Source organism: Anarrhichthys ocellatus, unplaced genomic scaffold (genome assembly GCF_004355925.1).
Source record: "Anarrhichthys ocellatus isolate YVR2014 unplaced genomic scaffold, GSC_Weel_1.0 scaffold4, whole genome shotgun sequence".
In the NCBI taxonomy this organism is placed as follows: domain Eukaryota; kingdom Metazoa; phylum Chordata; class Actinopteri; order Perciformes; family Anarhichadidae; genus Anarrhichthys; species Anarrhichthys ocellatus.
Window position 1 is genome coordinate 4782589 of NW_022280034.1, and position 69039 is coordinate 4851627.

The 69039-nt window shown below is 42.9% G+C and overlaps 7 protein-coding genes and 2 non-coding genes across 15 annotated transcripts in view; 5 read left to right on the forward strand and 4 right to left on the reverse strand.

Annotated features, from left to right (window-relative positions):
- The first annotated feature begins 10423 nt into the window (after positions 1 to 10423).
- Positions 10424 to 14177, forward strand: tha1 (threonine aldolase 1). The gene is made up of 9 exons (XM_031842929.1): positions 10424 to 10512; positions 10698 to 10857; positions 11914 to 12268; positions 12524 to 12607; positions 12678 to 12766; positions 12878 to 13063; positions 13175 to 13312; positions 13425 to 13617; positions 13693 to 14177. Exons 1-9 carry the CDS (start codon positions 10424 to 10426, stop codon positions 13998 to 14000), a joined length of 1602 nt encoding a protein of 533 aa, XP_031698789.1. The 3' UTR covers positions 14001 to 14177.
- A 450-nt stretch (positions 14178 to 14627) lies between these two features.
- Positions 14628 to 14709, reverse strand: trnal-uag (transfer RNA leucine (anticodon UAG)). Its single transcript has one exon. It is a non-coding gene; the product is annotated as a tRNA-Leu (tRNA).
- A 491-nt stretch (positions 14710 to 15200) lies between these two features.
- Positions 15201 to 27576, forward strand: eef2k (eukaryotic elongation factor 2 kinase). 3 transcript variants are annotated; one of them, XM_031843962.1, is made up of 20 exons: positions 15201 to 15476; positions 16055 to 16314; positions 16851 to 16910; positions 18463 to 18563; positions 20043 to 20103; positions 20189 to 20226; positions 21184 to 21355; positions 21992 to 22141; positions 22226 to 22358; positions 22456 to 22583; positions 23315 to 23528; positions 23625 to 23689; positions 24588 to 24665; positions 25023 to 25079; positions 25304 to 25369; positions 25855 to 25986; positions 26077 to 26265; positions 26349 to 26473; positions 26671 to 26849; positions 27041 to 27576. In XM_031843962.1, the coding sequence occupies exons 2-20, from the start codon at positions 16063 to 16065 to the stop codon at positions 27148 to 27150; spliced, it is 2310 nt and encodes a 769-aa protein (XP_031699822.1). In that variant the 5' UTR covers positions 15201 to 15476; positions 16055 to 16062; the 3' UTR covers positions 27151 to 27576. The 3 variants fall into 3 exon arrangements, with proteins under 3 accessions (XP_031699822.1, XP_031699823.1, XP_031699824.1); XM_031843963.1 differs by having other exon boundaries at positions 16058 to 16314; XM_031843964.1 differs by lacking the exon at positions 25304 to 25369.
- Positions 27577 to 28598: 1022 nt separating this feature from the next.
- On the forward strand, positions 28599 to 39266 carry polr3e (polymerase (RNA) III (DNA directed) polypeptide E). Of its 2 annotated transcripts, XM_031843587.1 has the most exons (21): positions 28616 to 28998; positions 29767 to 29863; positions 30689 to 30739; positions 30899 to 30976; positions 31053 to 31168; positions 31774 to 31856; positions 32103 to 32210; positions 32541 to 32587; positions 32681 to 32800; positions 32941 to 33026; positions 33452 to 33496; positions 33592 to 33683; positions 34000 to 34120; positions 34235 to 34316; positions 34426 to 34485; positions 34744 to 34901; positions 34993 to 35054; positions 35141 to 35577; positions 36913 to 36990; positions 37690 to 37812; positions 37908 to 39266. In XM_031843587.1, exons 2-21 carry the CDS (start codon positions 29825 to 29827, stop codon positions 37962 to 37964), a joined length of 2043 nt encoding a protein of 680 aa, XP_031699447.1. In that variant the 5' UTR covers positions 28616 to 28998; positions 29767 to 29824; the 3' UTR covers positions 37965 to 39266. The 2 variants fall into 2 exon arrangements, 1 of the variants encoding a protein (XP_031699447.1); XR_004212657.1 differs by lacking the exon at positions 37908 to 39266 and having other exon boundaries at positions 28599 to 28998; positions 36913 to 37245; positions 37690 to 37773.
- trnal-aag (transfer RNA leucine (anticodon AAG)) lies at positions 28622 to 28703 on the forward strand. The gene has a single exon. It is a non-coding gene; the product is annotated as a tRNA-Leu (tRNA).
- An 828-nt stretch (positions 39267 to 40094) lies between the features above and the next one.
- Positions 40095 to 47337, reverse strand: LOC116381435 (cerebellar degeneration-related protein 2). The gene is made up of 6 exons (XM_031843588.1): positions 47057 to 47337; positions 46210 to 46322; positions 44271 to 44419; positions 44005 to 44175; positions 42078 to 42291; positions 40095 to 41911 (listed from the first exon to the last, which is right to left on the reverse strand). The coding sequence occupies exons 1-6, from the start codon at positions 47292 to 47294 to the stop codon at positions 41300 to 41302; spliced, it is 1497 nt and encodes a 498-aa protein (XP_031699448.1). The 5' UTR covers positions 47295 to 47337; the 3' UTR covers positions 40095 to 41299.
- Positions 47338 to 54544: 7207 nt separating this feature from the next.
- The window catches only part of LOC116381713 (neurotrypsin-like), a 25112-nt gene continuing 10617 nt past the window's right edge, over positions 54545 to 69039 (forward strand). Inside the window, exons 1-3 of the mRNA XM_031844075.1 lie at positions 54545 to 54887; positions 58722 to 58764; positions 68378 to 68620. Of these exons, the coding sequence (XP_031699935.1) occupies positions 54789 to 54887; positions 58722 to 58764; positions 68378 to 68620 (385 nt within the window). The 5' untranslated portion in view covers positions 54545 to 54788. The remainder of the gene's footprint in view (positions 54888 to 58721; positions 58765 to 68377; positions 68621 to 69039) is intronic.
- Positions 59782 to 63328, reverse strand: LOC116381716 (probable E3 ubiquitin-protein ligase TRIML1). The gene is made up of 2 exons (XM_031844088.1): positions 63301 to 63328; positions 59782 to 62432 (listed from the first exon to the last, which is right to left on the reverse strand). The coding sequence occupies exon 2, from the start codon at positions 62428 to 62430 to the stop codon at positions 60742 to 60744; it is 1689 nt and encodes a 562-aa protein (XP_031699948.1). The 5' UTR covers positions 62431 to 62432; positions 63301 to 63328; the 3' UTR covers positions 59782 to 60741.
- LOC116381715 (E3 ubiquitin-protein ligase TRIM21-like) lies at positions 64335 to 66902 on the reverse strand. 4 transcript variants are annotated; one of them, XM_031844086.1, is made up of 3 exons: positions 66734 to 66800; positions 66179 to 66225; positions 64335 to 66065 (listed from the first exon to the last, which is right to left on the reverse strand). In XM_031844086.1, the coding sequence occupies exon 3, from the start codon at positions 66061 to 66063 to the stop codon at positions 64390 to 64392; it is 1674 nt and encodes a 557-aa protein (XP_031699946.1). In that variant the 5' UTR covers positions 66064 to 66065; positions 66179 to 66225; positions 66734 to 66800; the 3' UTR covers positions 64335 to 64389. The 4 variants fall into 4 exon arrangements, with proteins under 4 accessions (XP_031699946.1, XP_031699945.1, XP_031699943.1 ...); XM_031844085.1 differs by having other exon boundaries at positions 66165 to 66225; XM_031844083.1 differs by lacking the exon at positions 66179 to 66225 and having other exon boundaries at positions 66734 to 66902.

Genomic DNA, 69039 nt, shown 5'->3' on the forward strand with positions numbered 1-69039 from the left:
ACACACACACACACACACATATACACGTCAGCCACAGATCTCTTTGGAAGTCAATGAGAGGACAATGAGAGGACAATGTTTAACAACTGTTTTTACAGCTGACCTCACAGGTATAGCTACAATAACTCAAAAGCCAAGTTTCATAGTTCCCCATTTTGCAATAACACTTACAGGAAAAAATGTGTGTTGAAAGTTGCTGTTTGTACACTTTGTGTGTGTGTGTGTCTGACACTACTTCTTTATGGGAGGACTGAGAGGGCCATTATAGACACAAAAAACATGACGTCGTTCCAACAGCAACGAGAGAGCCTTCTTCCCAAAATCCAACCAGAATAATCCAGTTTTACACACAAACACATTGTCTAAATAAGCCAGCTCGGCTCACTATGACTCACTGTGTTCCCCACAGTTGCCTGGTTAGCGGGGCTGGAATATGTTTTGCCTGCATCCTCCGCTCCTCTCGTGAATCTCACACACTCACAGAAAGTCTTTCCACCATGATTCATTTTTTTCCGGGTAATGACTTGCCGTGGTCCTGTGCTCAACGGTTTGTCAACAGTGTCCCCGGGGCCAAGCACAACACCGCGGCCCTCAAACAACTGAGCTCGGTTGGGTGTTTTGTGGTTTTTTTCGTGGTTTTTTTTGTCGTTTTTAACAATCAAAACATTCAGTGTGGACACTGCCCTCTCGTGAAGCTTCAACAATATGTTTTAATGCAACACAAGGAAATGTGAAGCAAGTTGAGCATGCGAGGAAAATGTTTTCAAAGTGACTAATACGATTCTTGCAGTGTGATTAAAATCTAAGCGTTGTTAACAGTTTATGTTTTCTTTTCATTTTTGACCTCATGCCAACGTCAACGGTGTCAAGCCTGGAAGGTGGAAAGAATATTAAAGGGTTAGGAGCATGCCCTGCAACGAGCAATCCACAGTGGTCTTCCAGGAAGGAGCTCCGGTTTGCTGATTATTTCTTCCAGGAAGGCCTTTTTTTTTTTTTTTTTTGTTTGGCTGATCTGCGCTTATAGGAAAGACGTTTGGTTGGCCCATCAGCTCGAGTATTGTCACAGCCGCTTCTGATAAAGCCAGACCAGCTTCCAGGAAACCAGAGAGTTACCCTCTAGCATTCCATCATTCCTCCGCCATCACTGCACGGAGAGAAAGAGAGGGAGCAGGAGGGGTATAACAGGGACACGGATCAATAAAAACCATATGAGAAGCATACAGATGCACTCAGAAATGTCTGCATGTATGTAGACATACATGCAGACATTGACCAGCTAAATGTGACAGATTAAAACTGCAATATTTTTCTAAGCTGACTGCACCACCATCCCCCCAACACACACACACACACACACACACACACACACACACACACACTGCAGCATTTGAAACTAATTGCAATTTAACTGAAATTTTTTTCCCGTAACACCTGGACAACCTAGCGGATGGGTGTGCCTCCGCTGTCGAGAACAAAAAGACCTGCGATGACCTGAAACCTACAAAAAGGGGTTGCAAGAGGCGGTTGTGAGGCACGCTGTGATAGACACAGTCACATTGTTTTATAGGAGGTGGATTTTTTTTTTTTTTGCTGCTGCTTTTGCTCTCCATTCACAGCTGTGCGTATAGCGGGAAAGGCCAGATGCCAAATGGCTTACTGTAACGGCATGGACTCAGACCAAACCCTCCAACACTCTCAGGTGTCACTGTGTCCCCCCAGCCAGCAAACGGGGCTGCACGATATTTGAACTTGACACTGCAGCGGACACATGCGCATGCTTAAGAGCACTGGCTTATGCACATACATATGTGGTGAGTAAGGGGTTTTTTTTTTTTTGGTCATGAGTCATTGTCAACGCCCATGAGTTACCTACAGTGGTGGAGGAAATACTCAAAGGCAACTTTAGGAAAATGCAAGTGTTAGAATGAGAAGATGCTGCATTCACAATTTAACTTTGGTAAAAGTGAACAGTTATTAGCAGGAAAATCTACGCAAGTAACAAAAGTAAAAATACTCATTGAGAGAGGAGTCAAGTTCAGTTTCAGTGTCGAGTAAAATTGACACTTGCATCTCCAGTTTTGGGCAATTTTATTCTTCAGTTGATAAAAGAACAAAAAAAAAAAAGTCATATTTGTGATCAAGTTTGAAGTTCATTCTTAACTTTGGAAATTTGTACTCAAGTTCCACTTACTATCTTTTTGTAGAGCTTTCAACCACATCTGCATGTCGTCCCAAGCATATGGTGTTTATTAACTCCATACAGGTCTCACAGTCTTCTTAATGGAGTTAAACCCTCACACTGAGACTGTAAGATGCAGTTGAAAGCTCCAGGAAAAGGATATTAAGTGGATTTACTCAAATGTGATTTCCTAAATATGAAGCAGCCGGCCAACTTAGCTTAAAAAAAACTCTGTATTTCTTTATTTTAGCCTGGCTAAAGGTAACAACATCTCTTTCCCAAAATGAACACAAGTTTCAAAGGCACTGACTATAGTGGATGGATTTCATACTCTGAATTTGGACACTAAAATAAAATGGTGGATGGTAAATATAGAGCACTACATGGTAAAGTAAGGAGGGATTTTGGACACAGCATATTATTGCCAGCAACAAAATGCATTTATGTTGAGATATTTAACAGGATATATTAAAATTTAAGCTGCTGGTGGCGCAAAAGGAAAAAATGAGCGAATCACCAAAGTCATTAACATTCATCCTCTGAGGACCATAAATGTCTGAACAAAATGTTAAGGCAATCCATCTAATAGTTGTTGAAATATTTTGCGAAAAAAACTATATTTTCAGCCTCATGGTGCCGCTAGAGGAGAAGTCAGGGGATAATCAGAGTCTGTGAGATTCATCATGGGGACAATGAATATCTGTACGTAATTTCATGACAATTCACTGAATAGTTGTCGGGATATTCCAGTCTGAACCAAAGTGGTTTCCATCTGAAATAATGTTATTTAAAAAAGTTTAAAAAACACCTGCATTTCTGCTCTTTATACTTACATTGGTTACTTCCACTTCTGTTTAGCTGCCTTTCAAAACACACACACACACACACACTCACACACACACACACACAGAAACAAACAGATCAATATTACTAACAAGTGTATGAATTAACAGCAGTAGGAAAAGTGTGGGAGGGTGTCCGTCTCTGGCTGTGAGTCACTTACATAAGAAAGAGGAGACTAACTTTAAAGAGGCTGCTCTGCTGTTGGCGTTTCTTTATCAATACTCTTCCATTGTGGCTTCTACATTTGATAAAATCATTAACCGACTCGTTCCCTCCCTGAAGCTACACATGCAGCACCAGCTGGAAGACCAGAGTCAGATAAAAACCTGGAATCTAAACAATCTCATGACTTAAAACCAAAACAGCTTCCTGGGTTTTGTTTCAAATCGTCCACTACATTTTAAAAAGGTTTTCGCTGCAAATTAAAGCCGACAGAGGCCTTCAATTTAAACTGGAGGTTTTGAATATGAACAGCGGCGCTTTTCTGCCAATAACTGGCAGACTGCACTGTTTCGTCTCAACAAGGATCCGGTTGGATTAAACCAGCCTCAATGCTGAGCCCCCTGCACCGAGTGCTTTCAGTCATTGACCTGCCACTGTACGAATCTCCCAGTATAAAACAATTGGCCCTTCACAGGCTCAGTGTGTTTGTGTTTACATATAAAGGTGCAGTGTGTAGGATTTGGGGGCATCTAGCAGGGAGGATGCAGTTTGAAATGAAACTTCTCCCGTGTGCTAAGCGTGTAGTAGAACTACAGTGGCCGACACGGAATGTGAAAACGTGAATGTCCCTAACTAGAACCAGTGTTTGGTTTGTCCGATATGGGCTACTGTAGAAACATGGCGGCCGGTTCCATGAACCCGCTTCGTATGTAGATACAAATGGCTCATTCTAAGATAACAGGAACAAAACAATTTTTATTTTCAAATGAATACATGTTAAATAAAACATACTGACTAATATTATATTAAATTTCCGCCAATAGATCCCTTTTAAATGCTTCACCCTGTTCCTTCAGGATGGTCGCATTCAGCATTCATAGCTACACCTACGAAAATGTAAAACGCCGTAATTCATAGATATCCCACAAAATGATTTTGTATGTTATCCACGTAATCACAAACGAGGAAGTATAAAGATCGCGAAAGCACGCAGAAGACGGGCGGGAGAGAAGATGAAAAGTCAACGTTGATTTATTCGTCACGTAACTTGTGCGATAGTTACAACACTTCCATGGTTATCTTAACACAAACAAAAAGACCATCTACATGTAACGAGCGGAAATTGACACGTGCCGCTGACTTTTGCAGGAAAACGCACTAAAAATGAGGAATAACTTTTCGTAAGATATCATACTGAGAATTGGTTGGTTCCTAAGTGATTATCATAAAATCCCTCATTAAAAACTAATCATTGCTCTAATTAAATACTCCATTCTCTGCAATAGGTGGCATTTAGACACATAAGCACAAACCATCACCCTATTTTTGAATGTAAAGGATCACATTTGTTCCAGAAAGAAGAAAACAGGGGGTCCGCTGTGTGTGTATGTGTGCGCGCCAAGCAGTGAATGCAACAGCCAATCAAAGAGCTGCATAGACACTGAGCCCCACAAGTACTGCTGGTTTATAGGGCTCAGCTTCAGAGAAGTCACATGACTTCCCAGAGAGAAAGAGAGAGAGAGAGAGAGAGAGAGAGAGAGAGAGAGAGTGAGAGGGAGGGAGAGGAGTGGGCAATGTGGGAAAGGAGGATGAAGAAGAGGAAGAGGAAAAAAGGGTCAGCAGGGTGACAGGATCGCTGTGAGGGGTGAACTGAAGGGTCTGGTAAATGAATGGAGGAGAAAGAAGATAAAAAAAAGAAAAAAAAGAGAGATGCCACTGTTCTCGGAAGTGAAATCGTACAGACGGGTGATGGTCTGTAATTACAGCTGAATGAAGAGAACGAGAACTGACTGAGTGAGAGAGGAGAAGTCAGCAAGTGGATGAATGAAGGATGAGATGAATGAGTGCACACAGGCAATAGTGGTTGCAGTTGATTACTGCAGCGGGTGATCTTGATGGTCTAGTTAACTCTGCCTCATACTGTCATACAATAACCACATCGCTTAAAGGGACAGTTCACCCAAACATACGTAAGTGGTAGATGATTAATGCGCAGAGGCTCTGAATGTTAGGCTACACTGGAAGTGATTTAAATTAAGCTTGAGCACTCAAAGCCTTTTAAAATGGCAATTTTCTGAATACTATACTCCATCCTTTTTTCATCGGGACTATTCATTTGGAAGATTAATGAGAAGTCAGTGATTTTTCAGAAGTCATTTGTCAATACCCGGGACGACAAACGAAACTCCATTCTCTTTCATAGAATCGGGGCGGAGACAGAAGAATAACTTAAAACTTTGTAAACACACCAAAAGTAACCCGTAGGCCCCTCAGGTCCCATGACGGGAAACCTTAAAGCTACAGCACACAATGATACTTTAGAGTGTGCTTCCATCTTTGTTGCAACAGTTTGGGGGAAGGCACTTTCCTGTTTCAACATGACAATGCTCACATTGTACAAAGTGAGGTTCCCTGATTGTTGTGGGAGAACTTGACTGACCTGCACAAAGCTCTCTGACCTCAAGCCCATCAAACACCTTTTAGATGAACTGGGACGATGTCGGCAAGCCTTGCGTTGTCACACTCACTAATGCTCGTGAGGCTTGAAACAACACATTTTGTTTTATAAGCGTTTCCTTATATTCAATTCTGTAGCTGACAGGACGCCAGTGTGGTGACATAAACATCGGGGTGATGTGGTCTGACCGTTTGGTCCTTGTAAGATCTCTGGCAGCAGCATTTTGAATGGGCTGAAGCTTTTTGAAGGTCTTTTTGGGAACCTTGTCAAGGGATCAGAAGATCAAACGATTGCAGCAGTCAATCCCGCTAGCAATAAAAGCGTGAGTGAGCTTTTGGCACGGTCCCTAAGCTATATTATGAGAAAAAGCTGATCTTGTAACATCTTTTATGAGTCAACTATAATGCCAAGGGGCAGCCACGTCTCCTAAAATTTATGTTCACGAAACTGCATTGTGAAATACGTTTCGAGGGAAAAGTATTTTGTTTTGGATGTTTGCTTTTGACATATCACCAATAATAATGAGTCATAAAACGCAGGGCTTTGACCCAGGACACTGCCGTTCATGTCCCATGTGAATGAATTTAACCACATGTTTGATGGGTTTGAGGAAAGAGGGTGTTGCACTGTTCAGCTTGTAAAGCCCCTTGAGGCAATATTGTGATTTGTGATAATGAGCTAAAATTGACATTGATATGTGTGCAATGTTTAGTCATTCACATACTTTTGGCCGTAAAGTGGCAAAGAACTACCCCGATTCAGCTTCCCTTGCATCTTAAGAGCAATGTGTGTGTATGTGTGTGTGTGTGTGTGTGTGTGAAATAAAGCTTGTCCACATGGTCCATGACATATGAACAGGGGGGGGGGATTTAAATGTGAAACAGATGTTACTCTTGTTTCGCAGGCACTGATGTCGACACCTTTGGACTGCAGAGGGAAGAGTGTGTTTGTGTGTGTGTGTGTGTGTGTGTGTCTTTAGTGTGTGTGCGTGACAAACCTTATTTGAGGGAAGGCTTCCCATAAACACCTGTTTTGTTCCGGTTAATAGCTTTCGTCATGGTGAAGAAATGATGGCGAGAGAGAGAGAGAGAGAGAGAGAGAGAGAGAGAGAGAGAGAGAGAGAGAGAGAGGGGGCGGGGGGGGTCACCTCCATTCCCCTCCTTCTGTGAAAGAGAAGAGCTCATGTGGGATGAACACATTCGGTTATTCATTCGGCCCGTCTATTTTCAGCCCAGTGGGTTTATGGTTATTGGAAAGGCGTTGCCGTCTCGTTCCTTCCCAGAAGGAGTCAATATTTCTCCCTCTCCTTCATTTCTCCCTCTCTGCCTCTTTTTTTTTTTTTTTTGCTCTCTAATTCAATATTTTCTCCAAAACACCAGTCTCCCGTCTCCACACAGAGGCAAGGAATGCTGGAAGGCATCTGAGAGAAACAAAACACGCAGGCGTACGCGCACACACACACACAGAGACAAGAGTGTGAGGTTACAGAAGCAAACCGGGATCCCGGAAAAAAAACTCCTCCTCAGGTCGTCTCCCACTCTCATCACAGCTCCCCATCGCTGCTCTGCGTTGCTTACATCTTTATCTCTCTCCGTTCACGGCTCTTGTGGGGCTCTCGAGACCGACTGTGGCCTTTTTTTACGACGCTGATGTTTGCTAATGACTTTTAATGACGACTTGTTATGGCTCGTAAAACCCAGCTCTGTTACTGGCAATATCAACTTTAACTACAGTGTGGTGTGGTCCTGATAACACACACTGGGACTTTTATCGCGTAATTAACATAGGACAAGACAGCATGAGTATGAGGTCAGAGGCAGCACACACTATCCCTGTACGTTGTGTGTGTTTTCCAGACATATGAGGCCTGAGCGGGGGTAGTGGGGGTCGGGGTAATCGTGGCGGATCTTTGATTCCACCTGGTCCAAGTCAAATGTTCCATCAGGAAGAGTGGTCACTGTGGTGGAGTGGACCCCTGCTAGCTGTGTCAACACACATAAACACAGTGAATGAATCCAATGTAGACGATGAGGAAAGAGATGCAGAGGTGCAGAGGGCCTGACCACAGGTGTCTGCTGCTGTGGGAAACTCACCTGTGCGCTCCCTCCTTGCTCATAGATGTGTAAATGGGAACGATCGCCCACAATCATCTCGTCGCCTCGCTCCCTGCAGTGCACCATCACTGCATAATGAAATGTGTGCACATTAATCACCTTTCTGACCTCATAAATGTGTATTCAGACTCTGCCAATAAATGCACAGCTCACCTGCGATGAGATTGCCCATGGTTCCAGTGGGAACAAAAGGTGCAGCTTCCATTTGGAACATATCGGCTGTAATGTTCTCCAACTCTGCAGGGATTGGCAAGACATTAGTCAAAAACTGCAAGATATATGTTGCATTTCACAAGTAAAGATGCATGAATTCATATTTAACCATCACACAGAGAAGAATTTATTCATATGAAATTATTAATTTGAGTTTTTAAGGAGGCCCATTTCTACAAGGGTGATAAATCGTGTATTGCACCCTCGGTTTAATATTTGGCACCCTAATTTTAAGCCAATTATATTAATGCAATCAAAAAACAACTGTCATGAAACATTAGTTCTATGCCTATTACATCACATCATAATAGCTCAACATTGTGGCGGACATGCCTAACTTTTTTGGTAGTGTCTGGTTATTCTTTTTTTGTGTCAGTAGGTGGTAGTATTTAGTTGTGATTTCTCGGGGAACAGGATTCATACCCTATCCTCAAAAAGCAAACAGTTGCTGAAAAGGAATGACACACTGTGTTAATGGCTTTTGGTTAGGTCCGGGCTTCTGTATTTTTACTGAGGTGTATATAATAGAAGTTGTGAAATATTTGCTCATCTGATCACTGTCATTGCTTGTGTGTGTGTGTGTGGATGATGACGTGGTAAAATGGATGATCCTGTTCTTGTTATAAATTCTTTACACGGTGGCTTCCGTTTGTATAACCCTCTTAACTGCATTGTAACAGGTTTATATTTGCTCTCTTAGTAGCTGCGGTCTTCCCACTTTGTATTGTAACTGCTGCACAGTCATTTTCCTCATATGAACAGCTTCTTGCTGTCCTAGAGCAATGTCCCACACTCGACAACAAAAGTTGCTCCTTCAGATATTTTAAGTTAGAGGCCGCTCCTCACCAACCTCAACCTTTTGAAACCAGCCAGGCTAAAGAGATTGCTCTACTACTAAAACAAGCCCAGGTTGAGAGCATAGACTGTACATAAGAAGTGGACGTAGTAGTCACGGTGGCATCTCCCATTGGTTTGTGGATTGTTTGGAAGCCTTGAGTTTGGCACTTAGGCCGGTGCCATCTTGGCTTATCGCAACCAGAAGTGACAGGAGAGGGTGGAGCTAAGTACAACTAAGTAAAGTCGACGCTGAACAGGACATGTCAAGGCGACCAAAAAGTTTGCAATCAAAGAAGCTGTACTTAACATTCTGAACATAAATAAAGCAGCAAACAACTTTTTTCTATGTAATGATATAGTGGAGTAATATCTGCCTGATCAGAGAATGAAGTCACTCTCCCTCTGTGTGTGTTGATATCCGAGCCTCTCCTTGCTTTGTTGGCATATCCGGACCGCTTGTGCGTGCTTTTAGTGCATGTTCGTACCCATACTCTGTTTACCTCTCAGGTAAACACTGTTATCTCTGTGAGCACTTTGCCGTAGTTTGCGCCATTAGCACCGTTGAGCCACCGGCTCGACATGTTGACAGCCGTTGAGAGGCAATCAAAATGCTCCCAATTTTGGATCTCGACCCTTTCACTTTCATGAACTGAAAATACACTGTGAAAGGGCTAAAGGTCTAAGACGAAAACCCTTGCAACACCCAGACCGGACAACGCTGTGTTAGCGATCTGTCAATCACAAGGTAGCCACACCCTAAAGCGTACCCTACTTTATCGTCTATTTTACTCTAAATGGGACTAATGTACCAAATGAACATCATGCTGTAGTTTACTAAACACGACCGAAGGGCTCTATGCTATAAGACAGATAAATGGAGAATGCAAACAGGTCACATTCCTCTTGCTCAGAGGATTAGAAGGATGTCACACTTGTTGCCGTCTGTCGCATTCTGGCGGCTGTATTAAATATGGCGGCCTCTCTTCCCTCCCGGCCGAGCTCTATACTGTTAATGTTTACCATTGCTGCAGACATGTAAATAACTGAATCTCCTGTTTTTGGTGGAAATATATGCCTTGGCGAAATACGTTCACGCCAGGATGCCGATTAAAAGTATCAATATGTGGATGTGGTGATTTATGTCATCTTACTGACACTTGTCAAGAATAACACATCACATGTGAGAGTTGCTGGATGGCACACATGCTGTATAAGGTAAAATAAAGATCAACTACCGGTACACTCAGACAGCTGTCTCCATCTAATTAATGTTGTAAATTTGTTGTATAGGTTGGAGAATTACTCAAGAAGACACGACAGGTTGTTTTTTACAAGTGAAAGGCTTGAGTCATTGGACTAGTCTGACAGGATAAGAGGAATCGTAAGGCTGTCAGACTAGTACGATCTAGCTCATCCTGTCAAGACAAATGACAGGATTGGGTAAGGTTGGCGAGGTAGCCTCAGAACGTCGAGCACTGTAGTGCACCCCCACTAATTTCAGGTGCCTTAAAAAGTAATGTTGGTTCCTGTAATTCATAAATATGTTAGTTGCTTTGGCTCTAACCGTCAACCGTGTCCTCTCCTCTCGTCAGGTCATCTTCAAGCACGGCCTTCACCATGGCTTGCCTCATTGCCGGCCCGGGCTGGGCCATCACGTCGCTGCGGAGGTCCACCACCTGGATGACGGCCGCTCTGCCCGGTCCTTGGTAAGTGTGTTTCCTGATGTTGTGATTGCCCCGCACAGAGCTCCATCCCACCATGGCAGCTGCTGCATCTGCTGCCCTGAGCGGTTTGCTCGAGGCCTCTCTTGTAAGAGGAGCATCATGTCTTTGAAAATATTTTCCAGCAGAGTTTTGTGTAAAGTCTTGAACCGTGGTGTCGTGGCCTCGAGCAAACCGCTCAGGGCAGGAGATGCAGCAGCTGCCGTGGTGGGATGGAGCTCTGTGCGGGGCAATCACAACATCAGGAAACCCAGGAACCAAGGAGTGCGGGTGGTGGACCCCTGCAGCGACGTGATGGCCCAGCCCGGGCCGGCAATGAGGCAAGCCATGGTGAAGGCCGTGCTTGAAGATGACCCGATGACGTTACCCAATCCTGTCATTTATCTTGACAGAATTAGCTAGATCGGACTAGTCTGACAGCCTTACGCTTCCTCTTATCCTGTCAGACTATAGTCACTAGTCCAACCTGTTGTGTCTTCTTGAGTAATTCTAGAACCTATACAACACGTTTACAACATAAATTAGATGGAGACAGATGTCTGAGTGCAACGATAGTTAATCTTTATTTTACCTTATACAGCATGTGTGCCATCCAGCAACTCTCACATGTGATGTGTTATTCTTGACAAGTGTCAGTAAGATGACATAAATCACCACATCCACATATTGATACTTTAAATCGGCGTCCGGGAGATATTTAGTTTTGGTTACTTTGGCCGTTTCTTATTAATGTTTTTTTCTCAAGGCTACAGCCATACCCCCGTTCACGCCCTTATATGTGTGGAAAACACACACAACGTACAGGGAGGGCGTGTGCTGCCTCTAACCTTCCTGCAGGAGGTGTGTGTGTGTGTGTGTGTGCGTGTGTGTGTAGATCTGTTTTACTTATATGTACTTAATGCCTTAATAAATTAATTTTTTTGCTGATATGTGTCCATGAGAAGTTAATTTAATTCTTGTACTTTCTGAATGTAATTCAGCTCAGTACAATACTACCAGAAACCGCAGCATCATAACTCACCAACTCTTCTTGCAAACAATATGAACAGCACATTCTATTTGATTAAGACTGCAGGTCAGTTGTAATGGATTGCATTAGACTGTAGTCGCTCTGTTATTTTGTTTGCAATCTGTGAAAGAAATCTGAATATATAAATGAGCGAATTATAATTCTCTGAGTTATATAAACAAAGAAGATAGTTTTGAAATTACAGTTACAAAAAAGAAAAGGAGATTTCATTGCAACAGAGCAGTTTAACGTGTGTCAGAGTTCAAATGCAGTATAATTAGCTTTCTTAGGCTAACAGCGATACCTAGAGGTCTACATTGCTCGGTGCATGCCGATGGGCTGATAGGTCATCCATTAACTGTCCTTGCAGTCAATGATTATCGATTACAAGGTCCAAAGTTCCATACAAAACACCTCATGACCATGTTCGTAAGAGGAGCATCATGTATTTGAAAACATTTTCCAGCAGAGTATTGTTTGAAGTTTTGAACCATGGTGTCGTCACCTCGAGAAAACCGCTCAGTGCAGCTGCTGCCGCGCTGGTACGGAGCTCCGCCCGGGGCTATTACAACACCGGGAAACCCAGGGACCCAGGACCGGGCAGGGCGGCCCACGGCCGTGTGGTGGACCTCCGCAGCGACACGGTGACCAAGCCCGGGCCGGCGATGAGGCAGGCCATGGCGGAGGCCGAGGTCGGAGATGACGTGTTGAGGGAAGACCCGAGTGTTAACGGTTAGAGCCGAAGCGTTTAGTAGTAATGACCAAATCTGGAACAACTTATGTATGAATGGTTGACAAGTAATTACTGAATTACTCTGCTTGATGGATGATTATTCAGAGTCAGGATATAATAATATGTTTTTGTATATAAAGGCCTATATATAATAGCCTATTCTACTGTATGTGGTGGCACAATCTGAATGCATGGATGGATCCCTTTCAATTTTTACAACCTAAATCTTGCATTATTTTTACTATTTTCTGCAGAGTTACAGCAAATTGCAGCAGATATGTTTCAGATGGAAGCTGCACTCTTCGTTCCCTCTGGAACCATGAGTAATCTCATCGCAGGTGAGCTGAGTCTGAATCTACCAATTTGAGGTCAGAAAGGTGATTAATGTGCACACATTTCATTATGCAGTGATGGTGCACTGCAGGGAGCGAGGCGACGAGATGATTGTGGACGATCGTTCCCATTTACACATCTATGAGCAAGGAGGGAGCGCACAGGTGAGTTTCCCACAGCAGCAGACACCTGTGGTCAGGCCCTCTGCACCTCTGCATCTCTTTCCTCATCGTCTACATTGGATTCATTCACTGTGTTTATGTGTGTTGACACAGCTAGCAGGGGTCCACTCCACCACAGTGACCACTCTTCCTGATGGAACATTCGACTTGGAGCAGCTGGAATCAAAGATCCGCCACGATTACCCCGACCCCCACTACCCCCGCTCACGCCTCATATGTGTGGAAAACACACACAACGTACAGGGAGGGCGTGTGCTGCCTCTGACCTTCCTGCAGGAGGTGTGTGTGTGTGTGTGTGTGTGTGGATATCTGTTTTACTTATATGTACTTGCCTTACAACAACAGAATAAAGAATGCAGCAGCTCTCACAGGTTTGTTTACATCTCCAAGGTTCGTGCTTTGGCAGATAGATATGGGCTGTCAGTTCACATGGATGGAGCCAGGGTGATGAATGCTGCTGTGGCCCAGAGGGTGCCACCATCCACCATACTGCAGCACACACACACTGTTAGTGTGTGCCTCTCCAAGGTGGGACTGCAAAACACAAACACACACACAGAATGGACCAGAACATACAAATTGATGTGAACCGACAAAGAGCTTGTAGACAAACAAAAAAAAACTTCTTGGTGTGTAACAGGGTTTGGGTGCCCCCGTGGGGACCATCCTGGCTGGACCCAGAGACTTCATATCCCAGGCAGTGCGGTGTCGTAAAGCCCTGGGTGGGGGGATGCGACAGGCTGGCATACTGGCAGCAGCTGGAAAACTGTCTTTACTGGAGATGGTTGAAAGACTGGAGGAGGATCATCGTAATGCAAAAACCTTTGCTGAAGGTGAGCAGCTCATAATTCTGAAAATTAAATAATAAACTCCCTACTAATAACTACTCTTTTCTTCACCTCTCCCAGCTCTGCTCGATTGTGACCCTCCTCTATTCGCTGTAGACATGGCTGCTGTGGAGACAAACATCCTGCGTTTCCGTCTACAGGAGCCCAGTTTAAGCCCCTCTGAGTTCTGTGCCCGCATGGGTCAGGTTGGTGAGGGAGAGGAGGCAGCACTGGGACAAGGAATACAAGTTCTCATGTACCCCTATTTTGGAAATTCAGTACGGGCTGTATGGCATCTTGGGATTTCCCCTGAGGATACTCAGCTGGCCATCCAGAAAATGCAATTTGTGGCTTCTCAGTTCTTGAAGGAAAAAGTCAGGACGCAGTGAAACCTGGTACTTCATAAAATGTGTAGTCTAATATCCAGGACTGATCATCGTAAATTTACTCCGGTTAATATAGGAAGAGATGTCAAACACAGCACAAATACTGTACAACTGGAGTCACTTTGGATATCTTTATATTAGTATTCATTTCATTGTTTAGAAATAAATTTGCGAACCACAGTCTCTTGTCAAAGTTTGTTTCCTTTTTTAATGTATTTTGTGTGGTAAATATTATGTCTTTTATCATAGAGAAACAGTAGAGTAATTAGAAGATCAAGGAATGGGGCATCCCTTCTCTATTCTGTCAAATTGAAATGTTTTTTGAATTTGAGCATATTACTATCTTTAGGATTAACTAATGTTTTAAAGAATCATTGTTTTTTTCTTTTTCTCATTCTGGACTTTAGATATTTGCATTTGTTGACAGTTGTGTTAACCTTAATTCTTGGTGTTGTGAGAGAGACGTGGCTTTACAATGCAGTAACCACACAAACAAAAGATGGCACTGATATGTATTGACATTAGGTTGAATTTGAAACAGGAAAAAGCCTGTTTCCTATATCTTATAACACCGCCTATTCCTGGTTGTTGATATTGGCTATCGTCCGGATATAAAGCAACGAAAAAACATGGCAGCGGTGGGATTCGAACCCACGCCATCGAAATGACTGGAGCCTAAATCCAGCGCCTTAGACCACTCGGCCACGCTACCTCATGACTACAGCTGTGCGACCCATAGATTTTATTCATGTGGTTGGAAATTGAACCTGTTTAATATCTTCGGAATGTCATCGCTTTTGGGACTAACTGTGGCTATTATTGGCTAGCTACTATCTACACGTTCAAAACAGACATATTAACAATTTATAATTTGTGTAATGTTACATTAATCTAGCTAACGTTACCGACTATGTTGGCCGTAACGTTTATTTACTTGGTGCTGCATTCATATGCTCTTCCGTAGTCGTTACAAACGATTCGCGCGTTTCTGCCTTTTAAATAACAAGAAGTTACAGTTTATATGGTGCATACGTAATGTCGTATTATTATTTGTGTATGTATTTGCCCCATAAATTGTAGATATATCCTTGGAAGTCATTTTACATTCTCGATGGACGCTCCTCTATAATCTGCTCACGTTTGTTTTTTAGATTTCCGATAGTCCTGAACGCAGCAGGATGCCGGGGCGTGGCTTCACAGAGAGCAGTTCTACGTGTTGAAGGCTCACGTCTTCGTGGAGGACGGGAACAACAACTACAACCCGCTGCCAGAAACCTCCCCGGACCTTCAGGACACATTGGAGAACCAGGACCGAGCCAGGCTGGTCTGGGAGGAGAGTTTAGCTGCCGCTGCTGCGTTCCTTATCTGTTTAACTGAAAACTGAAAACTGTGAGACGGAAGAGGAACTGGCTACATTGTGTCGCACATTCTGTCAAAGATACAGTGATTAAAGGCGGGTTTGTGCCTCACGGTTATACGGTAGGTTTTGGTAATACGTGCAACTAACAGTAGGCCACAATAGACCAAACTAACGTTAATGCATTTGGAGAAATTCGTCTTGCAGCATGCTGTAACTTAATAGCTGCTCCATGATTTCTATGGGATCTGCTGTCAAATGTGCTGTCATCACGTGGCCGCGGTCTATAGGAGTGCAGGTTGTTTATCTTTGCTCGGATCTGCATTCTTCTCCACCAGCCAACTGTTTGAAAACATGCAAACACAGTTGCCCTCGATTCCAGTGGAACATATTGGTGCTTAATGCCGTAGATGCTAATTGCTTTTGCATGCTGATGCTCACTATTTATGGCTTAAATCCACGTTATATGAGTATGTATTTTGATTCCACGTTGTATGCATATGATGGAGGTGTCATGGTGCAGGGGCATCCAAAGTAACAGCTGTGCAGCCATTATGCAGGGTTGTTGTTGTTAACACGTACTTACATGGCTGCCTGCCACAGATTAACTCCATACTCTCTTTATGTGGCTCTACTTTCCACTCAGTGCTCTTCACTGCTCTCTCAGTCCATTCACTCTCCTGTCTTGTCAACATAACAGCAGACATCATGGAGGACGAGCTGATGTTCAGCATGGAGGAGGTGGGGAGCACCAAGAGACCCCCTGTCCATGGAAGTGCCCCCAACCAGCGGGCCTCTTCCCTCAGCGAATCCAACGCCAGTGACGACGACGACGACGACAATCACTTCATCTGCCCCATCCTGGCCGACTCCGCCAAAGAAATCTGTCACTACCTGAAGAAGGCGGTCTACGCCCGGCAGCTCTCAAACTCTCTTCCTAAGAGCAACTTTAAGTTCAAGGTGAGCGGTCGCCTCGCCAAATGCACAGCAAAGTGAAAAAATAAAATGCTGTGGGATTGTTTAGTTCTGCAGTTGTCTGTGAGAAGAGCTATTTGCCTTATAAGGAGAGATGATCTGTTCATGCCTGCACACACACACGCACACACACACACACACACACACACACACACACACACACACACACATACATGTACCAGCATGTGTGTATCTATTTATTGAAGTGGAAAGCTGGTCCCACACCTCTTAACTGCACTCTCGCCAAAGAACAGGAAGTTCCAGACAGCGGTTTTAAACTTGTGTGATTATGTTGCGTATAAACACGTCTCTCACTGCTCAGCAGTAAGTGAGCTGTTCAAGGACTCGCTTCAGTCTTATCTGAGCCACTGTGCTCCAGCCAACTGCCAGGATGTGTAGTGCTGTTGTTTAAAGCAACCAAGCAATTTATGTTATTTTAAACTTTTGCCATGTAAATGTCAGATATTTCTTCCCTGTTTTTTTGATGAAAAGCCGTCCATTTTCTTTACCTTTCTGCATAGAATGAAACGGAAGCGGTGGCAGAACCTCAACTGTATAAGGTTTTGTCTCAGAGAGCACGGGTACGTTACAGATGAGTTATGTCTTCCTTCTCTCGCTCTTCACCAGTGACCATCTGTGCCTCTCTTTGTCCCAACATGCACTCTGCATTTTGACTTTCCTTTTCCTTCACTTTAAAAAATCTTTTGAAGCAACATACTTTCCACCTACTCTCACTTCCTCTCTTCATGACTGATGTGTATTCTAATCATCCTCCCTTTCTTCTCACCGTATCTTTGTGTTTTATTTCATCAATCTACATAAACAAAGTCCATGAATGTTATACTGTTATTTCACAAAACTATACTGTTTCGTTCAGGAGCAAAAGTGTCTTTTTTTTTTTTTTCATTGCCACTGCATTAATCTAAAATTAGAAAAGGGCTAAAATCCCAGAAAGCAATTATAGCTAAAAATGTATTTTGAGCACGGCTGTGCACTTCAGCACCATACCAGGCTGCGCTATTTGACCCTAAACTCTTGTAACCAGACTGCGTTGTTTCTGACAGCATGCAGGAGTTGCACACTCGCAGCAGGTGAACGAGGTTTGACGTACGATGTGTCGTCTGCTTCTTGTCTCAAACAGACGTGAGACTCTTTCTGTTAAAAAACCCAACCTTTATGTTTCTCTTCATGTAACACCCTCGCTCTGAATATAGACCTGTCCTGAACGCCTGCTGCACAGTGACCGGTGGTATACGAGGGAGACGTGCCGCTGTGCAGCACTGCGGGGTTCAGGGTTTGGGGTTACTGGGGCAGGTTTGGATTACCCCTGACACTCGATTCATGGGTCCTTCCAAGAAAGTTATTTTTTGAAATCGGCACGACTGCAGATGGGCGTGAAACATCATATTCATATTGAGGGAGCAGTAAATTATTTCAGTTGATGTTATGGAATAGGAGACCTTGGTTGATAACTCATTAATACATTTATTCTGAAGCCTGCCAAATATTTAAACCCTGTGTATTAATTCATTAATTAGCTACATTTGCTGTGTGCTTTCTTTCCTGTTTGTACTGAAGATATTTGTGTTTTTTCCTTCCTTTCCTCCTGATTTGCACGCTGCTACAAACTAGGGATGCACCAATCCGACATTTTCAGTCCCGATACCGATCCGATACCAGTGTTTAATTAAGAAGCTGTACGCCTCACTGTGTGGAAGTGACTGAGATCATTATTTTATGTGTAAGGCAGCAACAAGCTTGACCTAAACATTGCGTTCCTATCTTTGTAAAACGAAATATAACAAATAAATAGATGGATATAAATGTACTTGTTGATAAATGATGTTCATTGCAGGCTTCCCTAGCTCTAAGCTGATTAAATGCAAATACTTTGAAGAATGAGGGAAAGCTGCTCAATGCAGAAACTGTGACATTTAATTTGCTTAATTAGTTCGCACAATAGAGGAGAGAAAGTGTTGTGCAGAGAGAGCACAAAAATACGCTTTCAGTTGCTTTTGTTGTTCAAATTCAATGTCTCCTCTTGCGAACCTGTTTGGGAAACAGGTTTGTCCATTGTCTTTGCATGAAGACAAACGCTGTCAGCTGATAAGTTGTGTTTGCTTATTGCGACAGGATCATTGGAAACATGCGATCGAAAAGGCCAAAGCTATGCCCGACCCCTGGGCCCAGTTCCACCTGGAGGAAATCAAGACTGAAGCCTGCTTTCGTTACAGGTACGAATAACTGTGTGTGGCTGTCAATCAACACAGGAGGCTTTTTGAGTTTTTGTAGCAGTAAAAACAGATGCCTGCTTCGACCAAAAACAAAGCCGGTGAGATGATGCGGGGCTGGTAAACGTTAGTCGACCTTGCTATTCCCGTTTGGCTCATATATGGGTCAGTTTGAACTGTTGACAAACATTACTGCCCCTTCACCGGGCACATTGACGCCCTTCGGACCGCCCAGTTCTTTTTTTTAAGATCTCGCACTGCAGCCGGGATTACTCGGGTGTTTACCCAGGTATTACAGCCAACATGGCGGCTACATGAACACACACACACACACACCTGCAGAGCTCTCAGACGTGGTCTGCTTTATGTCAAGAGTCGTTACACAATTAAAATATGCAGAATAGCAAGAAGAAAAATAATTCCTTTGCTAGTGACAGGATTGGGACTTGACTGTAGAGAGGAGGGATTGTCAGGAGCTGGGATTCGCCTCCGCTTCCTCTTTTCATGTGCTAATTTTACCCACATGTAACCCAACTCCTCACTCCCTGTTTGTACCCCCCCCCCCCCCCCCCCCTCCCAGCTAGATGGAATGAATGTCACTGTGGTACGCTGCGTTCCTCAGGCTGAAACGCTTTGTTGGCAGAATAGAGCGCTGTTCTTGTTTCAATGGAGGAGCAGAGCTTAATACTGAGTTTGAAGGCACTCAGGTTTGAGCTGGGAAGACTTGCAGCTGCACCTACACTTCATGCAGTATTTATTAACTCAGGACACACACCCCGCCAAGCCAAAACACACAGTGTTTAGTCACATATTTGTATCGCCATATCGACTGCATGAGTTCCTCCCTGATTACATGAATTTAACCCTAAATCCAAAAAGAAATGGCTGCAGAGACAAAGTGCCGTATCTTTTGGGAAGAAAAACGAAAGCACACACAACTCCTCTGTTTCATTCTTCTCTCTTTGTTGGTTTTCCGCAGAGGGGAAGCCAGATGCTTTATGGGCCTCCGTGATAAGAATTCATAACGAGCTGTTGACATAGGAACTCCCTCACAGAGGGCAAAGAGTAAACGAGAGTTTTAGGAACCGAAGTCGAATCAAAAGAGACAAACAAGTTCTGCTCAATGTTGTAGGCCGGCATCCAGTGTGAGTGAATTGTAACGTAACAGGTGGAAAACAAAAAAAACCTGTCAGATCACTTTATTTTGTGCAGCCAACAGTCCAAAACACAAAGATCATAATGATATTAAACACAGACACGCATCAAAACCTCACATTTAAGAAGCTGAAAAGAAGCTGTCCTTTCAGAATAAAACACAACTTGAAGTACAGTCATGCTAGCAGCTCTGTGAGGCTGTACTTTGGCTTTAAGTGTGTTATTAGATTTAGTTATTGGATTTTATTTTATGTGAATTTAAAGAGCGTCCATCATTTAAAAAAATAAAAAATGACTGTAATGTAAATTCACTGTCCCTCTTTGCAGGTACAATGCCATCACAGGAGAGTGGGCTCAAGACCAGATCCACATCAAGATGGCTGCCCAGGTATTACTGCTCTTTAGAAGGACTGTATTGTCGCCATTAAAAACAAAAACTAATTCTTATCTCTTCTCTTATTTATTTCTCACAGCCGTTTGGGAAAGGGGCGATGAGGGAGTGCTTCAGAACGTAAGTTGAAGTATTTTTCTCATCCAGCGGTTAATGCCCTCGAGTTCTGGTAACGGAGGCCTTCGTGGTCTCAGTGTGAATAGAGCAGAAGAGTTCTTTCTGCAGGTCCACATTCCTTACATTTCTTGCTCCGACTCGGGAGGATAGCTGCTGACTAATTTAGTAATTTCAGAGCCAAAGATGGTACGGAAAATATCACAGTGAAGCAGCTCAATACAGTCCTCCGTGATGGCACCGGGGCTTTAGTTGTTTATTGTTTTGGATGAAAGACAATAGAAGCGTACAGCGTTGTCACTGCGCCTCTGTGTTGTGTTTTGGCTTCTGCATGACCCTGCAGAATGAAAGAGAGAAGGGATAATGGTCTTATTGTTCGTGCATGAACCTGAGTTATGTGGGAAATGTGAAAGCGAGGCATCCATCAACCTCCCACTTTAGCTGTTTGCTGTTTGCAGTATCCCACAGAAATATTCCACTGTGACAAAACCTTGAGCATGAACATAAATCATCCAGCTCTTATAAGATAAAACAAGAAAATCAGGAATGATGGTATGTGGTCCCTGTGGGATTTGTACATACAGTGTTTGGGTTAAACTTTAGAGCATCGACATGTATATGTAAATAAGAACTGGACGTAGTCACCATGACGTCATCCATTGGTGTGTGGACTACGGTTTTGAAGTCTTTAGTTTGGCATTTTGGCTGTCGCCATCTTGGTTTTTTGCAACCAGAAGTGACAAAAGAAGGCGGAGCTTCTGATTGATATCATCCAGAGGTTGCCGCCTGGTTTTGGAGCAGTTTTGTGTACATCTGACATCTGTTCCAGTTGATGCTATGATAAAATGTGGCTTTCGTTATGTATATTTATAAAGGTTTCTATCTGTGAGTGAACTGTAAATGCATTTAAATTTAACTGAAATGCTGATCACTAATGCAATATCTTATTTATTTTCCCTCCAGGAAGAAGTTGTCAAATTTCTCACACAGCAGCAACTGGAAGTCAGCATTTAATTATGTGTCCAAGAGTTACATGGAGACGGTGGACAGAAGTGTTTACTTTGAGGACGTCACGCTGCAAATGGAGGCCAAGCTCTGGGGAGAGGAGTACAACCGCCACCGACCTCCCAAACAGGTACAGAGAGAACATTTACAGTCTGATGTGCTGCCTAGTTCATGGGACGGGACAATCAGGGGCGAGCACAATCCTCTTACCATCGTTGTTTTCATAATATAAAGTATTTGAATCTTAGATTTAGGGCTAAAACTAATCTTTCTTTTCATTATCAATTGATTTGCAATTTTTTTTCATTTAAGCATTTGATCATTTAGTCTATTAATTGTCCAACAATTTTGAAAAAAAGTGTTTTGTCTGAACAAAAGTCAAGAGGTATTCAGTTTATTGTAATATATACAACAAAGGGAAGCAGCAGGACCTGCCAACTGAGCAGCTGTAACCTGAGAATGTGCTATATTTTTTAATTATTATTATAATGTATTTAAATTGATAATTTCTCTCTGGTGAATGTATTCATCATCATTTCAGCTCATCATAATAGAAGAACAGTAAACAATGATATTGAATTATTTCCCAGAGAATGTCATTAGCTGTAAAAACACACTTTTCTGCACAGCCTTAGGAGCGGGTTACAATGCATCTCACGGCACACATTGTTTGTGCATGTGACAAATAATCCATTGTGACATTTGCATGACGTAACCATCTGTAATGCTGTAATGTGAGTGTTGTTTACCTCTCTCTAATCCTCAGGTGGACATCATCCAGATGTGTGTGATAGAGATGACGGACAGACCAGGCAAACCTCTCTTCCACCTGGAACATTACATCGAGGGCAAGTACATCAAATACAACTCCAACTCTGGCTTCGTGAGGGACGACAACATCCGACTCACCCCACAGGTACAGCTGCGTCACCTTTTAGTGTTTATACATGTTCGAGCTAATACTAAATGAATAACCTTCATTTCTTTTTGCATCCATCAGGCCTTTACTCACTTCAGTTTTGAGCGAGCGGGCCACCAGCTGATCGTGGTGGACATCCAAGGAGTTGGAGATCTCTACACTGACCCTCAGATCCACACAGAGAAGGGGACGGACTTCGGAGATGGAAATCTGGGTACAGTTCCTTTGATGTTGACAAACTGCTGCTAGATACACGTGTGAAGTTCTAAATTATAGTATTTATTGTTAAAAAATCGTGCCTGTTTTTCCAGGTGTGCGGGGCATGGCGCTGTTCTTCCACTCCCACCTCTGTAACAAGATCTGCAAGAGCATGGGCCTGACGCCTTTTGACCTTTCCCCTGCAGAGAAGTCCCAGCTGGACTGCACCAACAAACTGCTTGTAATTTTAACATTTTTATAATAATAAATAAAATGTCAGCCAGGGCCAGAAATCAGAAGTAGGTCAGAGTAAAAATAGTTCATAAGATAATGATAATAATAAATAAAAATGTGGAACAAATGTCACTAAGTTTACAAACTTGTAGATCGCAGACCTCTGCCAAGGCTGTTTTCCCATAAGTGAACAATAAGAGGCGGCAGTAGCTCAGTCCGTGGAGACGTGACTTGGAAACTGGAGGGTCAAGTATGGAGTGTGGGCTGGTAGCTGGAGAGGTGGCAGTTTGCCTCCTGGGCACTGCCGAGCTACTCCAAAATTCAATGGGTTCGTCCTTGGCCCGTGCTACACATTTCTACCAGGTTTCATGAAAATCGGGCCAGTAGTTTTCCTGTAATCATGCTGACAGAAAGACAGACAGACAAACAAACAAACAAAACAACAAAACAAAATTCCCAGTTGCCATAATTAGTCACGAGTCTGACCGGCTTTGGGACCTTATTTCCTGTAAGATGGAGAGATCTCAACTGAATATGCAGCCTGAAGCACTAAAAAGAAAGATAAAAGGATGAAAAGGGTGCTGCATTATGTTTTAAACACTCAAACAGTAATTTCCAATACTCGCTCTCCAACTCAATTTGCAGGATTAGCATAGGACGGATGCTTATCTTCAGTGTATTCTGCTTGTTCTGTTGCTGTTCCATCAAGATTGATCTTGTTTTGTTTTTTTATCTCAGAAATCAGCCCAGACGGTGCTGAGGGGCTGCGAGGAGCCCTGCGGTTCTCCTCGTGTTCGCACCATGTCAGGCAGCCGGTCGCACCCGCTGCTGTCCCGCCTGTCGGAGACGTCTTCTGTGGACGAGAGCGACGTAGAATCGATCCCCTGCTCCCCTCTCACGCTGCCCTGCTCCCCGCTAGCTGCACATGGATTCATGGGAAGGTCCCCTCTCGGTACGGTGTCCATGAACAATGTTATTACATACTGCACATGTAAAACCGTACATTTCCACCATTTAAATAGTTTTGTAATGTTCCTACATTTTACAGGCTTTTCATTTATCGGAATGAGCGAACATGAAAGAGCCAATAATAACAACATCGGTGAGAACAAGGTGAGCAATAACTCATAACCAAACTGTAGATAAGTCGGTATACCTCAGGTCCATGTTGAGTCCCAAGAGCTCCATGTTTGCCGATGTAAAGTCTCTATTTTTGTCCTTTTACATTACATTCGTATCTGTTTTCATAAAAGATTATGTAAAATCCAGGTAAAAGAAGCTAAAAATATGTGTTGGAGTAAACTTCATCCGTCACTTAAATACAGTATCGACATTTCCACCTCTAGGCGGCGCTGCATGCTACGTATAATACCTCTACTAACTGAACACCCCTCCACTTTCCAAGTGCGTGGGATAACTGCGGTTGGCTTCAAGTAACTTAAAAATGTGAAAGGTTCTCTAGAGCCGGTGTTTGGTTTGTACGTTCTGGGATACGGTAGAACAATGGCTGTGCAACATGGCGAAAACATAGTTATGAATATTGTATTCCATTTCAGCCAGTAAATTCCCAAATAGTACACACTGTTTCTTGAAAGAACTTAATTTACATGCACCTTTCAAACATTACAAGGTGCTTTGCATGGATTTACAATTAACTTAAATCCGGCCATTAAAGGTACAAACATAAAATTGCCTCATTAAAGAACAGGACAAAAGAAGGATGAATAGAACAAATGAAACGGATACTGTAACTGGAAAAATCAAACGCAGGATTTAAGAAGTGGTGTAAACGTTTTGTCTTCTTGCATTTGAGATTTGAAATGTCTGAAGGCATCCGATTGTGTTTTGGTTTTGATCCCTTAATACGATGAATTGCAATAATCTAGACGTGATGATATAAAAACACGAATGATCTAAAAGATGTGATTTCTGAGATGCTTCTCAGCTGGACGAAACATCACGGCTCACACGAGTCCCTACACTGATCTCTAAAATGTCTTTCTGTCCGTAGGACTCTGATAGCGGCGGGGACAGCGGCTACCCCAGCGAGAGGAGGAGTGAAGGAGACCCGAATGACCACGTAGACGGGGTAAATGCTTACGTCTGACTTGTGTTTGTTTTCATTTTGACTATTGAGGATTTTTTTTATCAGTACGTGAAAAAGAGTCAGTAAGTCTGTAGATAAACAAGGCTAAGAAATGTATTTGTGTATGTCTGGCATTTACCAAGTCGACATTTTAGATACGTCACAGCTTGTTTGAATAATTCATGGTTTGTTTATTATCTTAAACAAACATCATTTTTAAGCCCTGACATATTAGACTTCTCTTGTTCACTCTCCTTTGTCCTTCAGTCCTCTCAGCAGCTGTTAGTCTGTAAACGTTTCCTCTTCTCCACATAAAGTCTAACTGTAGGTTTTATAAATGCATGTTGTATTGTCCTCCAGGCCCGTCATCGCAGCCAAAGAAATTATTCGGAGTCGGATGAGGACAGTTTCAGACAGGTAAACAAATGTAGAGACACCAGTGTGTAAATGTGCTAATCATCATCATCATCATCATCATCACCGTGATCAAATAATCCTCCTCTGATTTCCCTCATCCTTGTTTTTCTTCACTTTGTCTGTTTTTTTTTTTTTTTTTTCCTCATGACGTAATTTAACAGCAGAATCAGTTCCTCACCTTCCCTCTGATTTAGCTGCTCCTGCTCTTTGTGTTCACTCATTAGAGGAAGATGGTAGCTTCTCCGAGATTCACTCCAAACTTAGATTCTTACAATGCCGACAACGAATGGGTGATTATTTGCATGGAGGCTTGTGACCGCCGAGCGTTTCCCTGTTGTTGTTTTATTACTATTCATCAAGCATGGCTCTCTCGAGTTACATTTGATTTGATTACCCAGGCTGCCACTGTTTCCGCCTTTATTTTCAGAGTCACTGAAAACAGGAACCGAAACACCATCTACCTCTGTTTCACCAACTCCACCCTCTTGCTAATGACTGTGTGTGTGTGTGTGTGTGTGTGTGTGTGTGTGTGTGTGCGCGCGCGCGCGCGTTTTCCCATGCTTTACCTGATCTTTGCATTCACTGACGCCAACATGGATGTACTACTCCAGCTCATTCATCAGCTAAAGTTCCAAAAGCAAACTTGTCTGGATGGGTACACCCCTGAGAGTTTTTACATACATTCATCATATGATTTGTTTTCCGATGATTGTGGTTAAGAGCATCACCGTTCCTCCTCCTTCTTGTATATCTTGACTTGTCTTTTCCTGCTCAGCTGACGGAGGAGAAGTGGAGCTTCTACCATTCGTCTCGCGCTCACGTCCACCGGTCCTCCTGCGTGGCCACCGAGGTGGAGCGACTCAACGCTCTGATGCAGAAGAAGACTGGCCAGTCGATCCTCGGCAAGGTAAAAGATCAGATTGGTTGGCTGAAATCTGGCTTTCAAGGTGAGTTTCATTTGTTGAATGTATTCTGGATCACCTTCCTCCCGAACCAGGTCCACCTGGCGATGGTGCGGTACCACGAAGGGGGTCGCTTCTGTGAGAAGGACGAGCAGTGGGATCAGGACTCGGCCATGTTGCACCTGGAGAGAGCAGCGCTGTGCGGAGAACTGGAAGCCATCGTGGCGCTGGGACAGTGCTGTCTGCAGCTGCCTCACCACATACTGCCGGAGATGGAGTTGGAGGTACCACGCTAAAGTTCATTTAGCCTTTTCGGGTTTTGTACAGTGTGAACCCTTGTGATTTAATATGTCTGTGTTGTTGGCAGGATAACGCTGGAAACAAGATGAAAGGAATTAACTATCTGCTGCTGGCAGCGGAGGCCGGCGACAGATCTTCTATGATCACAGTGGCCCGAGCCTTTGATACTGGGATCAATCTGTCAGCTGACAGGTCAGTGGTTGAGTTTTAAACTCTGGAAAGCTGGACTTGTATTATGAATGGACTTGTGGGTAAAGATAAGATATGATAACACTGCCCCCTAGAGGGATTTCTAGATCTTTCCTTTATTAAAGTAAAGGAAGATGGCACTATTTGTAATGCTGAAGGTTTTGTGCATTATTGTTTTTCTTCTTTCTTTGATTATCCAGAAAGCAGGACTGGGAGGAAGCGATTCACTGGTATGAAAGTGTGCTGAACATGACAGACTACGACGAGGGCGGAGAGTTTGACGGGACGCAGGACGAGCCTCGCTACCTGCTGCTGGCCAGAGTGGCTGAGATGTACCAAGTGGGAGGCAACAAGCTCACTGCAGACCCACAGAGAGCAGGTTGGACTCCATGCTGGCTTAACAAACCTCGATGTGTCAAAATACACTTCAATATACCTGCGTCATTTTAAGGAATAGTCCACTGAAATGTACCCCGTGTAAACCTATAAAAAAATACCATGGCGTCATTAATTGATGGATATAATTGTCTGTGCCTGCATCCTAACGGCTCCCACCATCCTTCTCTGCAGGTGATATGTTTACAGAAGCAGCAGAAGCTGCCATGGAGGCCATGAAAGGCCGACTGGCTAACCAGTACTACATGAAAGCTGAAGAAGCCTGGGCGCTAATGGAGGAGTAATTTTGGATACACATTTTTATCACAAAAAGGCCGCCAGAGTTAATTTTTACATGAATGGTTACAGTTTACATATTTATATTGTATAATATTATCTTTCTGCCGCAGTGCAGTGTGTGTCTGTGTATGTTTTCAACCTTCTATCCATCTACCCAATCAGGCTTAAATGTCCAGGTTTCTGTTCTTCTTCCTTATGTTTGTTTTCATTAATTCCCTGTCTGATTACATTTTGGCTAAGCCAGGGGTCGGCAACCTGCGGCTCAACTGCTGCAGCAAACTGAGCAGGTTTTTTTTCTCATCTTCATAAGGGTTTGATATTGTTATAACAGTTAAAATAGCAATAACATGTCAAGAAGTTTCTTTATTCTTGTTCTATATTTTCATAAATACAACAAACTATAGTTTTTGTATAAATAATATAACTATATATAAAACTTTATAAGCTGTGATATCAAATAGCTTTTGCGGCTCCAGACAAATTTTATTTGGTGGAAAATAGGGCAAAATGGCTCTTTGGATCGTAAAGGTTGCCGACCCCTGGACTAAGCGAATGTGGCTGCATGAAAGAGAAGGTCTGAAAGATCAAAATAAAGAGAATAGTTTACTTACTTTGCTCTACATTCATGTTGGAAGAATGCATGTTTAAATATTCTTGGAGCATAAAACGGTTAAATAAAGTTTGCTTTTTATGGGTAAACACATGTCACTATTCATCCCTGTGTTCTTTCCCTCTCCAGTAGACAAGAACTCTGTCATTAAATGTCTGTTCCAGGTGACTCACTTAAAAGTATAGTTCATTGTTACAGTGGAGTTCTCAGACGAGAGGTTACATCCTAAAAACAAATGTTCAAAAGCATTTCTTAATATTGAGTTAACTGTATTCAAAACTCTTCACATGGTTCTCGTTACAACAGAAATGCTGCTCTCATAACGGTTCATCTCAAATCCAAAATGCATGAATGCAACCAAGGCACAATGTTTGTGTCAACTCTGAAAATAAATGGATTTTGTCAGTTACAACACAATTACCTAAAAATGCGTTGCATTTTTATTCCCATACAAAAAGAGGAAGAATATTTTACCGTACAGAAATACAGCAAATATACTTTCATGTTCAATTTAATTTAATGTTTTATTTGGAAATGTAAGCAGATTCCTTTCAAAATGCACCAGATGAAACTCAAGTACTTCCATTAACTTAACACTAAATATACTATATACGCTACAGTATATAGATAAGAAATTTAAAATCAAAGTCACATTTTTTGATCTCCTTTTGTTTATGGATATTTAAATATGTTATGTTTTATTCGTAGGTTTTCTGAACTTAAGTATAACAGTTTAAATGTAGTGTGTATATTAATGTATGTATATAAGTAATTTGTAAATAAATGTATACATATATGTATGTATATATATATATATATATGTAATTTATAAAATTTCTTATATAATCACATAGTCTAATCAATGGGGTAGCGTGGCCGAGCGGTCTAAGGCGCTGGATTAAGGCTCCAGTCTCCTCGGAGGCGTGGGTTCGAATCCCACCGCTGCCATAAACCTTTTGGTACATTCATACCTAAAGTACTCACCACATAATGAATGAACTGGAAAATGCAGGTAACTCCAATGCAAATATGAACAAACAAGTGAAAGAGATAATAATAAAACACTTGATAGTGATCTCGCTGTGCATTATGGGCACGGGCTCCTCCCCACGTGTCTGTGTGGAGCAGTCAACATGGTACCGACACCTACAGATTTCAGCTGATACTACTCCTCTACGCACCAGACTGCTGGACTCCTTCACACACGGATGAGATAGCTAAGAGTGTAGAGTGAAGTGTGCAGGTGAGAGCTGAATCTACCCTGGATGTTGTTTCAGGAAACAAAACAGTTCCTTTTTTGACTTGTGTGTTATTTTGATCTGTGTGTTAGCACGCCAAGCTAGCCTGCTAACGCTAAGCTAATGCTGCCTGGCTAGGCTACCTGCATGTTAGCTAGCTAGTTTCGTTGCGTGTACGTTTGCGTAAAGGAAATTTAAACACTGAGCTGTTGGTCTTTCTTTTACAGGTGTATGTTTTTCAACGTTATATCAGAATAAAACAATAACAACCCGCAGTGTAGTGCAGGCCTGTGACAAGTGGACTGAAGGGTTTGTTGCTAGCTTGCTAATCGAGCTAACCTAGCCAGTAATGTGACTTATTTTAACGAATACTTAACTGTAACGAGTATATTTATGAGTCAACATGTTTTTTTACGTGTTGGGTTATATGTTATGTTTGTCACACAATGTTTGCATGAAGAGCAGTGGTTTAATGTGGATTGCATTGTCTTGCATCATGTGACATTTACCTGGTTGTGTCAGTCAAAGCATCACTTGACAGACTGCATGGTCAGGCTGGGGGCTAACTTTGGGGGTTTTCATGGTTAACTTTAAGCCCTGAAGACTGACACACCTTGTAACAACACAGCAACGAATCCTGATGTAACCTGGATATGCTGAATCATAATGTTCTTCTTACTGCCACCTGTTAATAACCAGCTTGGGTGTAGCCACTTGGCATCATTGATGTGTAGCTTTACAATACATAATTATAACTGTGTCTTTGTCTCCAGGTTGGATCTCTGAGATCTGCTGCTGCTGTTTCATCTCCTCGTTCCTCCTCACATCAATATGGCCAGCGGGGATGACGATGACCCCATTATAGAGGAGGTATGTCTGTGGGTCCAAGTTAAAGCATGAGGCTGGAGATATTTTAACCCACAAAGAGTTTATCCTGATAGTTGCCTGATAATAAGCCACACCATTTTACTGGGTGACGTGTGGTTTCATCATTATGAACATGACTGAATGATCTTGTGGCTGAGTGCCCGGACAGGGTGGAAAAGTTAAGATTAAAGATAATCTTTGTTATCAACTTATCATCTACAGTGCTGGTGTGGGAACATTTAAGGTTAAGGCCGAATGAGAGAGAGGAGTGTTGTCGTTGCTACTTATATCGAACTTATAGCTAACATGTTGTTGCTTTGCACTTGTTGACAAAGGTCCAAACCATCGAGACACAGATTGGCAGGATATTACATGTTAAGGTGCCAAATGTTTAATAAATAGGTTTGCACTGATCCATTCTGTTCTCTCCTGAGTCTGATTCCTTGACTCTGGGTATCTGTTAATACTGGTTCCCACTCATATACCAGTGCTCTCCTTTCCCATCATTTGAAGTCTGTACACCACACTGCACTGGGATCATTTCTGTGTTTGGTAATGTAAACCCAGGGGTTGCTGTGGTGCTGCAAAATGATTGAGTAAATGTAATGCATAAGTACATCTATTTATAACCTTTTTAAGGTAATCTCAATTAAATCAAGAGCTCTTTTGCAGAGATGAGACACAAACAAAACACAGCCAGCTAACCGGTCACACACACGTACAAACATACGGCATCAGAAACAATCACACGGATTGTAGGAAAGGCTTGACTGAGACGATTCATCAGCTCCTCAAATAACTTTGATCAATGTTTCTCTTTCTCTTTAGATCGATGTTTATCTTGCCAAAAGCCTTGCAGATAAGCTGTATCTTTTCCAGGTAATACTTTCCTTTGTTGTACTTAATGCTGATGAGTATGACTCTCTTTGTTTCTGTAAGTTATCTCAACTCTTACATTCTGTAGCATGATTGTTGTACAATGTTCAAAGTGTCACGAGTCACTCTCTAATCACCTTTATTGATTACTTTCCGACCCAGTACCCCGTCCGACCGTCCACTATGACCTACGATGACGTCAACCACTTATCAGCTAAGATCAAACCCAAGCAGCAACGGGTAAAAAAAGGCTCTTTTCTTTTTTCTAATAATCCATCAGTGTAGAGCATGTTTGTAATGCATCTCACTAATACAGGTGGAGTTGGAACTGGCCATCAACGCGATGAGTCCGAACTACTGTCGCAGTAAAGGAGAGCAGATCGCTCTGAATGTGGACGGCACGACTTACGACGAAACCAACACCTATTCAGGGTAAGTCTTCTGTTAAACTTCACCTGCACTCAGTTTGTACGTTATGGTCCCATCGGTCAGTGTGAGCTCGCTATGACTCGCCACCAGAGTTGTAAAGCAGAGCTTCAACAATATTTGCTTCCTGGCGATTAGCTAGATGAGACGGTTGATGCCGATCTCATGTTTGTTCGTCAAGTATGAAGCTTCAGTCAGGAGACGGTTAGCTTAGCTTAGCATAAAGAGTGGAAACAAGGTAAACTGAGCATTATAATACTCATACTACCATGTATGTCCCAATACATAGTAAGTCAAATGCAAAAGTATTCCAAAAGTATCAGGATGTCCCACAGCATCAAGGGGCATTTTTCAGAATGCAAACCACCTTTTCTGGCTATTCTGAGCTAGGCTAGCTGTTTCCATTCTTAATGCTAAGCTAACCAGCTGTTTTGGACGTGCTTTTGGTATCGATCTTCTCATCCAACTTTAGGCAAGAACACAAATAAAACTCAAACTATTTCTGTAGCGCTAGATGAGTTTTTCCAGACTTCTCTTTGCGAATGAGCAGAATAATTAACCAGTTATGTCTCTGGTCTAAGCATTCTTCTCTTGCTTTTTTTTTTCTCCAGGAAAATGATGGATAAACAGTCCTTCACCTCCATCCAGGCCACCACCAACACCTCCAGATATGCTGCTGCTGTGTTTCGTAAAGGTCTGATTTGATCCAGAAGTTCACTTTAGCACCGTGCTTGTGTTTGGGTTGGTCTAACCTCGTTGCTGCTGCTTGTAAACACTCATATGTTCACAGTCCGTATGAGTCGTTATCAGTCGTACTTTTCTTATTCGCGTTAACTTCTCTGTGTTTACATTGAAGATAACCAAAATCTCAATATGATGCACAATTGAGCACCAAAAGTAGTATTTGTGTTTCTGATTGTTTAATTATTCGCGTCAACAGGTGAGCTCCACATCACACCTCTGACGGGAATCCTCCAGATGAGGCCGAGCTTCTCTTACCTGGACAAGGCCGACACCAAAACCAGAGAGAGGGAGGCGGCCAATGAAGGTGTGGCAGTTTTCCAAAATTAAATAATTGAGAGAGATTAAAGAAGATTGATTTTTTTAATTTTCTTTTTAAATAACAGAACAATGGCAAAGATCTGTTTGTATTTTTACTGTTTCAGTGGACTCTTGTTGTTCATTAACATAATATTTAAACAAAAAACCCTGAGCTCTTTCAGCAGAGCACTCGTTTTGTGTTTCGGCACAAATAATATATATATAATAAAGAGTGCCAGGTTTTTTTATTAACTAGAATTTTGTTCTTTTGCTAACTTGTAAAAATGTCTTAAAACATTAAGCCGACTGTTGTGTGATGAGAGTCTTTTGCCTGCAGGAGATTCCTCCCAGGATGAAGCAGAGGAGGACGTCAAGGCCATCACGGTGAAGGCTTACACACATACACACAAACTGATGATTGCCCTGAACCCATCATTTCTTAATAATATATTCATTCTGCATGCGTTTCCACTCCAGGTGAGGTTTGCTCGTCCCGAGTCGGAGCAGGCGCGACAGAGGAGGCTCCAGTCGTACGACTTCCTCCAGAAGAAGCAGGCGGAGGAGCCCTGGGTTCACTTGCACTACCACGGTGTCAAGGTAGGGGAGCTGCACCATCGGGCCACCTCATCCCTCTTTCAAGAGTCGCCAGAATGCTGAGAGCATTAGTTTTGGGTTCGTGGGCAAACGTGACGGAGCTTGTACTTGTTTTTGTCTTTGACCTGTTGTTTATATTTTAGGATGGGCGCTCAGACCATGAGAGGCAGTACCTGTTCTGTCAGTCTGGGGACGCCTCCGAGAACTCTGAACTGGTCAAAACTCCTAAGTGAGTATCAACAAATTACATTCGACTCTCATAATTCCCCCAGTCTTACAAGATTACCTTTGAAACCATCATGCTGATGAATTTTTAAATGTACCTTCAAACACATCATGATAAAACTCCGTTGATGTTAGCTGTTAGCTTCGTTATTTAGCCAAGCTGGACTGTGCCGCCCACCGGCTGCTGTCGGCCAACGTTAACTAGAACTATTCTGGCCGATTTCAACACATTTGTTGTTCACAATGAAGCATAATTGGGGAAAATACAGGGTGCTTCCTATCGATGTGTGGATCGTGAGTTTACTGCGTCCTTTCAGATTTTAGACGCCATTAATGTTGAGCCCACCGTAGAAAAACAAAATATTGGTCTGATTGCAAATATCGCTTATGTGGATTTTCCTGATGGTTCTCTCTTTTCTTTTTTTGCAGGGAGTACCTGGCAATGCTGATGCCCCCTCTTGCAGAGGAAAAAGTGTAAGTATTCCTCCCTCTACTAACCCGAGTGAGACTTAAACAGGATGACGGTCTCAGAGAAGCTTCATTGACATGTTCCTCTCTCTCTCTGTTAGTGTGAAACCAGTTGGTCCCAGTAATGTGCTCTCCATGGCTCAACTCCGCACTCTGCCGCTGGGAGAGCAAGTCAAGACGCTGATGAAGAACGGTAGGACAACGCATTGACAAGACGCATGCAAATTGCAGCTTTTCTTAAAGCCAGACGGGGGCGACAAAGCATTAGGATCAATGTTAGACATGTGAAATGATTTAAAACTTTGTAAAGAATTATTGAATGCATCCAAACAGAGGTGCAGAGTTCTGTCAGCAGCTTGGTTTTCACTCAAGGCTTTTACTTTCCAGTCATGTTTTTGTGCTCTGTACATTTGTCACAGACATGAAGTGCATCCTATTTACACCATATAATCAACATCCAGTTGGGTTGTCCTTCCTCTGACAGTAATGTTTAATATTTTCTCCTCTAGTCAAGTTGATGCCGTTTGCTAACCTGATGGGGCTGCTCGCCTCTGGCACAGACTCCACCGCAGCGCTGCGCTGCATCCAGCAGGTGGCGCTGCTGGTTCAGGGCAACTGGGTTGTCAAGAGGTGAGAGGAAATGTCACTCAAAAGATTTGAACAGATTAAAGGTGTCGTGCTTCTCTTAACGACTCACAGACCTGGCAGCAGAGTGACGTCTCTGTGTTTTTGTTTTCTCTGCAGTGATGTTCTGTATCCTAAAAACACCTGCAGTCCTCACAGTGGCGTCCCCGCCGAAGTGCTCTGTCGTGGCCGTGACTTTGTGGTGAGCTGCTGTTACTGTTAAACCAATAACAGGGCCGTGCCGTGAGAAGGCGTTTAGTGTGTGGTCGCCTTGGTTTTAAAGTCATAGTGACTCGTTGTTTCTCTTGTAGATGTGGAGGTTCACTCTGGAGCGCTCTGTGATGAGAAAGGAGATCGCATCCATCATCAAAGTAAGAATCTAATCCCAGAGTGATTGTTCCTGGTTGGTAATGACATCGCAAGATAGCACAACAGATGCATATTTGTGTATGTAGGTTTGAGGAAAAAAACCACGCTCGGTGCCCCCACAGTGTCTGTTGGTTGTTTCGATGCCGAGCAGCTTCACTGAAGCAGGATTGTCTCTGAACTTCCTGTCACCTTGAGGCTAAAGCCGCTCCGTTCATTCAGGTAAACAGAACTAACAACTTCTTCCTCCCGTCTTCTGCCAGCTTCCTCCAGAGGATGTGAAGGAGTTCCTGGAACATGTCGCCGTTCCTCGAGTCAACCGGGGCTGGGAGTTCCTGCTGCCTACCGATGCGGAATTCGTCAAGAAACACCCAGACATTGGCCACAGGCAACACATGCTGTGGCTCGGCATCCAGAGCAAGTGGGTCACACTCAAGAGAAGCGGGAGGAAGGTTGTTTTCACGGTGTTGTCAGTCGAAGTGTCATCAAATGCTGTTTCTCTTTCCTTTAAGGTTGGAAAAGGTCTTTAACTTCTCCAAAGAAGACTTCAGGCCAAAGAATTCCCCGCAGCCTGGTGTGTACCGAGCCGTGTTTCTCACAGCCAGCTGTTAACACAATGAAAATTAAACATTCAGCTGATGCCAGCGTGTTGTTTTCCAGAGCCTGTGCACGTCAGCGGGGAGCAGCGTCTGAAGGTAGCTCACGAGCGCGCTCAAGGAAACCAGTCGTCCCTCCAGAAGGACCTGGATGCCAGGCGGGCAGGAGACGGCGTCCACGTCAAGCAGGAACCCATCGAAGAACCGATGGACACCTCCTCCTCCGTCCCCAACGGGTCGGTCAACGGTTACCCCAGTGCCACCTCCCCCGCCTTCGATCACACCAACGGTGATGGCGGGAACGCGCCGGCCCAGGAGCTGCAGGACTTTGTGATCAAGACTTTCAGGAAGCATTTTGTACTGACGCTGAGTGAGTTCAAGAGGCTGTTGAGCCTCCACCTGGCCTCCATGCCGGTGGGACGGAGCGTCTTCCCCTCCATCTCGGACCACATGCTACAGGACGCCATACTGCTCTGCCAGTGCAAACAGATAATGGTGCCTGTGAGTATTCAGGCCGGAGTTTCTACTGTCAAAGTTTCGGTTGTCAAACTCCCACTTCATTCACCCCGGAGGCTCTTAGTTTACTTCCTCCATCGTTGTTTCTAACAGATGTATTGTTTCACATTCCTACGATTCAAGCCCAACAGTGGTGTGAGATGTAAACTCTTGGTATTGTATAAGGCCGCGTTCAGATAGATAGTCGGGCAGAAACACTGCCCTGATGTGGGCATGTTGCAACAGGTATTATTGTCTCAACGCTCATTAAACAGTGAAGCTAGTGATTAAGCACAGGCTCTCAAAGGCGAACATTTTCAGGCGAACAATCCTTAATAAGCAGGAAGCTTTAATGCGTCTTATTCTGCATTTTTGAACTGAGTTTTCAAACGCGTCCCCAAACATTAGTAGTAAAATCTGATTTTAAAAAGAGATTGCTCCTCCTCCTCCTTGGACTAAGAGCTGCTGCTCTGGTCCAGCTTAGACCGCCTGTCGGGGCTGAAGAAGCTTTTCACTGCTTGAATGCAGCTATCGGTTTCCTCAAACAGAATAACGACATTAACGGCTGTTTTGCTTGTGAGCGCTTTGTTACCAGTGAAGCGGGAGGTGCACTGAAGCAATGCAAACCTGGTTCTCATGTTCCACTCACGGTCCAGCAGCCACCTGATGCCTCAGTGTGTTTGGACTGAGGTTGCTGTTTGTAGGCTTACTGTAGATGTTTTCTGTTTCTGCGTATTTACTTGGTGTGGTGTTTGCTCGTAGGGCAGGGAACTGCGTGGTCTTGTTGCATTAAGCTGCCACATCTCCTGCCAGGACCAGCCCTGTCCTGGTTTAGGTCTACTCCAATCTGTACGCCTGACATTAAAAGGGTGTTAACCACCGCAGGGGAGGGAATGGCCAGCCGTCGTCTTTGTTATGCAACAGATTATTGGCCTCGAAGCAAAGCTCATTACGGCTCAGGTGGGGGGGGGGGGGACTAAGCCGGTTTGTTGTTTTCAAACGCAGGCAGATCTGGAGTCAGGCGATTGGCCTTCTACGTTCAGTACAACGTTGTTGTTTTAGATGTCTTGACAGTTCACAGATCAGTTTTGAGTCAGCGGGTCGGACTGTCTGGATGGTAATCCTCCTCGGTGTTGGTCCTGCTCGGCCTCGTATTGTTTTGGCATTTTGTCAACAAATGTGTCCGAGAGAAAGAAAAGCAATGCCGTCTTTTGTTAAACATTGCATAAAATGGCACTTGTACTCTTGAATCAAGGCTTTGATGAACCAGGCTGAGTGCTGAGAATCTTTACTGATTTTAAATGTTAAAGCTTTTCAAACGTTTCTATTTCCCTCCTTTAGTTTCCTGCTCAGACCACAGCAGCCACCGATGAAAAGAAGGTGTTTGCTTTGTGGGAGACTGGAGATGAATCCGACAAGGTAAACACGTTTTAAAAACAGGTTTATAGTAACTTCACAGCTTCCTCCTCGTCTCTTGACTCTACGTGCAGACTCCTGCAGCTGAAATGCACCACAAACCACAAGTCGGAGCCTGAAGTTCAGAACCCAGCGTGTTGTAGCGTGGGCCGCGATCAATTAGTTTCATTACTGAGAAGCGACGCAGAAGAGACAAGTAGGACATGGCTCAGTTTGTCACCCACAACCACAAGCTGAAGAGGCAAAGCTGCAGGCCAAGTGTGTGTTTTTCCCTCTGTGTTGTTGTTTTTAGTTTTCTTTAATGTGCAATGACTCTGCACTAGACTTCCTTTGTTAAAAGTTAGAATAAAGCACAGCACACAGAGTACAAACGGCTCTGTTAATGCTCGAGTATAAACAGATTTAGTCTCTCTGTGTGTTTGATCATTGTATTTCCTGTCTGTTGTTTTATTTCTATTTAAACTAATTGGTGTGATGTCTCAAGGGGATTGCTGGTTAAAAACAAACAATATACAACATGTTAATGAGTTAGCTTTCGAGGTGCTGGTAGATGGATTTTTTTAAGTGTTTCCCCCCATTTCCAGTCTTTCCAGAGATGTATCGATTTTCTAACTCGCCTCATAAAAGCAACTAAGCGTATTTCCCAAAATGCCAAACTATTCCCCTAAATGAGTTCCGTGTTTGTTTGTTTTCCTCCTGCAGCATCGTCAGGTGCTGTACGAGCTGTACAAGAAGAACTACCGCATCAGGAGGAACGTGATACAAGTGAAACTGACCCAGGAGTTTGGAGACTTTCCGAAGGCGGACGTTGACCGTCTACTCCATGTGAGAACAGTGATGAGGCTGAACGGTCACCTTTTTTTTTTTTTTAAGGAGTTTTTATTTTCATCACTGATCTAACTTGTTCTCTGTTGTTGCAGGAGTGCTGCATCAGCCATGCAGGGATGTGGTACCTAAAGGGAACCATACAGTCCTGACACTGACGGCACCCCCCCCACACAGACACACACACACACACACACACACACACACACACACACACACACACACCCCCTCCTCATCGACAGCCAATCAAATCCTCTCCCGGGTGTCTAGTGGGAGGGCATCCGTAGAGACGAGAGCCAATCGCAGCTCGCCCCCCACTCTGAGGGCGGGCGATTGGAGGACAAAAGATGTCGGCGGTCTGCTCAGAACATGGAACACTGAAGCATGTCTGACATTAACACAAGCACTCTGATGCAGCGCGGAGGACAGAAGCTCCTCACACACTCTCACTACGACCTGGAGTGTCTGACGGGTAAAATATGAACGAAGAAATAGCAAGATTATATATACGGTTTAAAAGTAGTTTTGGATTTTTTTTTGTTTGGACCTCATGTTTGATTATTTTTTTTTTTTTAAATAAACATTTACCAGATCAGGATGGCGTTCACTGTTTAAAGCAACGTGGCTCAAAGTGCTTTCATTTCACTCCTGAGTTCTGCATTCAGCCGGAGGAAACAAGTGTTGCTTCATCGTATCAACAAAGCGAACATTGTTTAAGAAAGCCATTAACTTAACACACCGTCTTTGACCCGACTCGTTTCGGTTATTAACTCCACCCTCAATACACGCCATGAAAGAGTTAAACTTTATGATTAAATGCAACGGTTGCTTAATTACAACGCGTGGAGGCAAAACTGAAACCTAAAGGTGAAAAAAAAAACAAGCAACAAGTCCCTGATGACATTACGCTCACGCTGTACAACTGAAATCACTGAATATGTTTTGGCAATCATGGACCTGGAAACATGGCCACATGTGGCTTCTCCCACATCTCCGCATCATTCAGTGGAATGCACTGAGATGTACGGCTGGAGGAAGGAGCGGATTAAATGGCTGATGAGGTTTGTTTCTGGTTGAATGTACAGTTTGAAATGGTTTTCCTTTGAGAGAGGCTGATTTCAATGACGGCCAATAAAGATGCAATGGTGAATATGGTTTTTTTTTTGTCATATTTTGATCATCAAATTTGTCTGGGTTTAATTGAATTTGTACCAACAAAGAGGAACGGACACAAACACTGGACCAACATCTGTGCTGCTATCTTGAGCCTCCGTCTAAAAGTGCCTCACAAGACAAACTCCCACTCACTCACACACACTCGCAGACTATGAGGAGCAATAAAGCTTTGATTCTCTTTGAAATACTTTAAAATGTAACAGTGCATCGTCAAACAATGACGGGTGTATTTCTTTTGCATTGGTTTGTGTTGCTCAATAAACATTGTTAATAACTTGTTTTCTGTCAGTCATCGGTGGTGAGATGGAACCCCAAATGTCAGAACCTGTATTAGTGAGGTGACTATTTTTACGGTATGATTTATTTACAGATTACTGAAGTACTCATGATGTTCGGTGCAAACTTATGTGCATAAAGAAAGACGTTATATTGATGTTCAAACGTAGACTTGTTTCCTCATAAACAGTTTTGTTTGTAAGTTGTATTCAAACTAAATTCAGAGTTCAGTTACTTTATCTAAATGAAACTGGTAGATTTAATGGTCTCAGAGAAAAGATACATCTGTAGGTTATTTCTACTTTTAGTTCTTCATTTCTGATGAGTGATTCTGGTTGGATGATTATAAAGTGTTTTACAAAAGGAACCTTTTTGTGGCTGATTTGATTGATTAGATTGTAGAGCTTGTGACAGAATATAAAGATCTTTCTTTGCACTCTAATGTTTTAATGAAAGAAGTTATATTTCACAATCCCAACAGTAGTTGTAATGGCTCAGAAGTCCAACAATCTAACTGTAGAAACTTGAATCTACTTAAATCTGTTACTTGTGCTGAAAATCCATTTACATATATTACATGCTATAATTTTATGCAACACCGTTTCCCATTCCATCTCTTAATTTGACCCGTTAATGATTCTTCTTTGTCGTTTCCGGCTGACGTGTCGAGTGTGTCTGAAGTGCAGCAGTGTGTCTGGATGGCCGACGTCAAAGCCGTTTTATTAATATATAAATTATGTAACTCAAAGTGCATCAGCGATTTGTGACGTCCAAGTTTAACCGTCTCTATAAATAAAGTTCAATCATATTTTACAACAAACAGACAGAAACCTGCTTCATGTTTTATGGCTCAAACATAAACCATGAGGTCCAATCGTGAAACCGGTAGAACACACCGTACACACATACAGCAGGTTATTCAGGACACTTGTCAGAAGATCACTGATAATGTGCAATTTTCTAAAGTGCATCTTAACGTGTTTTTTTTTTTTTACAGACATCTACAAACTGTGCGCACAGACTAAAGCCTAACGAGGACACACGGACGTCAGGCAGCAAAAAGCCACAGAAGTGCTGCTGAGAAAAGCTTCTAATCAAACACCGTTTCATGAATCTACAGAATATACAATCAGCATCACGTACATAGAGTTAGCCTTCTGGTAAACCTCAGAACTTCCCTGTAATACAACACTCACAGTCGTCTAACCTATCGTACAATAATCAAGTATCATTTCTGGGAAATAAACTTTACGATTACAAAACACATCTCTATTTATCAGAACTTTCATCATCAAAGTCTAATAATATAAACTCCTTCACCAATATAACAACTTGCATTGGTCGCTCGCAAAACTATTTAAATTTTATTTTTTTAAATAGCTGCAAAGAAAGACAGATCTCAGGAGCTCAGTAAAGAACGCAGATACAGTGAGAACATTTTTGGACCGTTGCTCGGACAAAACAAGATGTTTGAAGATGTTAGTTTCGTGGGAACTTGTGATGGGCTTTTCTTTTTTTCATTGAATAGACTAAATAATATTTTTTAATTAACAATATAATCAGTAATGTAAAAGATCAGAAATTGCAGTTTGATTTCCAGAGGAATTGGCTTTAACACCGTCTCCATTTTCTCTATAATTAGCACCAAATTACATCTTTACGTCTCTTCCAGGGAGCTTTCTATGAATTTACGTCTTTCTAGGAAACTTTGGGACCAGTAGAATAAACTGTTACCGATACGGCTACCGAGAAGAAGACCCAGAGATGTTTTGTTAACAGTACAAAGTGAGGTAGAGCGAGCGCACAGTGGAGACGGCAGCGTTAGGCACCGGTGTTTCTGTGCAAAATGAGCCACATCTGAGACATGAGCTGCTGGTGTTTGGCCTTCTGGTTCCTGCATCACTCGCATCTCTGAACCCCTTTGCGTCTGCAAATATACAGTAAAGTGGAGCGTTGGTAAGCTTCATGTGAGTCGCTCTTGAACTGGAAGACAATAATTAATCTTGCAGCAGGTCTTTTTTTAAGGGGGGGTCTACTAATGCACAATTGGCAGCCCTTCCCCAGCTGAGGGTCCCACTCTGTTTTCAATCAGGTCCTCTTTGGTTTTCTGAATGCGGGAGAAAATCGCCCTGAAAAGTTCCTTGTACTCCGGCTGGTGAAAGTCCTCCATGTCCGTCAGAACAGGACAAGCGGCGGCAAGAGATGCAGTCTGGACCGACTTGTGGATCGGCTCATCATCCTCCTCCTCTTCCTCCTGCTGCTGCTGTCCAAGGTGGCAGCGCCGCAGCAGCTCGTCGTACTTCACCTGCAAGGCACTGTACTGAGCGTCCACCTCGTTGAGCAGCGAGATCCCGCGATACTTCACCACGTCGGCACGCCGCACGCAGGAGCACTCGTGGTTGTGGACCCGGTCGGGAGAGTCGGGCGTCTGCGTGGCCCTCATCAGCCGCTCGCTGTCCCAGCGCTTCAGGACCCAGGGGCTCTTGGCTGCAGCTGCGTCCCCCTCGCTCTCCTCCTCCGGGTGGAGGAACATGGCGTTGGGCAGCAGGCTGTGGATGGCGTCCGGCCTGGTGGACCCGGTGGAGGAGTCGGACTTCCAGAGCTGGCGGAGCTCCTCGGCCTCACGCTCCAGCTCAGACACTCTGGCCTGAAGCAGAGAGCGAAAAAAAAAGAGTTTAGAACTCGAGCTGAACTCAAAACAATAAGTTGATAAAACAAGCGGTGCAGCAGCCATTCTTCTGATACTTCTGACAGTATTAATATACATTTTATGCCTACAAATGCACAACAGGTGAGAGATTCATCGTACATACCCGACAGCCCTCCATCCCCGTCAGCTGCTGCTCCAGCGCTGCATTTTCTCGGGCGAGCAGCTCGGCCTCTCGCTCCGACTCCTCCCTCTGAGCGCGCTCACTGGCGAACTGGGTCTGGAGGCTGCGGAGGGATTGTCGCAGAGACGCCTGCTCCTCCTCGCGCCACGACATGTCGGAGGACTCGAGGCCGTCTGAGGGTTCGTCGCAGTCGTACCTGCGCAGAGACACAGGCGGTTAGCACTAGATGATCATGTGGTCATTGATTTGTGATTGCCTTTAAATATTTTTCAATATGATGAATGTTATAATTTCATTTTCTTTTCAGGTCATTTTCCTCAATTTTTCATGTATTCACAATAGTTCAGAATGGTTTTCTCCTGCCGATGAAGGCCATGTGATACCCAGAGCAGGCGAGTAAGTGGACCTTGAGTGGATGTTGCTTTGTCAACTTTTTGTATATGACTTTTATCGTCGCCATGCAGGCTGATAATTTGTCTTCCCTTTCACAACTTTCGTTTGTGCGCTTCCTAAACGGGCAAAACAAAGTGAAAGGTGACGAGAAGTGCGTCGTGGAGAGAGACGGCAGCGACGCGTACCAAAGGTCACGGGCCGGGTTCAAACTCGCAACACTGCAGATGCAAAATGTGATGTTTACAATTAACAGAACACTCCTGTTTTAAGGTGAATGGCAACGGTGTCGGAGATTGACATACATTAAATCAAAATTGTAGTTTATTTAATATTTAGTTTTTGCGAATATGTACTCTATACTGTACTGTGTCTATCCGTGTTGGATATCTGTGTGCAAGACGGATAGATAAAAATGAAAAAACAAACAAAATAAAAATATAGTCTTGCACAATGATTTATTTCAGCTCCATTCCAATTGCATGTCTTTTTAACTAAGAATATTTTATATAATGTGTATATAAAGTATTTTTTTGCTAGAATAAACCAAACCGACACACAACTAAAAATTAAAACATAAATACGGGAGACGTTTGATAACTAAAAATATAGCAGATAAGGCAAAGAAAAGCAAACTAAGTAAGGAATCAGGAACTTCTCAGTATAGATTAGAGATCAGCTGAAGAATAAATCTGAGCTGAAGAGAGATATTGAGACACGTTCGCGACTTTGACCTCTTTCCTTCCAACCTCATCCACCACAGTTCAGACCTGTTTCATGTCTCAACTTTGACCTCTTTCCTTCCAACCTCATCCACCACAGTTCAGACCTGTTTCATGTCTCTCTGTCGAGTTAATCAGTGAGACTTACATCCGTCTGATCGGAATGTTTTGAGGGAGCAGTTCTGACACGCACACGTACACACACACACACACACATGTACACACACACACACACACACACACACTACACGTACACACACACTAAACTCAGTGAATGAGGCCGTCGCAGGACGGTCCAGCATTTGGAGTGAGACTTGCTGCGAGGTGGCCGACTGCCAGCAGTAGGATTAGCAGACATGGGGGAGAGCTGCAGTGAGCAGGACTCAGTGGAGGATTTGCTGCTTCCCTCCTTGAAGCTTACAAAGAGCTTCTGGATCAGTGAGAAGGCAGTTAAGAGGGTTCCTCTATGTGGTTAAGGAATAAGTTAAAGTTCTTAAAGTCTTTTTTTTTAAGGCTCAATACATCAACAAGAGACACTTGAGCTGAATAATTCCCTGTCACAATCACAAGTTATTATTTATGAAATGATTTGGCTCTTAGCTTCATATTGAGGGCGCAGATATGAGAGGGGTGTCACAAATAGTGTCTTTTAAAAGTTTTATGAGCCTGAGGAGACGTCTTCAAGTTGACAGTAAACAGTCCAGATTAAAACCCCTAAATATTACATTCATGATGCTATGTGACGGAGTATCCATCGACGGAGCCCTAATGATACAGATACAGTGTGGAGTCCTCACCTGAGGGTGTTCTGCAGCTCTTTCAGGCAGGACACACTCTGAGAGGTGCAAGGCGCGCACTTCTCTCTGTGCGGACGCTTCAGAGGCTGAGACGGACTCAGCTTCAGCTCCTCCACCTGATGCTGCAGCTCCTCCACCTGCGTCTGCAGCAGCTCCACCGTCTCCGTCAGCCTGGGAGCAAAGAAGGTCCGTCGCGTTACTAACAGGTGACATTTTTGTACCAAAACGCTTGAAAATCTGTCCGCTTTTCTGATCTCCAGGCTTACCCCTGGATCTTCTGCTGCGCCGTCCTGCTGTCCAGAACCAGCTTGCGGTTGCTGTGCTCCAGCTCTCGGGCCGACACGTCCAGCTGCTCGTACACTTTAGCGTGCTGGTCGTTGACCTGCCTGAGGAGGTCCACCTGCTTCGCCAGGTACTGGAGGAGGGGACAGAGGGACGGGGATGAGGGCGTGAGTGACGGGACAGAACGTTGTGCATCATCGTCTGCTGAGATGTCTTCAATAACGAGACACCCAGTCTGTCAATGCTGTTTTTATATTAGCTAAAAAAAGACATTTTGAATCACACTAAAATAAAATACAACGGTATCTATAAAGCAAATTTCATGAAAAAAAGATGCACAAAAAAGACAAAGAAAGAAAGAAACAGGAACATTGAAAATTGAGGCTAAAATCAGGTCTTAAACTTCCCTTTTCTGATTAATCTGAATGGCAAAATGTAATGTTTTTACTGCAAGATATTTAGAATATTGACAATTAAAACAAATCAATAATAAGTATGTCCAACTACCAGCAGAATCAATGGTTTCTAATGATTACAATGATGCTCTTATTATTATCATCATCATCATTTAGAGGTTTTAGCTGAAAGCCTAAAATAAATGTTAAGACCTAATCTGACATTTCTGTTTCCCAGTTACACCTGAATGCCTCTAAATCAAAAACTCCTTTAAACAACAGTTTCCTTAAGAACAGGTTATCTTATCAGCTGTTGCAGCGAGAACACTTTGAACCTTTTCTCATCTAATCTGCTTGCTGTCAATCAACAGACCAAACAGTGGAAACAGACCTGCAGTTCATTGTCAGACTGCACCGGCACACTGGAAACAAACAGTCACAAATCAATGAATAACATGTAGGTAGTGTGTTAACGTTTAAGATGTTGCTTCTACTTGTTTAGATTCTTTACATGGAGTGGTGGATTTATCATTAGTGGCCTTTCATTCCAGTTCAGAGTGACAGTAAAGCAGGTAATTGATTGCACTACAAGTCAGGAGCAGGATTCAGGCACGTGATGTCACGAGTATCCAGTCAAGGTCTTAAGAGATTAAACTCGGAGTGTCAGCAGCGAGACAGATTTAGTGCCAGACGAGCCGTACTTGACGAAATGAAAAGTTTGCAGTCTTGAAAATCTGCAAAAACCTGAAGCTAAATATTGAATTTACGTCACTTAAGTAAAATGAACTCATGATTCGGTTGAGGGTCGACTGGAAATCCTGCATGCACCTTTCTTAAATCTGTACAGAGGAAGACACATATTTACGAGTAATAGAATTGTAATTTTCTTCATTTATCTAGCAAATAATACATCAAGATTAATTGGTTATGCTTTCCATAATAATGTTAGTATACCAAAAAACGACACTTAAATTGTTGCGTTGTAATGCACAAACACAATAATCACCCATAACTTCTATTATTGAGACTTGATCCTTTTAAATATGAATATGTTAAACTTAATTCAGAATGTTTTATTGATTTATTTACTGTAAAGAGCACTTGATGTTCAGTTCTAGCATCTTTTTAGGAGAGTTTTCTATAAATACAAATGGCACAATTACTTTTTTTAACCCAGAAGATTCAGCGGAGTTGGGTTGGGGTTAGAGTTGTGTCTGCAGGTCGCCCCTTTAAAAAAAAAAAAAAGCCCCAAAATAATCTTCAGACAGAATGTATGGCAGCTTGTATGTTGCCTTAGAAGCAGCATGTCCTCACCATCCCAAAGCCTTTGCACGGCAGCATGTTGTATTCTGCTTTTAGGCTCATTTGAGGCTTGGATGGTAGAATTGAACACAGCATTCAAGAGGAACTCAGTGCTTCATGACCCAAGCATCAGTGACAGTATACCCTCTTATTGACAGCACACCCTGGCCCTTTGGATAAAGACACACAGTCGAACATAAGCCGGGGCGACGAGACGTCTCTTTACCTCGATCTCCTGCAGCTGCTCCTGGTTGGTGGAGTACATCTGCTGCAGCCCTTGCTCCAGCTCCCTGTTCCGCTCCAGGAGAGTCTTCCCGAGCTCGGCAGCCAGCTGCAGGTCTGCAGGAGAGACGGAGTGAGGGACCATTAGTGCTTCAGCGCTCATAGTTCAGTCCCACTGATGGAGACATGAGGACTTTACGGTACAAGCAGCTTTGTGAGGTTGTTGTCGGTTGGCAGGAGTCCAGTAACCCACTTTTATCCACCTATATATGAACTGAATATTCAAGTCTTCTGATAAGTGAGGACTGATGGTTATTTCCTGACTCAGACAATTACCACAGCCGCTTATTATTTGTTTTTCTTTAATATACCATTAAAAAAACCTGCTAAATCAAGCAAACAGGACACAATTGGAAGCAGAGACGGGGACATTACAAACACAAACCCATAAAGTTGAAGTGTAAAAGCATTAAAAGGAAGTCGAAGTCAAAAACACTTCTTCATTACAGACAGAGCTTTTCTTTTCTTTTTTCACTTTGCCGCATATGCGAGGGTCCTGCTGACTCCTGCCTTTTCCTGCAGCCTGTCAAGGTGCTTCATTTACACTAAAACAGCGGGTAGACTAAATGAAACACCCCGAGTGAAAATATGATATATTACAGGCTCACAAAATCACATGGAAATTCTTACAAATGTAACCTCCTGTGCACCTGCATATCGAGTTTGTAATGAAGCACATACATTAACCGTCCTATGCATATCCCATATTTGTTTGATTTGACTGTTAATATTATGAAATGATTGACATGATTCAATGAGCTTCAGAGACAAAGACTGAAAGGAAATTGTACCATGTTCAAGGTCTTGCTTGTCGTACCACGGTTCCTCCTCTTTGATGTCAAATTCTTGCTCCACGACCATGTCTGTCAACATCTTGGCGGTTAGAATCAGTCGCACTCTCTGAGGATCGGGTCCGCGTTTTAAACATGACAAAGGCAGAGCGCAATCTGCGGTGATCGACGGTTCGGCCCGCGCGTCCTTCCTGCCGCTGTCTGCACGCCTCTGCAACCGGCACCGGTGTGCGTTCATCGCCTGACAGACAGACAGACAGCTCACTGCTGCTCACGGCTCTGCTGCGTTGCTCCCGGGTTGGAATTACAAAATAAAAGCCGCCAACGTTGCAGCCAATTTATCACACACAGGCAGATTCCAAAACCCCACTTGGTGGCAGCATATAGATGTGTTTTTAATATTATTCTGGATTAAGATAAGGATAGCTCACAGACCCATTTACTGAATAAATAAAATGTATGAATGACTGATGTAAAAACTTTCAGTGTGATAGCAGGCCTGTTTTTAACTATAAACCATATGTATCTTTATATACAAATATAGTACGAATCTATCAGTGTATCTCGACATATCATCCAAAAGTTTGTATTTTTTGCAGGTCAGCGATGTCTTGTGTATTTTGTAGTAGTTTGTGCTTTTACTCTGAAGATTCGATGGCGTGGTTTCCGGTTTAGACCTGCGTCTCTCTGTGAGTTTGACGCAACGGTTTGACCGTCAGTTTACCACACCTGCTCCGATAGAAACCTGCAGCGCACAGAGTCCGAGTGACCACACGGGGTCGCTGCAGCGTCGAAACCTGAACATCTATTATCAAAACGCACCTGTACTGAGACCTGACGATCAAAAATACTGTGATGTTATTTACAGCAGAGGTTCTCAATCTTTCAGCTGCAATGACGTCATATTTCTACCTCTTATGCTTTTTGAATTATTAAGCTTTTTGCAAATTTTTTTTGAATGGGATGTCTATGGAGAACATTTTCAAATCCTCTTAAACTTCTTAAACTTTCCAATCGTTATTCTTCCTCATACTTTCAGCTACAGACACCATTTCAACTTTAAAATGTTGAGAAACCCCTGAACTATTGCCGTATGATTCAGCGTTTTGATATCTTTTACACTTTTTGAACTGTCACATTTTAACTTTTATGATTGATATTTGAGTTGTTGTCTAGTTTTGACCACAAGAGGGCGCTGTTTTCTCTTTTAACAAATATGAATATAAATGATTAGTCTCACCACGTTTCAATAGCTTTACTTTTACTGCAAAGCAATCAGCCTCTGATCTCATATTATATTTATATATATATTGTATTTATTTTTCTTGTTTAATAAAAGATCCGAGTGAAGTTTGATATTCTTTATGATTAAAGTAGTAAAATTGATCAATAACTGAGTTATGATTTGCCTCTCTTTTTTAAGTTAATTCAATTCAATTTTTTAATTTAATTTAATTAATTACACTTTTTGATTATTTTTAAATTAAAATAAATTATTTATTTTTTTAAATTAAAATAAATAAATTTAATTTTTTTAATTAAAATAAATAAATTTTATTTTTCATCTGTTCTACCTCCTTTGCAATTTTACTTAAAAAATAAACTTAGAAAGATTCAGATTCTTTTGGATAATATAATTTTTTTAAGTTAATTCAATTTTTTTTAACTCAATTCAATTTAATTCAATTTTTTAATTAAATTCAATTTTTTAATTTGCATTTTTTTGAGTCTGCCAGTTATACATTTCAACTAGAAGGGTTTTCAGCAGTGCAGTGCATTTTGCCTTCAACATTTTTCCGACAGGTAGTCTCCCATTTCTGTATTTTCAGGAAATTTTTTTGCGATTCATTTCAGCTTTCAGCATTCGAACGCATTTTCAGCAGGACATGCATTTTCTAGTTTGATTTACACTTCTATAGTCTTTGTTATATGAAAGAGCGACACAAGAGAAATGTATTAGAAAGATATATTAAAAGTACTTGCAGATTCCAAGAGTTACATATTTTTGAGATTGAAACATAATCTATTGATATTACACTGTAGATTTAAAAATAAAATATAATTTGTCAAACTATGAAGCTTTTTGTAAAAATAAAATTTTTACAGAAGAATACAATTTTCATGGCCCACCTGACCACGACCATTGTTCATATTTAAAGGGTAATATTGCACTTTTTACTTTTACGGAGGCTTAGCTGCTTTTATGAATTTTTCTAAAAAATAACTGAAATGTTTGGGCCTTGGATTCTCTGGCAGTGGCACATCTTCAAGAGTCAAAGGAATTAAACAAATGTACTATTTTATATGATAATCATATCAGAATGATCCAAAACAGTCCAAGATTGAAGCATCAAAGTGTGCACTCTTGTCTGCTCTTGTGTAGTTTTTCACATATTCCCATTTATTTTTTAAAAGCCCTTTCCATTAGCAGCACTATTATGACTGATGATTAACTAAGCTGCATTATGATGAAGTGCATTTCCATCACTAGGTGGCAGCGTAGCCTCATAATTTGATCTGAATTCCCTGTTCAGCTCAACATTCCCAACATAAAAGTCTGCCTCTTATTCACACAAAGAAGACAGTGGTTTAACAGTAAATCACTCATTTCAACGCAAAATAAATAAACGTACTGTATGTTTGTGTGTGTTTATTCATAACCTTCTTTATCTTCAGAAAACTAAAGCAAACCAGGGTTCTGTATTTATATATTTTCAATCAGGGGACTTCTCATGTCCACCGAACAATAAAATACCAAATTAAATTTGTCCTCCGCAACACTGAGATCAAATTAATATTGCAGAGAAGTTGCCAGGGGCAAGGTACCGGTTCCCAACTGAGGATCTTTAATCGTCCCAGATGGGAACACATGGTTCTGTGTAATATTCTTTGACGTGAATGTATTTCTAATGACTTATAGCAGTGACTCAGTGACTACTCAGCTGGAACGTGGCAAATTGTGGCCTCCACCTAACTGCATTTTTGGCCACGCTAAGGATTAGCATTTAGCTCAAAGCTCAAATCTTTCAGTATTTATCTATTATTCTTTGAGAGTATTCTGTTAGCCAAGTCATTTCTTCCATTAGATATGTAAATGTCTGTCTGTTTATGGTGCAGTTAAAATCATTACCCATGAATGAAAGTCCTTTTACAGGGTGTCACTAACCAGGAACTGATTTGCACGAACAGATTGTGTGAGCGTTTGAGGGGCAGACACATCTAATAACACACTGACCCCGGGGCCACATTATTCAGCCAGGTTGAGGATTAGCTGCTGTAACATCAGTAAGCTTTTCCTTTCAGGCCCGTTAGCCCCGTCCCTTTCATCTCACATGTGCTCCTCCACCCTCATGGTGTCCCCCCTGTCTTCCTCCGCCATCCTCCTGATTTCTCCATCTGTGTTTTGCGGCTGTCAGCGAGATGAGAGAACAGGCGAAGCAGGAAGCAAGAGCTCTCTGCGGGGACTCGGCTTCACAGAGTGATAAAATAGCTGTGATCTTCTTCTTTCTTTCTGCAGAATCAACACTCTGTGTGTGTCCCCCCCCTATCTACACTTACACCCGTGGCCCTTTTTGCTTTTTATTGATGCTGTATTGCCTTTTCATTTTTGATTTCATAGGGTGTGAAATGCACTCCTGTTATTTCATATCTCCAGAGGTGTGTCTCAGATGCAAAACCAGCTGTCCAATCATGTTTTCTCTGTGGCAGCAAAGGCGTCTTCAAGCAGCACAATAAAGCGTCTGCAAGTAAAAGGATGTCAGATAAACGAAGGGAGGAAATGGAAATATTACAGGGGAGGGGGAAAGAGAAACAGGATGATTACCACTGTGCTCACAGACCCTTTCACACATTCCTTCTCTTCTCTGTAGCACTTTGGGTTAGTGATGGTGTTATTTGCTGCCGTTGCACGGAAGCTGTGACATTAATGAGCGGCAGCGACTGGTAATGATTCGTTAAAAGAGAGATTTGGAGCTTTACTGATCCGTTTCCATACCAACTGCCTCAGTTGAGCTGTGTGTACGGGTGTAATGGGATTTGCAGGAAGTGCTTCTGGGTAGAACTTCAACACACACATATGACAAAACCTCTGACTGTGTGTGAGTGTGTGTGTGTGTGTGTGTGTGTGTGTGTGTGTGTGTGTGTGTGTGTTTTAAGTTAATCTTCAAAGCTCTTACGTTTTGCAGAAATCCATCGTGACAGGCAGCGAGCCTGCAGCCATTTTAATTTGTTGTGATTTTATTTGACTGATTCTCGTCCTCTTCTTTCATCTTTTATTTTCTTTCCTCCATCGCCTTTTGTTCTGGACATGGACGCAACAAACAGTCAAGGATTTGGGAGATATACCCACCACGCTACCATGACAACTAGGCGGTTTGCAAAAACCAGCGGGATGCCAACTCTCATTCAGGATCACATATGGGCTTGTGTGGGGAATGAAAAAACAGTAGACAAAAGAACTGTGCTGAAGCAGACAGGCACACATACTGTATACTGTATGTGCATGCATGGTATTGCTTTGTTATTGCTCTGGTCCATCCATGTTGTTTACACGCTGAATGCAATAAACAAGAAATTAGGAAAAGAGAGACGCAGAGATAACCAGAGAGAGAAAGATGATGATAACAGAAATTGGATTTGGGTTAAAGATAGCAAACTGTTAACACCAAACACCGACATCAAAGGCAACGATGGCAAGAGAAACTGTGAAACTATGAGTTTAATTTCCCAAGTAATCTCCCACCCTGGGGCCCGTGGGTAAAACAAAACTCTGTGAAGTAGATGAATTTAGCTAATCTATCTCGCACAGCTTCAGGGGATCACATAAGCACAGGGATAGAAAATTACACTGGTGCCTCGTTTGGTGCTCACACTTTATGAAACGGGGACATCCCATTCCTCTTGACATACTGAGCATAGATGGTCTGTACTGTATGTCCCTGATCCCAAACACAGGATGAAAAACACGGCGTTTAACCAGCATCCGAGAGGAAAGTCAGTTTGAGAGGACGAAAGGTGGAAAAAGAGTGACTGACAGCTGCCTCCTGCTCCGGTGTTTTCTGTTGTGTGTGTGGATGAGAAGAGACGTGGCCAATGTTGCATCAAAACGCAGTGCTGATACAGCAGACAGGAGGGATGATGGATGGTGTGTGAGTGTGTGTGAGACAAGATGCTTAACTCCAGTTCCATAAAAGCAATCCAGCTAAGAGGGGAAATGATTAATCAATTTGTCAGTTGACAGAGTATTAATCTGCAAGTATTTTTGAAAAGTCATTTTTAGAGATATTCTATGTGGATGGCGATGTTGGCCGGTCCAACACTTTGATTTTGACAATGTACTCCAGACGTCCCTCTGCCCAGAAGTGATTTCCAGCTCCTCTTGGGGGATCGCACAGCGTTCCAAAACCAGATGAAACATACAGTCTCTTCAGCGTTTTCTGGGTCCTTTGGACGTTCCTGGAAACCTCTAAAAGAAGGCGGGAGGGAGCAACCCACTGTTTTCTGGCAGGAAACCATGGCCTCAGATTTGGAGTTGCAGACTCTCATCCCGACCTCTTCACACTCGATTGCTGGCAGAACCGCATCATCTGCAAAAAGCCGAGAAGTAATTCTGAGATCCCCAAACCAGACCCTGTCCTCCCCTATAGGACCGGGCCTTTTGCCTGACAATGCCTATCCTTGGGGGTACTGGCTGTACTGTGCTATTTGAAGCTAGGGTCGGTAATGTTGAGGAACTTGCCAGAGTATGCTATATTTTTTAAATGATCCAACCAAAAAATGCAGCCCAGTAATGCCAACTCTTATCCAATGAAGGTAACTAGCAGCACTAGCTTGAAAAGTCCCTAAATCTAGCAAGAAAGTCACCATGTCGTCAACACTGACAGCCCGTCCCTTCAGGCCTCCCCTTCCCCAAAGCCACTTCTCCAAAATGATCATTGTGAACGTAAACATGGCTATTGTTAGTACTCTCAGCTGTCAAGCTACGGCAGCTTGATGAAGACTTCAGTGCTGAGCAGTGAGTGCACGGGCAGAATACGAAGGCAGGTAGCCGAAGGAAATGATTGGACGGGCTTATTACAGTCCGGCAATGGCACCAGATACCGAATCTTTTTCTTTTTTTTGTCAGAGCATTTGATTTATTGATTGCCGACCCGGATATTATGAGAATTATGAGAAACAAATGTTAGCGACTGCACCACACTTAATCATGAACATGGTTAACATGCTTATACCTGATGCTGTTTCTTTTTCAGTCCGTCCCAAATGAAATATGTGGATTTGTTGCTTTTACTTTGTCTTCTATGATAGTAAACAGGACATCACACAATTGTTTCGCATTTAATAGACTAAATGTTCAAGAAAATAAATCTCTGTGACACACACACACACACACACACACACACACGCACACACATACTGGGGGAAAAAAAAAGCTGAGCTGACCACTTCTCTCCAGCAGTGCAGTCCAACTGCTGAGTGAAGACAAAACGTCCTGGCAGCTGCTCTGGTTTTTATCGGTGCTGATCTGAAATGCTTCTCCTTGGATTGGCTTCAAATACACCATTTCGAAGCAAAGCACTGACGCGATTTTGTCAACAGCTATAATCAAAATGTGTGGTTTTTTTGGAAGAGCTTTTGTCCCCATTAGCCAAAAATCTTTGCTGTCCTGATTTTATTTATTTCACAGCCAGTTCCTGTTTTGGATGTTTCCTCGCAAAGCAGATTAAGTTTAGCAGTTTTGCAGCTACAAGAAAAATAAGCGAACATGAGTAGTGCTTTTTTTCCACTAGTTGTAATGAACACAGACAACTTTTCCCTGACAAACAACAGTTTTGATTGTATACTCTACTGGAGCGATGAACATCATTCTTTCGAAATCCCCCAATTCTGTGTTTTGATGATGGAGAGTGCTGTCCGTATCTATGTATTCACACATGCAGCAGTATTGATAAAGTTATTGTTTTGCAAGTCACAGTTAAGTCTTAAGTGTTGGCAGTGAAGTCTAGATTCAAGTCCAGGTTGGAAACTTTAAATCCTCAAGTCATTATGAGGCAATCACAAAATTAAAAGGGCAACTGCACCCAGACTATTACTATTCTATAAGAGAAGAGATGCAACCTCTTATATCTTGGAAAAAACTGTTTGTCATCACCACGTGGGAAACGTGAAGTGAAAGGGATGTTTGTCCATAAACCAAAAACACACACTGGATTATTGAGAAGACAAAATACTGTTATTGATGATATTGTTTTCATACATCAATGTCTGTATGTTTGACTGTGAGTCGGTGCATTTAGTGACATTCATCAGCTGCTACATTGTGCACATAGCCAAAATCTAAGTGATTAACCTGCAGCAAACAAAATCAAATTCATCAATGAGTAATCGGGCAGCTGACAGATGTAGAGAGAAAGTGTGTTTGTGAGAGATAGAGGGGAGAAAGGGAGATGCTTGTGGCATCAGGTTTTTGCAAAGCTCAACACTATTTCAACCAGGATTGGATCGGTGTGTGTCTCTCTCTCTCTCTCTCTCTCTCTCTCTCTCTCTCTCTGTGTGTGTGTGTGAAGCGTTTATAGTGCCGCACCCTGTCCTCTGTGCGTAAAACCTCCCACGTACACCATCATCACACACCGCGTTTCATTCTTCCAGCATCTCGGGACGAGCGGAGGATAACGGTTCACCTCGCGGACAGGTTGGGCACAGATATGGGAGCGGAGCGGCGGCTTTTCTGCCTATGACACGGACGCACCGGGAGGGAAGGATGGCTCTATCCAGCCGGGAAATGTTGTGCTTGATCGGAACCGCCTGCCTCTGGCTGCCGTTGTTGGCGGAGGTACGTATACTCCTGTCTGGTGATGATGGTTATGTTGATGATGTTGATGATGATGATGATGATGATGGGGTTGATTTTGCAATGTGGCCTGATTTTTATTTTATTTTACCCTTTTTTTTCTTGACCCATGTCCCGTGACAGTCACGCTTTGGTGACCTGAGCTGCATTTGTCATGCAACCTAATTTAGGTCGATAATTAGATGAATAGGATTGATAAACCTCTACCGGAATTCAGGGCAATGCAACCAACATATTTAAGAAAAGACTCGCGTCTGTTGTCGTGATTGATTTCGGGGTGCGTTTCCAACAAAGCAGGTGCAGGTCGGGGCGTTAAAAGCACCAGACACCTATAATCTGTCTTTTAGCCAATTAATGGTGCATTCAAAGCGCATTGTACAATTAAGAGGTTACACACGCACGCGCGAACACACACACGCGGCCATGCACGGTCTCAATCACAACCCCTCCACCCTCCTCCTCCTCCTTCGGCCCCCTCGGCGGGATATCATGAGAGGAACCCATCGGTGGCTCCTCTGCCAACGCGGCGTGGTGGGAATGAACCCCGTTGAAGCTTGTCACAGCATATCAGTCTGCTCAGACATGTTGGAGCCCAAAACTAGTGAAGCAGGCGTTGCCAGGTGTGGGTCAGAGCACCCAGAGCCACAGCTGGTCAGGTTCAATCATTTATACGACCAAATTGTTTAAAAGTTCTTCGTATTCCAGTCGCAAAACAATAAATTAATGCTAAACCATTAATAATCAAATTCATTAATTTTCTATTTTCTTATGTTGTTCTAAGTGTGTGCTGTGCTATTATAATGTGCAGCATATGAGCTGTATAGGCGTGATTAGTGGAGTATGTGCAGGATTTAATTAGACCCCCTTACACTGGAAGCAGCCGTGCATGTAGCACAAATAGCACACCGCAGATGAGTTTCAGTTTTTTTTTCATTTCAACTTCATTAGACAAATCTTTTAATCAGGAAAAGACTGAATGCAGAAAGAGGCTAACATTGCAACAAAACATCAAAGATGTTCACAAGTAAACGGAAAGGAAACCAAACCGTGGAAATCCACCAATGGCCAGCAGTCCTCTGTAATCTGCAAACTCTGCTTTGCTCTGAATCATCTACATTACTTCACTTTCATAGCTCAAAAGTCTTAAGATAGCTTCATGTTAAAGCAGTAAGTTGTAGTATGAAGTTGCCCTCAAGTTGCCAATCAAGGGGTCCTGGGGGCCCCGCATGCCAAAGCACATGTGCGAGGGAAGCATCTAAATAAATGGGCACAAATACTGTAGGTTTAAACCAACCAGTCCTTCAAATGAAAGTACTAAATACATTGTCCAGGTCCTTCAGGCGGGATGACAGAATTTGTCTGTGCCTTCACAAACCATTAGAAATCACACGTCGTAACGCCCACCCTCTGGTTCCCCCCATAGGTGAACACTGTTAACTCTGTCAGCGCTGTTGCCGTTGTTTGCACTGTTTGTGCTGTTAGCACCGTTAGCTGCTAGCCACCGACTGTGCCGTCTCCATGTTGAGTGCCATGTCGAGGCAATAGACATGCTCTGTATCGAGCACCTTTAAGGTCAGAGGACCTTCGTCGTCATGTTTTCATGCTTTACAAAAACTAAAAACAAACATTGACTGTCAAGTGGAAATGAACTGTCTGATGTCTGATTGTTGAACCATCCATCTTGACTGCATACTTTGTTGCTCCTTCTTCCTTTGTGCCCATCATAGTGACTGTGGCCACTACAGGAATGCTGTTTTGGTGCACTTGTTGGAAAGACTGATGCTGTCTTTCATCTTGGGAAGAGAATGCCAGCCCACCATCATAGAGCACCTTCTGTATCTGCTGTATTTGTCTATATGCAAATCCACCAACCCTGTCTCCTAGAAATTACATTACTTCTAATATCAACATAATAAGAAAAAATGTGTTCATTCACAAATCTACCAAGTTGCAAAATGTGAACTCACGCACAAAAAGAGTTTTAATAGGTTGTGAAGCTAATATGTATGATAGATTAGATGGTAGGAAACCTCAATTTAAAGCACTTCACCTTTTCGCAAATAGGTTTGGGTTCCTTACAGGTTGAATCCAGGCGTGGTGCCCAAATCATAGAAGACAAAAATCATCTGAAGACAAACTTAACAGCTTACCAGAAACAACCAGTCAGGGCAACACCGTTTTTATCATTTAGCACTAAAAGTTTGGACTATAAACATCAGCTTTCTATTCTGCAGAAACTCATTTTCCCTCAGAGCAGAAATGGACTCTTGCTTCTTCATTTCTTCCCGTCTCCCTTCACAGTCCCGGCTCTAGTGTGTGTTCGTGTGCATTTGCATGGCTGGACGCAGCTGTGAGAGCGTCATAACTGATTACCGCTGTAATCGAGCCGTGTGATTGATATGAACGGAGATATCAGCAACCATGTTCGCTACCACAGGTCACCTGTTCCCGCTGTAATGTCATTAAGCTGAGTGGGGAGACTTCTGGGAGGCGTTTGCAAAGTGTGTTACATACGTGTGTGTGTGTGTGTGTGTGTGTGTGTTTGTGTGGGTTATCGGTTGTCTGAAGAGCAAAACTAACCTGTGTGAAGGTGAAATGTGTCGTATTACTCTGCCCTCACAGCGGCAGCACTGTGTGTGTGTGTGCGTGTGTCATGGACGTGTGTGTGTCCTCTCCTCTTCTGCAAGGTGCCCCACTGTTATGTAGTGGTGTGACCTGATTTCTGAAAATGAAACCGACATTCTTCTGTCAGATATTATCAGATACTGTCAAGTAATATTAGTGTGTGTGTGTGTGTGTGTGTGTGTGTTTACACTGTACGCTCTCACACCTGGCTTGTATTTTGTAACTCTGACTGGTGCTCCCTGCTGTTAATGAATACACTCATTCACAAATGCAAGTAAATTGTGAAAATGCTCCTGAGTTTACAGCCTTTTCTCCGTTCTCTGGTTTCTGGTATTAGAGTAGGAACACGTTTGTCGAGGCTGAAGCACAATCAGTGACAGTTTTACTGCACTGCTTAAGAATGAGTTGGATTCATCCTTTAAGTGGCCATTTAAATGTATCGCCTCCATGCAGAGAGCCGTCCAATTTGTGCATGTTTCATCTAAATTTGGTTGCGGTTACACGATGCCCTCAGCAGAACGACGACAGCTCCGCTCATTTGTTATCAAACACTTAAAATGACACAGACAAAGGCAGCTTGTGTGGATGTGAGAACAATCACTGGTTTCTGTCAGGAGCGAAGGTGGAGGTGCTGGAATGTTGTTGCAGAGCTGCAAAAACCTGTTTGACCGGATTGGTGTAAGAAGTGTCCCTATCATCGTTGGTGTCTTTTAATGTTAACCCTTTAGTTACCTAAATCCAGCCAACCTGTAACCATAGAGGAGGCAGAGCAGTGGACGGTCAGATGGGATATTGAGGATTTATTTTATTCAAGAGTTGTTAATCCAAAATATGCCATGCCCACAACAAGAATTTGACAACCAGTAACAGAAAAAAACAAAAAAAACAGTATGGAATATATTTTTAAAAGTTTTTTTTTTTTGGACAAACATTTGCATCATGAATTGCATTTGTCACAAATATTGAGGCCGATTTCTCTCCATAAATGAATAAATTCATGTTCTGGGGCCCAGTGCTTTGTCTGCTAATTAAAAGGAACAGAAAACATAACCTCCTGACCTCCACAGTCTGTCTTGTTGTTGGTCTGCGTTTGTTTGACTAACATCATGTCTTTTGGGGCTGAATTCTGAGATTATCAACTGGCATCCTGGTCTGCTGTCTAACTTGCTGCATCTGTCTTCCCGTCTGCAGGTGGTGGCTGAGGACAGTTACTTAAACGAGGTGCAGAACTCAGGTGAGTGGGAGGAGATACTCGGAACACAGCACTCTCATCCTGTCTGTACTCTTAGCTATAAATCAAGTGTCCCTCCATCCAGCCTCTCCTCCTACACCATCGCTACCATTCTCTATACTGTGATTTTTTTCCCCTGCAGTTTAACCCACATTCTGACTCACGCTCACATGAAACCCCTCTGTTGACGCCTCTTCTCCGCTCACTTTATCCACCCGCCTCAGCCCTGCTCCCACACTATATATTTTACCTCTCCTCCTCCCTGCGGCCTGCGCCCCTCTGCATTAAATTTCCCTCTTTTCTCCTCTTTCCCTCCATCCCTGAGAGGAGTGGAGGCCATGTTGGGGGGTGGGGCGAGGGACTCCTCCTCTGGCTCGTTTCCATCACAGAAATATCTGTGCTTTTACAGCCGTGCACACACTTACAAAAACAATTACAAACACACCTCTCAGCTACCTGCCAAACCGGCTAGCTCATGTGGAAACCACCTCAAGGCTCTCTCTAAAAAATAAAAAAAGACAAGCACCTGGATAGCAAGTACGAAAATTCAGCAAATGTTGCACAGGATGCTTCTCTGTTGCAACGGTTGCCTCCAGCTCTCCTTTGTTGCACAATATTGTATTAAAAAAACCAGGTTAGACGTTGAGAAACAGAGCGGCAATTTCCCCATATTTGTTAAAATGTGTGTGTTTTTCCACACATCACCCACCCCCCATACAGCCAGCCTCCGAGTGTGAACCGTGTCAAATACTCATTGTGGCCGGGAAATGGATTATGGGTAACGGGGAGACTGAGTGTTCCCATGGCGATGGGCAGAGTACCGTTGTCGTGGCAATGCAGAGGGTGTTAGCGGCGAGCATTGTGTGTGTGTGTGTGTGGTTGTGAACGCTGCGGGTGTTGAGATGAATAAAAGGACACGAATGAGGCATACATGGCGAGGGAGGAGGTGAAAGTAGTTAAGAGAATTTAAAGGTGCAGTGATAATAAATATCAAAACAAAGAGAGACATTTGTTTAAATGTCATTCTTTGCCTCAGAATGCATTTTTACTTTATTATTTAAGTGTTATTGCCATTACAGATGGAATGCAGCTTTAACATCATTTAACAACAGTGACAAGACATATATTTCATGTTATCATAAAAACAAAATCAGCATAAAAACTCACAGAGCACGAGGGTTTTTGTCCCAGTAAGTCATGCCAGTGAGCCCGCATCAATAACACCAGATCCTTAAACTGAGGCAGCTGAATAGAATTCAGTCATCGCTCATTTTCAGTATTTTCAGCTGTGACATGACATAATGTCCTGTGATGAGCTATAACATGGCCCACTTCCAAACACTGGAACTCGAGTTAACGTCACCTTCGTCATCAGTGACTGAATGCAAAAGCTGAAATAAAAAGTTAAAAAAAATAATTTCAAGCTAAAATGTCAAACATTTGCTTGTTCCAGCTTCTCAAATGTGAGGATTTGATATCATAGATTTTGGACTGCTGATCGGAAGAATATTTTCTGTCACTTTAGAGACAAAATGATTATTAAAGTCAGCAACACGTGTATTTATATTTACAAGGGGGGAAAAAGCGTTGAATTAAGATGCATGTTGGTGAATTTGTATTATGTATTGTACAACTTTTGATGCTTAATCATCCACCAGAAAGCTCCAGAAATATATTTCTGATAAAATATTCTACCCATAAATTAATCATAATTTTTCCTCTGTATTTTCTGCAACCACACCAAACATAAACACCACCACCTCAGTTAATCACAAAGTGACAATCTGCACACTTCACAGCTGTATTGTAGAAGTTTCTCTACTAATTTCTCCTTTTATGCATTTACTTCTCCTGCACTTGATTCATTAATTCTTTAATATTTACTCTGCTCTGTTTTTTGACAAAAATCTGTATTGCAGTCAAACACATCTGCTGCATTTTAGTGACTGTCACGAATCACAGATTCTCTTAAACTTCCATTCACTTGGTACGACCTACAGGAACGATCACCATAGGACCCAAGTTTGACCCGTATTCATTATTACAGGGGTTAAAGTACGGATGCAGTTCTTCAGTAAAGACACACGTAGGAAACGAGTAAATGAGAGTTGCGGTCTGTACGTCGTAGAAAGCGATTTGCCCTCCGTCATAATCCACAAACACGCCGACCCGCTCCACTTTACCGAAGTTTACCGGCACGTTTGGAGAAGTGGAGGTTTCGAACTTATCCTTTACGAACCGGATGGCCCACAGTCCACAGTGAGGACTTGGAACAAGCCCCTTCTTCTGGACAGACGCCTTGGCCACGCCCAGACTCCATTCAGTCTTTCCTCCCACGAACACCTCGAAGTAAAACCTACGTGACGAGAAGCCTCTCTTTCCCAGAACAGCAAGCTTTGAAGCGAACGTTTTTGGTTTCAGGTTCTGTTTTTTTTTCGTACCTGAACTCATACCAAGTCTCACCTGTTTCCTGTCATCAGATAAGATGAGCCGAGGGTGAGCTGTATCGGGATCGAGCACCACGTCCACTTCATACTGCTGGACGCATCTCAGCGTAGCATCTTTAGACACGTCTGTGACGTCAGAGACGTTTTGTACTTCTGTGCTCATTTTATTCAGCAACATTCGCAGTTGAGGAACTGTTTTGCCCAAAGATCTTTGTATGTGGAGTATCTCCACTTGTCTATTAAAACTGATTGTGTTCAAGTCCATTGTGTGGGGAAGGATGGGTGGGTTTGGGGAGCTTTGAAGGAAAGAAAGCGGGTCTTTGTTCTGTTTCAGCTCCCTCAGCTTCCCCGTTGTCTTCTGCAGCTCGGTGATCTCTCGCCTAATACCGCTAACGAACCCAGCTGCTTGGTCTTCTGCCGCTTTTTGCTTCTCCTCGATCACCTTCACAACCTCTGTCTGGCTCTTCTGGATCTCAGAGACCAGTGCCGTCAAGTCCTTCACGCTGTTCGCTATCACATCTTTAGTTTCTGTCTTGCTTTGTTCCAGTGACAAAATCACTTCTAGAACTTTCTGCAGCCTTTCTTGGATCATCTGCTGAACTTTGGCCTCAGTGTCCCCCAGCAGAGCCATCTTGTTGTCGTACAAACGCTGCACAGAAACGACGTCATGGTTCACGTGGTGTAAACCGGCGCAGACTTCACACAGCAAAACCCCATCATTCCTGCAGAACAACGTCAGGAGTCTGTGGTGCTCCTTGCAGATCTTGTCCTCCAGGCTCGCCACGGGCTCAACCAGTGTGTGTCTCTTCAGGCCCGCAGCTCTGTGATGAGGCTCTAGATGGACGTCGCAGTAAGAGGTCACACACTCCAGACAGGATCTGACAGCCTCTCGCTGGGCGTCAGCACAGATGTCACACAGCACCGCTCCATCACAAGGAGCCTGCTGTTGGTCCGGGCTCTGGATGTGAGCGTCGGTCACTTGAAGCGACACGAACTGCGATGCGAGCTCTGAGATGAAAGTGTTGACCTTAAGGTCCGGCCTCCTTTCAAAACTCTGCTTACAGACCGGACACTGGCTGACTGGGATGCCGTTCCAGTAGCACGTGATACAGGACATGCAGAAGTTGTGTCCGCATGGTGTGGAAACTGGCCGAGTGAACACATCCAGGCAGATGGGACAAAGAAGCTGGTCCTCAGATAGAAGACTGTTGCTGGAGGCCATTTCTGAAAAACAAAAGATGTCATACTGTTACACTTAAATCAGAGTTTGCAGTTGTCATTAAATTGAAGATGTTAAAATTTACTTTTTTTTTTTGCATTTTAAAAGTACCTTGTGGAGTTTTCTTCCAAACAAATAGTGTCTGTTTTGTCTTTTTCTTAAATACATTTACAGCTGAAATAATTAGTGAATCGACAGAAAATCAATGTGAAACTATTTTGATAATCAAATTGTTTACGTCATTCCTTTTAGGAAAACCATCAAAAGTTAAGTGGCTCCACTTTGTCTTCTGTGAATATCTGATTAGCTGAATGTCTTTCTTTGGGTGTTAAACTGCTCATCTTGCGCTTTAGGAATTTTTCAGATTTTTCTTATATTCTATGAACCAAATGATTAATAATTAATTGAGGAAATAACTGTCAGATTAATCAGTCTGAAAACAATGGTTAGTTGCGGCCCTAAATGCATTTCTTACCCCACACCACTCTTTTGAAAAGTGTGAAACCTGCATTGTTTCCCTGTTTGCAGTCAGCTATTTAGAAAGGAATGTTGTGCACACCTCCAAGATCAAGATGAGTCATCAAACATATTTTAACAGAAACCACAGAAGGATTTTGAAAAACAAAACTATATTTGTCATATACCAACAGGACTACTTGTCTATATCCAAGTGCAAAGCCGATGAAGACCATGAAATATGAAAGATTACTAAATGGACCTTGTGTTTAGATTATTTATCCAACAAGACAACAAATCTTTTTAATTATGCTCGACAAAGCAGCATTTCACAACAAAACTGCTCCAAAAACAAAACTACATAGATTTCACTTCTTATGAGTTCATAATGAAAGCGTGGCTCAGTAACGTACTTACGTCTGTGGTTGTTGGTCTGTAAAGGAGAAATGATGAAGACAGAGATGCTGGTTGTTTAACAGGAAATAATCTTGCTTTCAGTTTCTTAAAGAGACAGGCACCTTTGTTGGGTGTCTGTTAAGTCTGAGGCTTTTTTAAAGATTTGGATACAGTGAGGGTTGTTTTGGGGTCCAATGGATAGGTGTGTTCTGTATTATTTGTTGTTTGAGGATAGATTTCTGCCTTACAAAGCAAACAAATTACACAAATAATAACTTCAAATAAAGTTATGCAATGCTTTTTTACTTTATTACATTTTCATCAAGCTGGCAAGCAAACTTTTATAACCACTACAGATCATACAGCTTTAAAAACAGTTTTATTTACATTGACGAGACACTTTGTGTTATCATAAAAACAAACTCACCAGAACTCTGAAACGTAAGCAGCTACATGGAGCTCAGCCATCATATATCTCAGTATTTACAACTGTGTTATTACTGCGTTATTATCAAAAGACCTGTTATGAGCTTCTGCGTGGTTTTCTTCCAAACACAAGACCCTCACAGATCTAAAGCCTCCAACATAAGGGCCTGAATGTTGCAGCTGAAAACATGAAGTGAGGAATGCAATTCAGCACTTTGTGAAATCACAGAAATATTGATCGTTTTAATTGATTGTTTTAATTGAGTCATATTGTTTCCTCTTTTAAAATAACCATAACAAAGTATTTCCTGCAACAACACCAAACACAAACAACACCACTGCATTTTATCAAATAGTGATGATCTGCACATTTAGCTTTCCCCGCTACCAGTTTCTCCTTTTACATCACTTGCAACTGGTTCACTACGTATTGAATCATCTATTAAGTTAGCTCTTCTGGTTTATTTCCCTCTGCTTGATATTGTATTTAAAATAATTAATAAAGGTAATGATGAGTTTGGATCTAAGGCACACTGAAACTCAACAGAGACAGAAATCAGCAAAGGAAGATGGTTCATCTCCTTAAATGCTTTACATATTTAATGATTATAAAAAGCTGCTTTACCAAATTTTTTTTTTTTGCAATTAAACACATCAGTTGCATTTTAGTAAATAACCCACAAATTACCCCGTGCGGCCTACAGGAACAATTATCATCGGCCCAAAGTTTGACCCGTATTCGTTATCACAAGGGTTAAAGTACGGATGCAGTTCTTCAGTAAAGACACACTTAGGAAACGAGTAAATGAGAGTTGCGGTCTGTACGTCGTAGAAAGAGATTTGCCCTCCGTCATAATCTACAAACACGCCGACCCGCTCCACTCTCCCAAAGTGTACCGGCACGTTTGGAGAACTGAAGGTTTCGATCTTATCCTTTATGAACCAGATGGCCCAGAGTCCAAAGTGAGGACTTCGAACAAGCCCCGTCCTCTGGACAGACGCCTTGGCCACGCCCAGACTCCATTCAGTCTTTCCTCCCACGAACACCTCGAAGTAAAACCTACGTGACGAGAAGCCTCTCTGTCCCAGAACTGCGAGATGTTCTGTAAACATATTCGGTGTCAGGTTTACCATTGGACGTAAACCCATCCTAAGTCCCACCTGTTTCCTGTCATCAGATAAGAAGAGCAGAGGGTGAGCTGTATCGGGATCGAGCACCACGTCCACTTCATACTGCTGGATGCATCTCAGCGTAGCATCGTTAGACACGTCTGTGACGTCAGAGACGTCTTGTACTTCTGTGCTCATTTTATTCAGCATCATTCGCAGCTCAGAGACTGCTTTGCTGAAAGATCTTTGTATGTGGAGTATCTCCACTTGTCCATTAAACCTGATTGTGTTCAAGTCCATTGTGTGGGGTAGGATGGGTGGGTTTGGGGAGTTCTGGAGGAAAGAAAGCGGGTCTTTAGTCTGTTTCAGCTCCCTCAGCTTCATCGTTGTCTCCTGCAGCTCGATGATCTCTCTCTCCATACTGCCAATACACCCAGCTGCTTGGTCTTCTGCCGCTTTCTGCTTCTCCTCGATCACCTTCACAACCTCTGTCTGGATCTCAGAGATCAGCGCCGTCAAGTTCTGCACGCTGTTCGCTATCACATTTTTGGTTTCTGTCCTGTTTTGTCCTACTGTCACTTTCATGTCTCGGACCTTCTGCAGCCTTTCATGGATCATCTGCTGCACTTTGGCCTCAGTGTCCCCCAGCAGAGCCTTCATCTCTCTGTGCGCGTGCTGCACAGAAACGACGTCATGGTTCACGTGGTGTAAACCGGCGCAGACTTCACACAGCAAAACCCCGTCATTCCTGCAGAACAACGTCAGGAGTCTGTGGTGCTCCTTGCAGATCTTGTCCTCCAGGCTCGCCACGGGCTTAACCAGTGTGTGTCTCTTCAGGCCCGCAGCTCTGTGATGAGGCTCTAGATGGACGTCGCAGTAAGAGGTCAAACACTCCAGACAGGATCTGACAGCCTCTCGCTGGGCGTCAGTACAGATGTCACACAGCACCGCTCCTCCACAGCGAGCCTGCTGTTGGTCCGGGCTCCAGATGTGAGCGTCGGTCACTTGAAGCGACACGAACTGCGATGCGAGATGTGAGATGAAAGTGTTGACCTTAAGGTCCGGCCTCCTTTCAAAACTCTGCTTACAGACCGGACACTGGCTGACTGGGATGCCGTTCCAGTAGCACGTGATACAGGACATGCAGAAGTTGTGTCCGCATGGTGTGGAAACTGGCCGAGTGAACACATCCAGGCAGATGGGACAAAGAAGCTGGTCCTCAGACAGAAGACTGTTGCTGGAGGCCATTTCTGAAAAACAAATAAAACAAATAAACTGTAACATGAAGGCATGGAGTTTGACCAGTTGTTATGAAATTGAATATGGCCAAATTTAAGTTTTTTCTGTACCCTGTGAAGTTTACCTCCAAACCAAGTTCCCGTTTAGTGTTTTTATTAAATGCATTTGGAGCTGAAACAATAAATAAATGACAGAAAATGAATCAGCAACCATTTTGATAATCGATTAATTGTTAAAAAAAACATTAAGTCATGTCAGATTAGGCTTTAGCAAGCTGTGATGGGGATTTTAAATTCTTTTTTGATATTTTATAGAAGTGAAAATACTCGTTTCCTAAACTCGTTTCCTATCTCAAAGCATTTGCAACACCAATTTTTCATGGATGAAACCTGCAATGTTTACATCCATGTTTACCAGTTTGCAGTCCCTTGTGGGCGCATTGTTCACTTTTCCTGACGCGTTACCACCGCCATCAATAATGTCAAACCACATTAACACCACGTGTGCTTGTGTGCATGCACGACCTGACAACAACGCATTTTTAATTGTGCATGAGAAAGCAGCATTTCCCAACAAAACCGCTCTGAAAACAGTGTGGGACAAAACTACAACATACACACAACATACATTTCCCTGCTTACGCGTTCATAGTGAAGGTGTGGCTCAGTAAAGTACTTACGTCTGTTGCTGCTGGTCTGTAAGGGAGAAGTAATGACGACGGAGATTCTGGTTCTTTCCCAGGAAGAACCTTTGCTTTCAGTTTCTTCCTGTGTCATGTTTCTTAAAGAGACAGGCACATTTTATTTGAGGCTTTTTGAGGTTTGGATACCAGTGAGGGCTGTTTTTTGGGTCCAATGTCTGAGTGTGTTCTGTATTATTTATTGTTTGAGGATAGATTTCTGTTTTAGTTCAGTACATTTCTGCCTGATTGATTTCCTGTTTTTTTGACTCTCTCTCTCTCTCTCTCTCTCTCTCTCTCTCTGCTTCCTCCTTCTGCTCTTCTTCTTATCTTCCAAATTGGACCGTGTGTGTGTGTGTGTGTGTGTGTGTAGGTGTGTGTGTGTCTAACTGTAATTTAGTTTGTGCTTCTGTCCCGGGCACTATGCAGCAAATCTGTGAGTGTGTGTGTGTGTGTGTGTGTGTGTTGGGCATGAGCGTTGCACCGTGTAGATAATGTTCCAGGACGGCCAAGCTATGTGTGTGTGTGTGTGTGTGTTGAAGAGATAAGACTGTTGCTGGTTGCTGAAGCACCTCCGCCATTAATCATAGTTTAGTAGCTGTTTGGCCTCAAAAACCCTGAAAGCTTCAGTGTGTGCAGAGAAAGACTGAAATCCTTCAGTAGAGGTGAAACATACAAAAAACATCAACATTTGGAAAGAAAGTAAACAAGAAAAGAAAGCAGGATGCAAGAAAATAAAGAAACAAATAACGGAAGGGTTAAAGAATAGCTGGAAGAAAAGATGGAAGCAATTAGAAAGACGAGGAGAAAGAGAACATGTGATCATGTTTTTAATGATCTTAAGAACTGTTGGATGGATTTAGTGTTCCCAGAGGATGAATCAAGACTTTGGTGATTCCCCGATGTTACCTTTAGTGCTGTCGGAGGGTATTTTTGGCTTTTATTGAAATATCTCAACAATTACAGGATGAATTGCCATAAAATTGTGTGGATAATTTACATAGTCAAAGCGTCCTGTAAACAAATGTTCTCCATCCAATCTGCCATCCTGGTTCTGTGAATCTGCTCACTACCTCGGAGTGCCTTCATGTGTACCACTCTGCATGTTAAATCCTGCACTATAATTCATTTTCATTAATGCTGGAGGCAGGTCTTTGTCTTTATTGGGCCGCAGTATGTAACCTGCTCTATATTTTGTGGCCTAATTTTCACTTCGATGTCAGCGGTTTCCCCTCTCTGTCTGTCTCAGCTTCACTCACACATTCCTCCTTCTCAGAGAAGATTACTGGAAGTGTGTGATCACCTTCATGTTGAGTAAGGGGCTGCTCTAAGGCTTTCCCCCGGTCCAACGTGGATCAGCAGGGGTAAATGCATTAGGAAGGATCCCGCTGTGGCAGTGGGCCAGCATGTGAGAATCATCCATGTAAGCCTTTATGCTCAGATAAAATACAGACATGGGGATAATGTGACTTGAATAAGAGCAATTCCACTCCTCTTGCCTCTCACTTCTCCCAAACTTTCCCCCGCCTTTTATTCACACTGTCCTCTCTGACCCAAATCCTCCTCCTTTCATCCAAAACATCTTATTCTCCCGTCTTCCTCAACATAGACTCACTCTCTCCCCCCTCCTTCTCTTCTGTGCAGTGCCTCTGTCCTGCTCTGAGGGATTCACAGAGTTGGGATACTACAACGGCACCGTGTCTCAGACGGACTCTGGCGCCCCCTGTCTGAAGTGGACCGAGTTTCCAGACTACGTCATGCAGTACCCGGGCCGAGGGCTGGGTGACCACAGCTACTGCAGGAACCCAGACCGGGAGTCCAACCCCTGGTGTTTCTTCAGACAGAACTCTGGAGCCATCGGATGGGCCTACTGCGACTGCCACCAGGGTACGGCCACAGACCACCAGCAATACACTTTGATTTCACTCCTTTAAGACAAAGTTACAGTGCTTTACGATTTAGAATAAAACATGCAGATAAGCAACAAAAGGCATTATTAAAGAACAGTGAAATGTAGAAATGTAGAAATGTTTTCTGGTTCTTTTTTTCTTGTGAGGTACTGTTAAGTTTTTCTTCTGCTGTCCTCTGAAATAGACACTATAAAACACTATAAAAGAGGAAAATCAACCTTTGGTTCATCGCTGCTCAAAACTTGTAGACACATTATGCAAATTCTGACCAAGTGAACGCTGCTTTCTTCAAGGGGGTCACATGCCAAAGAGGTTGGGTCTCACTGGTTTGTAAAATGTCTGAACATTTTAATAATGCTGGTCACAATTTATCAAGTGACATCTGCTAATTCATTG

Coding starts and splice junctions, on each gene's coding strand:
- eef2k (XM_031843962.1), top strand. CDS start 16,063: ATGGAGGACGAGCTGATGTTCAGCATGGAGGAGGTGGGGAGCACCAAG. Junction 18,564..20,042: donor GAAGCCTGCTTTCGTTACAG/GTACGAATAACT, acceptor CCCTCTTTGCAG/GTACAATGCCATCACAGGAG. Junction 25,370..25,854: donor ACAATGCCGACAACGAATGG/GTGATTATTTGC, acceptor TTTCCTGCTCAG/CTGACGGAGGAGAAGTGGAG.
- polr3e (XM_031843587.1), top strand. CDS start 29,825: ATGGCCAGCGGGGATGACGATGACCCCATTATAGAGGAG. Junction 31,169..31,773: donor GAAACCAACACCTATTCAGG/GTAAGTCTTCTG, acceptor TTTTTTCTCCAG/GAAAATGATGGATAAACAGT. Junction 36,991..37,689: donor CTGGAGATGAATCCGACAAG/GTAAACACGTTT, acceptor TTCCTCCTGCAG/CATCGTCAGGTGCTGTACGA.
- LOC116381715 (XM_031844083.1), bottom strand. CDS start 66,830: ATGACACAGGAAGAAACTGAAAGCAAAGGTTCTTCCTGGGAAAGAACC. Junction 66,066..66,733: donor ACAGACCAGCAGCAACAGAC/GTAAGTACTTTA, acceptor TTTGTTTTTCAG/AAATGGCCTCCAGCAACAGT.
- LOC116381435 (XM_031843588.1), bottom strand. CDS start 47,294: ATGAACGCACACCGGTGCCGGTTGCAGAGGCGTGCAGACAGCGGCAGG. Junction 46,323..47,056: donor CAAGCAAGACCTTGAACATG/GTACAATTTCCT, acceptor TCTCTCCTGCAG/ACCTGCAGCTGGCTGCCGAG. Junction 41,912..42,077: donor CGGGGATGGAGGGCTGTCGG/GTATGTACGATG, acceptor TCTCTGCTTCAG/GCCAGAGTGTCTGAGCTGGA.
- LOC116381716 (XM_031844088.1), bottom strand. CDS start 62,430: ATGGCCTCCAGCAACAGTCTTCTATCTGAGGACCAGCTTCTTTGTCCC.
- tha1 (XM_031842929.1), top strand. CDS start 10,424: ATGGCTTGCCTCATTGCCGGCCCGGGCTGGGCCATCACGTCGCTGCGG. Junction 12,608..12,677: donor CATGAGTAATCTCATCGCAG/GTGAGCTGAGTC, acceptor TTCATTATGCAG/TGATGGTGCACTGCAGGGAG. Junction 13,064..13,174: donor CTCTGACCTTCCTGCAGGAG/GTGTGTGTGTGT, acceptor TACATCTCCAAG/GTTCGTGCTTTGGCAGATAG.